Here is a 60,133-nt window from a genome sequence, read left to right as displayed (position 1 = left end):
TCTCATCTCCCCAAGTCTCCATCCTAAGACTGGGGCTGGTGAGGGGTGACCACTATATCTGTCACTCAGGGAAGAAGAGTCCAGGACCCAACCAGGATGCAGATCAGCATAGGTGCAGCCCAAAGAAAGTCTCAGGGGGTGGCCTAAGCATTCAGTGTGCGTGGCCACCTGCAGCAGGGCCTCCTGCTTGCTCACCACCTGGTCTTGCTCACTCCTCAACCACCTTTCTCCACCTGCATGGAAGAAAGAATCCGGCAGCCAACATGGGCTTGGAACCACCTAGAATCCCCTCCTCAATTCCTCTGTACCTAGGAAAAGAGTGGAGACAGGTGCTTCCCTCAAGTGGCCTCACTTTGTCTTCTCAGAGTGGTAAGGACCCCAGGACTGGCCCTCCAATACCAGGTCTGCTCACCCTCTCTTCCCCAAACCCAGCAGCTGGGCCAGGGAGCCATGTGTTGCAGGACCACATAGCAGCATGCCTTTCGGATACCTTTGCCTTCCACCCCTCTGCTCTGACGCTCTCTGGCTTGCCTGTTGCCTTCCTCGGGGTATGTTGGGCTATGGCTCATTCCCAGTAGAGGGCAGCACTGGCTCTCTGAAGTCAGGGTGGGGCCTAAAGCTTCACGTTCAGCCTCAAAGAAATAACTCAGGGATCAACTTTGACCCTACCATAGACCCTGTTCTGTGACCGTCTGCTGCCCAAATCCCCAAGATGCTCTCTCTCTCTCTGTGTGTGTGTGTGTGTGTGTGTGTGTGTGTGTGTGTGTGTGTGTGTGTGTGTGTGAGAGAGAGAGAGAGAGAGAGACAGACAGACAGACAGACAGACAGAGACAGAGAGAGAGAGAGACAGACAGAGACAAAGAGAGAGACAGAGACAGACAGAGACAGATAGAAAGACAGAGAGACAGAGACAGAGAGAGAAAGACGCACTTTTAGAGTTTTGGTTTCTTTAAAAACACAGAAAAATTATAAGAATACAGTATTTTTAAAATACCATGTGTGAAATATGTTTGTCCACAGCAGCTGACTATGTTTTACGTCAGTCTCTAGCAGAGACATGATTTTGCCAGCAGCAGATAGTTCCTGTGACTGTGTGATGTTTGGAATTCCGGGGACGTTTTGAAGGGAGTACAAATGCTAGGGCTCCAAGAGGTTGGGTGCATTGTTGGTTGTTTGCTGTTGGTCATGGTTTGTTGAGTAGCCATGTGGAAAGAAGAAAGAAGGAAGAAGGAGGAGGAAGTGGAGGAGGAAGAGGAAGAGAAGGAGGAGGAGGAGGAAGAGAAGAATTATTAGATATCCTGATGGCAAAGATCAAACCTGCCCCAAGGATCTAGATGCCCCGAGTCAGCAGGAAGCAGTCTAATGATAACATTACCCTCTTTCCTTTCTATCGTTTTTGTTCCTCTTCTAGTGTTAGGGGTTTGAAAAGGTGAAAGAAAAGGGGGGGGGAGAAAGAGAGAAGAGAAAAGAACCCATAGAGTAGCCAAAATCCAGCTACAAGCGGCACCCAGATGTGGGCCTAGGCAGAATGGGAAATTTGATCTCATGGCAGGAGATGAAGGAATGAGTATTTTAATCAAGACACCAGCAAAAATTTTATTGTGGCTGTTACCACTGGGATATATTTGCTCCCAGAGAGGGTTTTCTTGTTTTTCTTTTACTTCTTATATTTTGTTTCAAAAAACATTGGGAGAATGGCTAAGCGGTTGGAAAACTTTTGGGTAGAAGTAGAGGGTCCTGAGAAACAAAAAAAAAATGGTGGAAAAGGGTAAACAAAAGGGGTCACTCTGATCTCTGGTGTCTGCAAGGGATGCAGAGTTGGCTGCAACTGGAAAAATTGCAGGTGGAGGTGGAAGCGCTGGGGAGGCAGGGGCACCAGAAAAGGGACAACAAAAATGACTGTGCAAAAAAGCAGGAGTTTTCTGCAGGAGGAGAAGAAGGAAAGAGACTGTGCTAGAGGGCAGTCAGTTCAGAGAAAAGCTGAGAAGGAGGGAGGAGAGGCCGATGAAACAGCCAGTTCCAAAAGAAAGGGTTTATCTCTAACTGCTCTGCCAGAGTAGGAGGAAAAGTGGCCTGCGGTTACCGGAACACCATCTGCCTTCCCAATTGTCACTGTATATGCCTGCTAACGGTGTGGAGTGGGCTTATGACGGGATAGGATGGCGTCTTATGGAAATGATAGGTCTAAGGTGGCTCGAAGAGGTTGTGGTCTCACAAAAGAGATGCAAACCTTATGTGAAACAAAATCTAAATAACTTGGCCACTCAAAATTATTCCCTGAGACTGAGAGGGATATGTTACAGCTGTGCTAGAGGCCGGTCTGCAATTGCAATAGACAACATGGTGGAAGGAAGAAACTCTGAATACTAAACGGGGAAACACAGTGAGGGGAATTAATAAAGTAAAAGGCCAGTTGCTAGACGAAGGCCTGTGCTCTGATATACAAGAACAGATTCAGTTCGATGAGGCTACAGTAGAACAATGTTGCTTAGTGGCTTTAAGAGCTTGGGACAAGGTTGGAGAGCCTGGGGAAAGATCCCCCTTGTTTACAAAGACATACAAGCATTCACTGATTATTTTTTTTCTTCCAAAGATTAGTCTCAGCTGTGAACAAAACTGTATCAGACCCAACCCAAGACAGGTATTGACAGAGACATTGGTGTTTGAAAATGTGAATACTGAACGTTATTAGACCATTAAAGGCACGAGCAGAGGTGACGGATGAGTGGATAAGGAATACAACCGGTTTTGGTTCTAACATGTACCATGTAATATCATAGGTCAAGCTATAGGTAGAGGTCTCTGACATCAAGATTCCTGGTGCTTCAATTGCAGGAAATACAGTCATTTCCAAAGAGACTGTGACCATGCCACTAAAGAGCTCAGCTCTCAACACACTCAGTGCTTTCATTGTGGGAATTGTGGTCATTTGCAACGACATTGTGAACAAGGATCTCTAAGGGCAATGATTTTCCTAAATATAAACCAGAAAGAAGGCCTAGGCTTCCAGGGGTATGCAGGCAACATGGCAGGGGTTGCCATTGAACTAGTGAGTGTAGGTCCAAGAGAGATAGCCAAGGCAATTTCTTGTCATTGGGAAATGAAATGGGGGATGGCTGTCTCGAAGACCCCACAGCAAAAAGTACAAGTCGTTTCAAACAGCAGCTGAGAGACACTGGGTTATAGAAAACACCACAGAATTAAGTCAGTCTATATCCTGGAAGGATGTGTTAACACCGGAATGGAAGCCTGGGAAAGTTTTGCATTGGACATGCAGATTTGTTTACATCTCCACGGAAATGCAAAGCTGTGGATACCATCCAAACTGATAAAGATTAGAACTGAGCAGATTGGGTTTCCAGAACGCTGTGGCCACTGATCCAGAAAGCACTTATTTAATTGAAAATGCCTGTTTATAATTTCCTGCTACATCCAGCATAATTAATGGGTTAACATGGTGGGGGGGAATGTAGTGACAATTTTGGAGTTTTGATTTCTCTATAAAACACAGAAATATTATGAGAATGTTTCTGTGCTAATCCCAGGTGTGGGCTGCGTCAGACCGTCCACAGCAGCTGACTATGATTTGCCTCGTGCTCTGGTGGGGGGCGTGGTTTTGCCAGTGGCAGGTAGTTTCTGTGATTGTGTGATGTTGAGAATGCTGAGAACTTTTCAGAAGGTTTAAAAATGCTAAGGCTCGAGAGACACAGTGGATTGTTGGCTGTTTGCTCTTGGTTAAGGTTTAAGTAGTGTCCCACAAAGAAGAAAGAAAAAGAAATTAGATATTCTGATGGCAAAGATCAAACCTGCTCCAAGGAACTAGAAGCCCCTAATTAGCAGGAAGTAGTCTAACAATAACGTTGTTCCCTTTCCTCTCTGTAATTCTTTCTCTATTAGCCAGTGTTAGGGTGTGGAAAGGGTGGAAAGGGGCTGGAGAAAGGTGGAAGATGGTGTGTGTGTGTGTGTGTGTGTGTGTGTGTGTGTGTGTATGTTTCTGTGTCTGTGTATACATGTATTTGTGTGTATATGGGGTATGTGTGTACATGTGTGTGTTGTGCATTTTTCGTTTTTCTATGGATACGAGTGATTGTGTATATATATGTATAGATGTTTATTTGTGTGTTTGTGTGTGTACATTTGTGTGTATTTGTATGTGTGTTGTGTGTGTGTATATCTGTGTGTGGTTTTGTATGTTATGTTTGTGTTTCTTTGTATGTGTGTGTGTTTTCTATGTGTTATGTTTGTATGTTGTGTATTTGTGTGTGTTTTCTTGTATTTGTATGTGTCTCTGTGTGTTGTGTGTATGTGTCCATGTGTATATTTGTTTATGTATGTGTTTGTGCAACTCTGTGTGTGTGTGTGTATATTTGTGTGTGTGCATGTGCGTACTGCACCCACAACAGTTGACTGAATTAGTTGACTAAAAATGGTTTTATCCAAAAGAGATCCAATGACCAAAGGTGAATGTTTTATGAATAAATAGTGTTAGATTTCAATTTACCACATTAAAAAAATAATAAATGACCCGAGAGATGACTCAGTGGCAAAGGCCGCTGCCTCCCAGCCTGATGACCTGAGCTCAATTCTTGGAGCTACACAGTAGAAGGAGGGGATTTCTGCAAGTTGTCCCCTAACAGCACCTCCATACATGTGCTGTGGCCCAGCCCAGCCCCCACTGTGGATCCATACCAGTACAGGTAAATGATAGGTTTATCAATGAGTGAGGAAGAAGACAAGTTTCCCATCCAGAGGACCCCAGGGAAACCATGCTAGGGCTCCACCCTCCTAGAATTATGGCAGATTTCAGCACTCACAGGCAAAGCCATCTTGAGAAGAGAGAGAGAGGGGCTCTTTGTGTAGTGGACACTTTGCAGGCAGTTTAGCCATGATTCTCATGGTCTTTATAGTAAAGTAGTGGGCGGATGTAAGCCAGTGCTCTCCTGAGTTCTGTGGGTTACTCCAAGTGACCCAGACCTGAGGAGGGTCCTGTAGGAACCCTAACACATAGGTTACAACCTGAAGCTATGGTTGGCACCTGCCGAGGGCTGGGGTGGGCACTCTTATTGGGGGAGCTTTCTGCTTCAGCCTCTCTGCGTCCCATCTCTGGGCAGGCTGTGCAGCATTGGATGGAATTAGGGAACGCATGTGCTGGAGAAATGTTTGGTGTGTGTGGTCACTGCTGGATCCCATGCTAAAAGTATAGGAAGGACATAGTTCTTTTATTTTATGATCTCAGCTGCAATAGAGGCTCTGAGGGGATCTTTGTGAACTCTAGCACGACTTCAACATTTCCATAAGCTCCAAAGAGACTTCATTTCAAAGCATGTTTCTGTCAGTCCCCAGGTTGTCTTGCTGAGCCACACCCTCTTGGCCTACACCCTGCTCCTACCCCTGCTCCTTCTGCTTCTTAGAGGGGAGAGGACAACACTTGCCACCTGTCCACCCACCCCCACCGGCTTGTCCTCGCCCTCCCCAATGCAGTTGTTCATCTGTCCAATGTTTCATCCGTTCTAGTGTAGCCTTTACTTCACTGATGCCTCAGTTTACCCTACGCAGTTGCCTCCAGGGACTCTGGTGGGATAGAGAGACTTTGGCCTAGGTGCAGCTCTGGAGTTTGGAGGTTTTATTCTTCTGTCCTCTTAAGAGTCACCTGGGTGGAGGACAGGCAGAGTGGGACCAGTCCAAACAGCACCTGACATCTGACGGTCTGGCAAGGCAGGGCAAATGACACACAGCTCTTCCCACCCCCGGGAGGACAGCCTGTCACCTGGGCTCATGGAGATACCTGCATCCTCATTCTCTTCCTGTTCTGTCACTGCCTGGAGAGTGGGGCTCCAAGCCCGAGGGGACTGTTAGGGAACCTGTACTGGGAATGGCCCAACTTTTGCCTTTGTTCTGACCCTGAAAATTGTCCAACCATCGTGCAAGAGAAAGGGACTGTTAGGGGCTGCCTCCTACCCACAGCTGAACCCAGATGTCACTTGTCCTCCTGCTCCTATAGGCGGCAGCTGAACCTATTCTCAGTTCACACTCACAGCTGCTCCAGTAGAGGACATTAAGACTTACCCTCCCCCACCCACCCCTGTCCCTTCTCCCTATCAGTGGGGCCCAGCTTGCCTTGCAGGTTGCAGCCGCCCCCCCCGGGGGGTGTCCAGGGTCCATAACCCCTCTCCCAGGCTCCAGGAACACCTGGAGGCACACCTCTCTACCTCCATGTGGTCCCATTCTTTAGTGTAAGGAGACTAGAAGCTTCCAGGACTAGGCCTAGGTTAACAGATGGAGGCAGTAAGCCTCAGAGACGACAGTTACATCAGGAGAATAAAGGTTACATTTACAGGGCAGTGGTTAGAGTGGCTTAGCCTTGTAGATACCTAGGCCTGGCCAGATCGTCATGACATCTCCAAGACTGAAGGACTGGCACTGAAGTCTCAGTGGATAGTACCAGTGAGGAGCTTCAGGCCCAGCCCACGGGCAGCACTCACAGAAGGCCTGGCTCTCTCAAGGCCCAGTTCACCATCCCGGCCTGAGGAAAGGTTCTGCTATGCTATCCAATCTCATGTTCCTCTTTCTCCCAGCCTCCCAAAGGGACCTGCAGCCACTCACCTGATGCCTTTGCTTTGGGAAAGAGAAACATTTGACTTTGGGGGGGTGGGGTTCTGGACCATTTCTTGCTACTCGCTGCCCCTGAAGACAGAGGCACACTGTGTCTAATGGCTGTGGTAGGGGCTGGCAGTGTTAGGTGACCCACAGATTTCAGTTTGGATCTACTCTTAGTGGCCAGTGGCTTTTTTTTTTTTTCCATTTCCCAGTCTCACTTCCAGCAGTAGAATAGAAGGCATAGCTGCTACTTTGGGAGCCTCAGGTTGTTTCTCTAACCTGGGCTTTTATGGTAGGAGAAACCATGTGGAAGCTACTAGAACCACCTCCACTGAGAGCACATAAACCAAAGCCACAAAGAAAGATTTTAGGGTAGTGAGTCTACCATCAAAGACTTGAATTGGGTAACCTTAGGGAAGTGGATTACCAACCTTAAGGTAGTGGGTAACCAACCTCAGGGTAGTAAGTGGGTAGCCAACCTCAGGGTGGTAGGTAACTTCAGCTATGATGGTAGCTGTTGGCCCAAGTGCTGGGATGCTAGAACAAATCAAAACACACCTCTAGATTAGGTAGACAGCCGCTAGGCTGGTAGAATCTCTCTCTCTCTCTCTCTCTCTCTCTCTCTCTCTCTCTCTCACTCTCTCTGTCTCTCTCTGTCTCTCTCTCTGTGTCTCTCTCTCTCTTTCTCTCTCTCTCTGTCTCTCACTCTCTCTGTCTCTCTCTGTCTCTCTCTGTCTCTCTCTGTCTCTCTCTCTCTCTGTCTCTCTCTCTGTCTCTCTCTGTCTCTCTGTCTCTCTCTCTGTGTCTCTCTGTGTCTCTCTGTCTCTCTGTCTCTCTCTGTCTCTCTCTCTGTCTCTCTGTCTCTCTCTGTCTCTCTGTCTCTCTCTCTCTGTCTGTGTGTGTGTGTGTGTGTGTGTGTGTGTGTGCGCACGTGCGCTTGCGGGTGCGTGCATGTACCAGGCATGGTAACTGTTACTTAGTGAATCTCATGGAGAGGGTGGCTCGTGCTCGAGCTTGTAGGCGTGTGGTGTTCCAGGTCCACACAGTGTCAGGTGTCAGTGTCCCTGACTCTGGACATTCTCATGGGCAGTGATGGCTCCTTATCGTTTAAACTGCAGTTCTCCAAATCTGTGAGATGTTGAGAGTCTGCTCATCTGACACCCACAGGTCTTCCTTGGTGAGGTGTCTATAGCTTTTAGATGAATTGTTTTATTTTTCATACTTAAGAGTTCTTTGTAAGTTTTGGTAATTTAAAAAAGCGGTGGAACTGGTTCCGCACGTACCTTGCCGGTCGCGCTCTCTCGCTAGTTCTGGCCCTGGCCTCCCGCAGCTAGTTCTGACTCCCGCAGGCCATTGAGAAGGGAGGAGATCAAGGTGGAGTCTACGGGAGTAGGATGGTTCAGATTTAGGTGAACCAGATCGATTTTATGTTGTCCAGGTGGGCGGTTTATATCTTTATCAATTGGCAGTGAATCTATTGTGTGGATGAATGGTGGATTGAGAATTTAACATATAAATATAATTGCTAAATTACAAATTTCTGTGACTTTGATTTACCAGGCTAAAGAGGACAGTGTGTGAACGAAATGGCTGAGAGGCAGCTGGAACGTGTGGCTCTGGTTTTGTTGCCTGTGCGGAGAGAGAATGGGAAGGACGGCAGAACGAGATGTGTGCGTGTGTGTGCATGTGCGAGTGTGTGCGTGTGTGTGCATGTGTGCATGTGTGTATGTGTGTGTGTCTGTGCCAGGCATGGTAACTGCCGCTTAGTGGACCTCGTGGAGAGGAGACAGCTGGGAGAGGGCAGCTTTCAGACCGAGTGGCAGAGTAGCATCCAGAGTGAGTGGATCCTACTCGTGGGAACAGATAGCAAACGACAATTTTTGATTTTTAATGAAACAATTGTGTATTTTGGATAGGGCTCCTTTATCATCTAACGTATTTTGAGGGCGCCAGACAGATATGTCAGTGGGTAAGAATACTTACTGCTCCTGCAGAGGACACGGCGATAGTTCCCAGCCCCCATCTGGTGGCTCACAGTCATCAATAACTCCAATTCCAGGGAATCCAGTGCCATCTCCGGCCTCCACAGGCACCGGGCATGCACGTGGTACACAAACACACACACACACACACACATAAAACACTCATACATAAAAATAAATAAATCTTTTAATATATGTTGCAAAGATATTTTTCCCAGTCTGTGGGCTTGTCTTTTTCCCCCCTGTCCTCCTCTTCTTTTAAAAGAATTTATTTATTTATTTATTTATTTATTTATGTATGTATGTATATGTCCATGTGAGTGTATGCATACTTGTGTATAGGTAGACACATCAAAACATAATGCAGAGGCCAAAAGAGGGCATTAGGTGTCGTTATATATCACTCTTCACCCATGCCTTTGAAGCAGGCTTTCTTCCTGAAGCTGGGGTTTGTGTTTTTCCTGTTAGATCGGAAACCAACAAGTCCCAGTGATCCTTCTGTATGATCCCTCTCAGAGCAGAGGTCACGGGTGTAGACAGAATTCCCAGATGACTATGTGGATGCTGGCAATCTGAACAGTTGTACAGCAAGTCCTCTTAATGGCTGGGCCAGCTCTCCAGCTCCCCACAATCCTGACCCTCTCTCTTTGATATAGGTCTCATGTACCCCAGGCTAGCCTTGAGTTCACTGCATCCCTGAGGATGACCTTGAGCTTCTCCTGACACCATCTCCCAAGACAGGTATACATTATCACATCTAATTCCTGCCGTTCTTTTAGCAGCATTTCTGCGAAGCAGATACATGGTTTGGGTGTGAAATGCTTCCTACTGGCTCATGTATTTGAACACCTACTTCAAACAATACCTGGGGTATTGTTTGGGGATGTTCCAGAACCTTTAGGAGGTAGGGCCTCACTAGAAGAAGTAGGGCACTGTGGGGTGGACATAGAATGTCATAATATGGCCTCACTCCCTAACCTATCTCTGCTTCCTGATCCACAGAGATGTGAGCGAACTGTCTCATGTTCCTGCTGCTACAGTTATGAGCTGCTCCTACTGCTACAATGGACTGGGAGCCAGAACAAATCATTCTTTCCTACAGTTCTTTGTATCCGGTATTTTGTCAAAGCAACAGGTAAGTTGACTAATATAATCTTCAATTTTAATAAAGTCCAATATCTTGGTTATTGATCTTGTGAGTATGTTGGGTTTCTTTGTACATCTTAATAAAACTTACCAGGACATTTAAAGCTGTTCTTTCCACTAGCAAGGAACACACCATACCGTCCCATCTCAGGCTTGGGAGGACCTCATCATGCTCCAGCCCTAAGGATCTCGATAGACTTCTCTTCCTGGAGTCACCGTGCTGCACTGCTGCTCCATAGACACAGTTCTGCTTCCTGGGCCCACTGAGCAGGAAGCTGTAGGCATCTGTCCTAGTTTTATTTATGTGGCTGCGATTGAAAAGCCTGACCCCCCCCCAAAAAAAAAAGGCAGGGAGAAAGGAGTTCATTTTAGCTTACAATTCCAGGTTACAGTCCGTCATTGTGGGGGAAGCCAAGACAGGAACTTTAACAGCTAGTCACATCTCACAGCCAAGAGCAGAGGGAAAATGAATGCATGCATACTTGCTTGCTTGTGCCCAGCTGTATGTCTCTGTTACCATATACTTCAGCAGCCCGTATTGTAGGGAATGGTGCTGCCCATGTTGGGCTGGGTCTTTCCACAATTAATTAAGACAGACCTCCACAGACACATGGGCCAATCCAAAGTAGATAAACCCTTCACTGATACTCTCTTCCCAGGTGACAGCTCTAGGTAGTAACAAGTTGACATTTAAAGCTGAATTTCATGATATCTTAAAATGACTTGGTCACATGGTATATGTTTGAAGGTCAGGTGATCAAATCCCACAGGATTTGGGGGAAGCTTCTGCCTTGATGAGCTTGTTAGTGTACATTGGACTGGGTCAAGTACATGGTCCTTCCTACTGTGTAAGATACAGCACAGTGTCTAGTGGCTCTCTTTGGATTTTGCAGTTAGCAGATACATATTTAGTAACCCAAAGGGTCATCACTTTTCAGTGAGGCCCAAACGAGAAGAAGCTCTGCAACAGGCCAAGGCTGCTGTGCAACTTTCTTAGCTGCATGAGCCTCTCTGAGCAGCAGGTCCTGTGCTATTCAAGGTGCTTATGGGAGATAGGAACTTCTCTTGGGGCTGTTCAGATTCCTGAAGGAACTTCACGGTCTACCACCCTTGGTCTGTGAGGTTGAACCCTGCCATCCTCTGTGGATACTTCTTCAAATCTTCGATTACCTCAAGGCTCCACACAGCATGTGGCCATCGGACACCAACTGGCCACATGGCCTGAAATGTCCATTGAGTGACCCATGGTGCAATGGGGTTGGGGAAACACAGGTGTGTGTCACCATTTGGTAGAGGCAGCAGATGCAGGGCAAGTCTGATAACTAACGACCCCACGTGAGTTACTGTGCTCATTCCTGGGACAAGATATTTGGCAAAAGTATCATAAGGGAGCGTTTATTCTGACTCAACATTTGAGGGTATAGTTCATTGTGATGAGGACTGCAGTGTGCTGGGAACATGAGACAGATAGCAACATTGCATTCACAGCTAGGAAGCAGAGCAAGATGGATTCTGGTGCTAGGTTTGCTTGCTTTTTTATTTCAATACCCTAGCCCACGGGATGGTGCTACCCACATTTAAGGTAAGTCAGTTAACCAACTCTAAAAAAAAAATCCCTTTCAGACATGCCCTAGGTTTATTTCCATGGTGATTCCCAGGAGATTGAAAATCAAGACTGACTACTGCATACTACAAAGTTCCATCGAGCTTTCGGAAGAGCTCCCGTGATGCTGGTAGCTGTTCCTGCTTCTCTCCCAGTGCCTCCAGGCAGCACCTGCACTCGTAAGTAATTTCCTATTGGTCAGTGAGAGAGAACAAGTCTTGGATCCGCTTCCAATTGCTTTGAATTGGCTTCTAATTGCTTTGCTTGTCATGTGGGTAATCTTCAGCCTCCTGTGAGGAGTGGAAGAAGGAAAACAGCCAAGCAGACAGGACCCGGAACAATTATCCTAATTATTCTTACTTGACCTGGAAGAAGAGATAAGGTTTACGGTTTCCACTCTTTGGTGCCCATTAGGTCATGATGGTCAGGGAATTGGAAGGAGAGCATTTGGGGAAAAATGGTGGAAACAGGAGGTTAGAGGAAAGGACTATCTCTCTCGCGCGCAGTGCACAGCACAGGGTGTGAAAAGCCTTATGTCCCATAAGGATGTTGGGCACAGAAATAAACCTCTGGGCTAGAGGAAGCTCCACGGTGGATGGGATGACCTAATCAGTGGCCACCAGCTGGCCTTTCCCCTAGATATCCCTGTCACTGGCAAAAGGGCTTGAGAAGGATTCACCTGGAGATCACGTGTGGACTGAACGGTACATGAGTATCCATTCATTGAGGTTCATCTGTGCTAAGGTTCCTGCTTGGCACTCACTGATAGGTGAGATTGGAGTGTTGCCACCATGGAAGAGACCCCTCTGTTATCGCTGACACCAAGGCATACCTGAATGTGAGCTGGCTTTTCGGTCCATGGTGCTTTCTTGGTATAGTTGATACCCTGCCGTGTATCTCATGGTTTTCTTATGAACAGGTAGGTCCTCGGCACAGGCAGAGAGTACAAGCTCGGAGAATCACAGCCCTTAACAGTCTCCATCACCCTGGCCTGAGGACAGAAGACGGCATTTTCTGCACCCCAAGGAGCTGGAACAATGTCCTCTGAACCCATCTATGTAGCCATGTTTCTGTAGCCACTGCCCATGGTCCTGGAAAAACAGAGGTTAAGCCATCAATAATTCTTTTGTTCTTCAGTGAAAATCCACCAGTAACTGACAGATTAAACTCAGGGCTTTTGCGCACACTAGGCAAGCACCTTGCCTCCAAGTTATATCCCATCTCTATGCCAATAACATTTATTTTCCTGTCCCCACTCCTCGACATTCTCTTGGTCAAGACTTCTAGCACAGGCACTACACTGAGTCCCAGTACCCTTGAGGTTGAGGAGACCATGGGTCCACTTTGAGGTACTCTTGTGAGAGAATCACCGGGATGCAAGGGGATGACTACAGGCTGGTACAGCTACCCTGGCCAGTGGAAACAGGCTGTGGTTTCACAACGGAATGTCTAGAGAGTAGATGATGTCCTGCAGCTCCAGTCTCGTGATTAACATCGGTAGAAAGACTCCACTGCCCAATCGAGGCAGGACTGCCGAGGGCGCAGACCCTTCAGGAATGATGGCTTAGGTCAACCACCAGGTAAAGGACCACAATCAGTTGAAGCACTCGCAGAAGCAAAGAGACATTCAGGAAGATGGTTATAAATACCAGCCAGGCCATGTGACTGGCTGCAGCCCTGAGCCTATGAAGGTTACAGAATTTTTTCCTATGCTGCGAGCGAATATGACTGAATGATTCTTTCTTCCCCGCTCCAGACCCCTGCACCTAGTATTTGGGTTCCGAGAGCTGCTAATTTTCTGTCTTTGGATTTGCTGCAGCTAGCCAGAAGGGGGATGGATAAGGACACAGGACCTCCCCTCTCTGTGGGGGTGAGGACGTGCATCTGTCTATGCAGTCCCAGCTGTCTGTTAGGTAAAAGTGGAACCTTGGTTTTATTCAGAAATCTCACCAAAGAGTTTCATTTTTGTAAGAGGTTCAAAACAGGCAGGTCCTTAGAGACAGAAAATGGCTTCCTGGTGTTGGGGGGGGGAATACTGGGAAGAGTGGGTGCTAATGGCAGTAGGGAGATAGGATCTGGTATGCTAGGAACATTCAAACACCAGATGATGGTGGTGGTCTGGTGGAGTTACTGAAAATCACAGATCTGTGTGTTTACTCAGAGCAAATCAGATCCCATGCCAATTAGATGCAATGGGGTTTCTTGTTTTATAAGTGACGTTATCTGTAGATGCCAGGGGGAAGGGGGAATCTGCATGGTGTCACCTTCCCTGAACTGAGGGTAGCAGCCATGAGTGTGGAGGTGAAGCAGGGACTCTCTTTAGACCTCACATTTGTTTCTGCCTGGCTCCCTAGAGCTTCTCCCTGAAGTCTTGGGTGCTGGCCTCCTCCTGTGCTATTCACAGGTCGGTGTTGTACAAATGTCTGCCACAGATTTTCTGAGAGCTCAGCAATCTAGAGGACCTCCTGTTTCCCACTTCCCACCCACAGGGATTCCAGCTGGCTACTGGCTACTGTGCCAGCCAGGACCTGTTCCACGGGCCACCAGCCCCCCTAGTCAAGCAGGGGTCGTCTGTATTGGCCCTAGTCCTCCCTATGAAAGGCCTGGGGAGCGTCTGTCTCCAGTTCTGGTTTCTAGTACATGGCCATTCTCGGTCTTATGCCTGCTCTCATTTTCCCTTTCCTCATCCTCCTTTTATTTTTAACCTCAAATACAGACTACAGCAGAAGCCTGAGATCAGCAGAGACCTCATCCAGTCCCCAGCAACCTGTACAGACACTCTGTGCCCTGTGGTAAAGCACACACAACCAAATTGTTCATCTTTGCTGTGACTAAATGATAGGTTGGCGGCACTCACTCTCTGCTGCCCATCCTCCAAACAGAAACTGTATGAAACACAGACTCTCCCCCTTCTCAGCCCCCATCATCCGACCCTGCCTTCTATCTCTGTAAATCTGAAGTCTCCAGGGACCTCTCAGGAGAGGAATCCATGTCTATATGGTAGGCTTCTTTCCCTGGACAGTGTCTAGAACGTTCTGTCCTCCACACCTTTCCCCATGCCTGTGCAGGCCACCACTTCTCACCTTCCCACAGCAGTCTTCCATACTTCCTGGTTCATCCCGCTCTCCTCTAATCTATCTACATAACCTGTAGTACGACCATCTTTATACTGGCATTGGTGGCCAGCATGGTGACCTTGCTTAGACTGTGTTTCCATCCCCCAACTAGTGCTATAGATCGTACCTCTAAAGAGAGGGAGGAAAAGCCAGAACCAACCAAATACTAAAGACACACACACTCTCTCTCTCTCTCTCTCTCTCTCTCTCTCTCTCTCTCTCTCTCTCTCTGTGCGTGCGTGTGTGTGTGTATGTGTGTGTGTGTGTGTGCCTGTATGTTATGCACCTGGATAATAGTCACTTGTGTTCATCTCGGTCTAGGACAAGTGTTCAATTCTGTCTTGGCTCATTTTTCCTTACTATGTCAAAACTTCTGAATCTGGGGAAAGTGGAAGAAAAGAGATTTGTATAGGTTTAAGGGCATGACAAATTACATCAGATTGCCTTGGTGACAACCTTGTGATGATGGTGTCACGATGGCTATAGGTGAGATGGGAAGTGAAAGAGTGGGAAGGGGTCAGAGTTTGTGTGTGTGTGTGTGTGTGTGTGTGTGTGTGTGTGTGTAAGCAAATATGGACAGGATTATGTCTTTTAGGTGTATGTTTGTGCACGTGCATTTGCAAAGGCCAGAGGTCAAGCTCTGTCATTCCGCAGGAGCCAGTCACCTTCTGGTTTGATATAGGGTGTCTTCTGAAACCCACACATTGGAGATAAGGCTAAATTGATTGGCCAATAAACCCCAGGGGCTCCATCTGTGTCCCCAGCACTTTGATATCAAGCACGGGACACTGGTTCTCTGTGTGGACATCAGGTGTAGAGCTTAGGACCATTTGCTTGTGGGCTAGCATTTTACCTGCTTGTGGGCAAGCATTCTACCCGGTCTAGCTCCTCGTGTTGTTTTGCTTTGTTGTTGTTTTGTTTTTTGTTTTTGTTTTGTTTTTTTGGCGGACGTTTGCAACAATCTTCTTTGAGAAACCAGCTGGTGTCCTTGAGATCTACTTATCCCTCCCAAGAACTTTGTCCCCAGAGATACTAGCCCCAGGACTTCTGACAGAGCCACAATGAAGACCAAGCCTCCAACACAGAAACTTTTGAGGGGAATTCAAGCTACACCCAATCCACAGAGCCACAATCCTTCCTCCTATTAGAGGCTCTTACTGGGGAGCAAGGAGTCAGCAGAGTTGTTGAAGGCAGCATTTGACATACGAGACCCCTGAGGACTTTTGCTGCATTCTGGTAAATGTTAGTTTTGTGGTGACACAGTTTCCAGGCCATATGCATGTGGGGACCAACATTCTGCCAGTGTCTCAAAGACCTCTGCTGGAATCTATAGCACACTGCCTGTCTCTGCTTTCCTTCCTCTCCTCTCTCCTTCCCTTCCCTTCTCCCTCTCTTCTCTTCCCATGTTTCTGTCCTTCCTCTTTTCCGTTTTTTTCTTTCCCTTCCCCACTTGTCTCTCTCCTTCCTCCTCCTCCTCTTCATCTCTCTCTCCCTCTCCTCTCTCCTTCTCTCTCTCCTTTTCTCTTCCCTTCTTGCCTCTGCTTTCCTCTCCTTTTCTTTCCCCCCTCTTCTTCCCTCTTCCCCTTCCTCTTCTCCCCCCCTTCCCCTTTCCTCCCCTCTTCCACTTTCAGCCTCCTCCCTTCCCCCAGGTATCTCCCACCTCAGAAGCCCTCTTGAGGGAACCTCTCAGGTCCCTGGCTGCTTCCGGCCCTGCTGGCTTCCTGCTGTTGCTGTCAGCCGGGAGGCTATTGTTCCACCTGGGTGAGATCACGTCCTGTTTTCAGGTCTTGGAAATGGACAGCACGTGTGGTCTGCTCATTTCATCTCTCTCCAAAAAGGAAGCATAGGCAGGACTGAGTGTTGGATAAAAGTTGTAGCCGGGAACTTTCTTCGCTGTGGTGCTGCCTTTTCCCTGGACATCCACCCACTGAGAAACTGGAGCCACCTGAAGGCCCCAGTACAACCACATTTTCATCTACTTGGGTGACTTCATTATTATGATATCGCAAAGTGATGACTTTCTAATCCTATCTCTCACTGAACATTTATTAGCTGACACTGCTGCAAAACAAACACAAACAAAACAAAAATACCATCCAGACTTTTCTTCTCCGTGACAAAGTAAGTAGTAAACTACTTTTAGGATGAACCCACTGCCAGCTGCTGTGATCTGTCATTTACCCTGAAGTTAAGGACAATGCCTATCCCCAGTGTGGCCAGCAGGAGCTGTCTTGGCTCCTTTGTCTTGTTGACAGTGCCCTGCACCTGACTTACTCACTTTTGGTCCTGAGAGCCATCTCTGCTATTTTTTGCCTGCTTGTGGAATTACCATCACTCCAAGAAACTCTTCCTTTTATCAGAAAATGGTAATTTTAGGGGACCCGTGAAATGGCTCAGCATGTAAAGGGGCCTACGACCAGTCCTGGTGACATGAGTTCAACACCTGGAACTCCTAAGTGAAAAAAAAGAGAAGTAAATCCCGAAAGTTGTTCTCTGACCTCTGAATACATCTCTCTCTCTCTCTCTCTCTCTCTCTCTCTCTGTGTGTGTGTGTGTGTGTGTGTGAGAGAGAGAGAGAGAGAGAGAGAGAGAGAGAGAGAGAGACAGACAGACAGACAGACAGAGAGACAGACAGAGAGAGATGTTAAGATGTGACATTTGGACAGCAACAGTCCACTGAGGACTAGTAACCTGGGCCCATCCTCATCTACACAATTGCATCTGTATCCAGCTAAATGTTGACTGATCCCAAGATAAAGACAAAATGGAAGTTAATTCTGAGCTCTGTGATTCTGGCCCAGTAGCTGGTGAGTCTTCCAAGCTCTACCCTGACATTGCCTGTCATTTGATCTCTGTGACAAGACATAGGGCTCCCCCATCCTCAACATGCCCAACCATGTCTCCATTTTCCAAACCATGCTGTGGGTCCTTGTCCCTGACTATATCCTTGGCCCCAGCAGACTCTAGCTTCTTCTCATCCCTGACCCCAGCCCTGTTCCCTGTGTCCCCAGTTCTCAAGCATTCAGACAACTTTAAAGAAAAGAAAGAGAAATGGAGAAAAGCAATGTGTGTTGTAGCTACGGGGAACAGAGGAGTGGGGGAAGATGAACCCCAATTCCACTCCCCTGTCAGGAGGACCTGCATCCTGGCTTGTCCCATGCACATGACCAGGCAGAGTGTTTCAAGTTCACCAGGGACCGGAGCTCCCAGCTCTGTGACTGAGAAAGGGAGCAACCTTCTGACCTTATTGTACCAGGTAGCATCGCTGACAGGGACTGAGCCATCCAGTAGTCCCAATGGAGATTCATCATGGAAGGCCATCAGCAGCAGTAGGAAGAAGCATTAAGATGGGCAGGAAAGAAACCAAGGGGATCTGGTTGTAAGAACATGGCCCACTGACAACCTGATGAGCTACCGGTCAGACAGTGTGGGGGCTGTGAAGAGACGTATGAGGAGGGGGTGTCAGACGGTGGTGTTCCAAAGCAATGGTTCTCAACTTCCCTTAACCTGTGACCCTTCAATACAGTTCCTCATGCTGTGGTGATCCCAACCATAAATTTGTCATTGTTACTTCATAACTGTAAGTCTGCTACTGTTAGGAATTGTAATGTGACTATCTGATATGCGACCCCTGTCAAGGTCGTGATGCAGGTTGAGAAGCTGGTTCTAGAAGCTCAGGAAGACTGTAGGATGGGAGCCAGAGCTGGGATGTGGAAGAGAAAGGTGCAAGGGCTCACAAAAGGAAGAGGGAAACTGGCAGGAAGGAGATACCTGGAGAAATCAGACACTCCGGGATTCAGGCAGCTCAGGAAAGCACCTTTGGGAAGAGGGACAAGGGAGGACACACATGCTAGAGTGCTACAGTGTCAGAGTTCTAAACTGGTCCCAATGAACACACTCTACACCTTGAGAATAATGCTGGGGTCAATGAGAAGGCTCAGTGGGTTAGGTGCTTTTGCTGAACCCGATAGCCCGAGTTGGGACTATCATCCTAGGGAGCCATACGCTGGGAGGAAAGACCCAACTCCTGGGAGTCTGAAAGCTGTCCTCTAATCTCCACTGTAATCTCTGACACTGTAGCTTGAACATGAGTTTGTGCATGCATCTCTCACCAAACAAATACACACACACACACACACACACACACACACACACACACACACAATGCTAGATGTGAGAAAAGTAAGTTCTATAGCTCTGAAAAAATTAACTTTGGACCTGGTATATGCGTGCGTGCATGTGTGTGCAAGCATGCTTGCCTGCTTGCTTGCTAGTGCACATGTATGTATGTGTGTATCTGTGCATGAGGAGGTCGGTGGTCCATGAGTCTCTCTTTGATGGCTTTCCTCTTCATTGTTTTGAAATGAGGTCTCTCACTGAGCTTGGAGTTCACTCATCAGGCTGGTTGGCCAGCAGGCCCCAGGGGTCCTCCTGTTTCAGCCTCCCCAGCACTTGGGGCTGCAGGTGAACACCACCACACCGAGCTGGACATGGTGCTGGACATCAAACTCAGATCCTCATGCCTGTTCAAGCACTTTGCTGACTAGGCACTCTCCCCAGCCCATACACGAGTCTGTACAGACAGTAACTATGATTTAAATGCAGATGGGATAAATCCAGGGCATGCTCCAGAAAGAGCCACTATACTAATCCTTTGAAAGACATACTCAAGCAACCAGAGAAGCAAGTTCTGGAAGGTGATAGAAGGAAGGAACCTGCGGAAGATGTCCTTCACAGTAAAAAGAACCTGGACGTTTCTAGAAGTCAGGGGTTGTTTTTCTTTAAGTTATTTTATATCGATGAGTGTTTTACCTGCATGTATGTATGTACACCATTTATGTGCAGTGCCCTTGGAGGCCAGAGAGGGGTTGGATCCCCTGGGACTGGAATTACAGCTGGTGGTGAGCCACCATGTAGGTCCTCTGTAAGAGGAGCCAGTGCTCTTAGCTGCTGGGCTGTCTCTCCAGCACTAATCAAGTCCATTTTTAAATGTTAAGTGGAAGTTGCATTCCAAGGACAAAGCTCGCTTTATAGGTTGCTTTGGATTGGTTAATTTTCTTTTAGAATTCTTACATCCACATCCACGAGGAAGAAATACAGTGGTTCATCTGGTTTGGAATCTGAGCCACGCTGGCATTATAAAGACAATTAGGATGGTTGCACCTGTAGGTGTATTTTGGGGGGCTTCTTTATCGGGTTCTTATACCTCTTCCACCCTCCCAACCCTTATTCTACCCTAAGCCCTTCCAACCCCCCCAGTACTAGGTAGGAGAAGGAAGGTTAGAAGGGAAAGGGAGCGTAGACCTCTTTAGACAACTTCCCGCTGATTAGAGCACTGAGTCCCTTGGAGGAAGCTCAGTCTTCATTGTCAGGATACCCTTTCTTCTTCTCATCCCTGCTCACGACCACTTGACGACTACACTAGCAGCATGGGGAGCAGCAGTTGCTCCTGGCCCTCTCGGGACTCTCGCACTTATACTCTCTCAAGAGTCCCCAGAATGCCAATCGTAAATTATCTGCAGCTGGCAAAAATCATGCCCCTTCTAGAGTATGAGACCCATCATAGCAGCTGTGGACAATCTGAAGCAGTTCCGTATCCCACACCTGGGATTTAAAAAAACCACATTCACATAACATAACTGGGCTTTTAAGAAAATCAGAATTCTCACTATAGCATCCTTTTCAAGGTTTTCTGGATACGTTTGTATAGGTTGGTTTTCTTTCTTCCTTAAGTCTTTAGTAGAATTCACTAATGTGGCCACGTAGACCTGGGGTTTTCTTTTTTGCAAGGTTTTACCCAGTGTCCTAGCTTGCCTTCCGTTGCTATGATAAACACCATGACCACAAGCAACTTGGGGAGGACAGGGTTTATTTCATTTTATAGTTTACAATCCATCACGAAGAAGACAGGTCGGAGCTCAAGGTAGCAACCTGGAAGCAGGGACTGGAGCAGAGGCCATGGAAGAATGCTGCTTGCTGGCTTGCTTCTTGTACTTCACTCAAACTGCTTCCTCTTCTTTTCTTTTCTTTTCTTTTCTTTTCTTTTCTTTTTTTTCTTTGCTTTTTTTCTTTTCTTTTTTCCTTTGCTTTTTTTTTCTTTTCTTTTCTCCTTTTCTTTTCTTGGTTGGGTGGAGGATATATTATTCTGTTTTGTGGATACATGGGAATTTTCACAATAAAAAAGTAAAAGGGAAACACAGAGAGAGGAGTTGAATGTTTACTTTAAGCCAAGTAGGAAGGGCAGATATTGCCTAGAATATCTGTGTCTTCTTGGTCCCTTTCTATGTATTGTCCTTTGCTTAGAGCTCCTTTATGAAGATTACACCTTTGCTTCACTCGACCTTCAAACTCTTGTCATAGTTGATTGTCCCAGGTAAAGGGTTGGGTTTTAAACAATGACATTATGTAAGCAAAGTCTCTCGGTTTGAATGTGAACTGTCCCTCAGAGTCTCATATGTTTTTAACATTTGGCTCCCAGCTGGGAAGGGTGTAAGACTTTCAGGAGCGGGAGCCTTGCTGGAGTTAGTCCACTGGAGAGGGACTTTGAGGCTTTATAGCCCAACCTCACTTCCTGTTCTCTTTAGCTTTCTGACTGTGGATGCAATGCTATCCAGCCTCCTCCTCCTGCCACCGTGCCTCCCTGCCTGCTTCCACCTCTTCCCCATCACGATGAACCCAAATAAACACTGTCTCCTTTAGTTGCATTTGTCCAGGTATTTTTATCATATGGTAACTGAAAAGTAACTAAGACATAGGATGTCTAAAATTTGGTGCTGTCAGTATCTGCAATTATTGATGCCATTTTTGTTGTTGTTGTTGTTGGGTTTTTTTTGTTTGTTTGGTTTTTCTTTTTTTTTTTTTTGGTAGGTCTGTCCTTCAACTTGCTTCTTTTCTTTTTCTCTCCATCTTTATTCAATTGGGTATTTCTTATTTACATTTCAATTGTTATTACCTTTCCCAGTTTCCAGGCAAACATCCCCCTAACTCCTCCCCCTCCACTTCTAACCCCTCCCCATCCTCCCCCCATTACTGCCCTCACCCCAGGAATCCCGTTCACTGGGGGGTTCAGTCTTGGCAGGACCAAGGGCTTCCCCTTCCACTGGTGCCCTTACTAGGCTATTCATTGCTACCTATGCAGTTGGAGCCCAGGGTCAGTCCATGTATAGTCTTTGGGTAATGGCTTAGTCTCTAGAAGCTCTGGTTGGTTGGCATTGTTGTTCATATGGGGTCTCAACCCCCTTCAAGCTCTTTCAGTCCTTTCTCTGATTGCTTCAACAGAGGTCCCATTCTCATTTCAGTGGTTTGCTGCTGGCATTTGCCTATGCATTTGCCATATTCAGGCTGTGTCTCTCAGGAGAAATCTTCATCCGGTTCCTGTCAGCCTGCACTTCTTTGCTTCATCTATCTTATCTAGTTTGGTGGCTGTATATGTATGGGCCACACATGGGGCAGGCTCTGAATGGGCATTGCTTCAGCCTCTGTTCTAAACTTTGCCTCCCTATTCCTTCCCAAGGGTATTCTTGTTCCCCTTTTAAAGGAGTGAAGCATTCACATTTTGGTCATCCTTCTTGAGTTTCATGTGTTCTGTGCATCTAGGGTAATTCAAGCATTTGGGCTAATATTCACTTATCAATAAGTGCATACCATGTGTGTTTTTCTGTGATTGGGTTACCTCACTCAGGATGATATTTTCCAGTTCCATTCATTTGCCTATGAATTTCATAAAGTCATTGTTTTTGATAGCTGAGTAGTATTCCATGTGTAGATGTACCACATTTTCTGTATCCATTCTTCTGTTGAAGGGCATCTATAGTAGCTTCTGGCTACTATAACTAAGGCTGCTATGAACATAGTGGAGCATGTGTCTTCGTTATATGTTGGGGCATCTTTTGAGTATATGCCCAGGAGAGGTATAGCTGGGTCCTCAGGTAGTGCAATGTCCAATTTTCTGAGGAACCTCCAGACTGATTTCCAAAATGGTTGTACCAGTCTTCAATCCCATCAGCAATGGTGGAGTGTTCCTCTTTCTCCACATCCTCACCAGCATCTGCTGTCGTCAGAGTTTTTGATCTTAGCCATTCTGACTGGTGTGAGGTGGAATCTCAGGGTTGTTTTGATTTGCATTTCCCTTATGACTAAAGATGTTGAACATTTCTTTAGGTGCTTCTCAGCCATTCTGCATTCCTCAGCTGTGAATTCTTTGTTTAGCTCTGAACCCCATTTTTAATAGGGTTATTTGTCTCTCTGCAGTCTAACTTCGTGAGTTCTTTGTATATTTTGGATATAAGCCAAATTGTAGGATTGGTAAAGATCTTTTCCCAATCTGTTGGTTGCTGTTTTGTCCTAACAACAGTGTCCTTATAGAAGCCTTATAGAAGCGTCGTAGTTTTATGAGATCCCATTTGTCGATTCTTGATCTAGAGCATAAGCCTTTGGTGTTTTAGTGCATGGTACTTATATGTCAATTTGCTTCTTTATACAACACAAGTACCCATTCAGGGAAGGCACCTCATACAGAGGGATGTGCCCTCCCACATCAATCACTAATTAAACAAATGCCCTACAGCCAGGTGTGGTGGAGCACACTTTTATACCCAGCACTGGGGAGGCAGAGGCAAGCTGATTTCTGTGAGTTCAAGGCCAGCCTGGTATACATAGTGAGTTCTAGGATAGCCAGAACTACATAGTGAGACCCTGTTTTAAAAAAACAAAACAAGCAAAAAAGGAAAGGAGGGAGGGAGAAAGGGAGGGAAGGAGGGAGGGAGGGGAGGGGAGGGGAGGAGGAGGAAGAGGAGGAGGAGGAGGAAGAAGAGAGAGAGAGAGGGGGGGAGGGAGAGAGAGAGAACCCACAAACATGACATCAGACAGCCTGGTGGGGATGTTTTCTCAGTTAAGGTTCCCTTTTCCCAGGTGACTCTAGCTTGTGTCACGTTGATAATAAAAAAACTTAACTGCATGCCCACAAATTTAATTTACTGAGTAGATATGGGACTATTATGTTTATCTGCTTCTTATGCAAATTCTGCTAGTTTGTGTCTTTCAGGGAGTATCTCTATCCCAGCTAACTTGATACATTAATGGCACAAAGTTAGGTGTGTGTTTCTGATCTGTGGGACCTGTGGTCCTGTTCTCACTCACTCCTGCTGTTGAGACCGAGTGAGCTTTTCTTTTTTTTTTCCCCCTTGTTCCATCTGGCTTTTGTAAAATTTATTTACCTTCTCAAAGTCAGTGCTTGGTTTTCCTAGCTATGAGTTCAGAGGATGCAGCCTGTCATGGTGGAAGGAGAAATGGCAGGGACAGCTTTCAGGTGTCCCGGGGGTGTCACAGGGAGGGTTCCATCTCTTTTATAATGAGCAAGCAGAAAGAAAGGAGGACTAAGTTATCAATCTCAAGACCTGCCTCCCAGAAACCTACTCCCTCCAGCTAGTCCCTATATCTCAAAGGTTCCACAATCTCCTTCAACCGTGCGGACAGCTGGGGACTGTGTTTCCATACGTGAGTCTGTGAAGGGACATCTCACCTGTAAGCCGTGCATTCCACCTCTGGCTTCCAAGACTCATTCATGACCATCTCACAATGAATTATGTTTCTGAAGTCTCTACAGTTTTATTGTCCAAAGTATAACATCTCCTCTGACACACAAGGCAATCTCGTAAGTGTGAAGCCCTGAAAAATAAGATTAAAAAAAAAAGGCAACACAAAGTCGTATGGCATGGGTGGGCAGAGGCCACCCAGAGGCCACTACTGTGTACAAGCATGCGGTGGACGGATGGGAGAGAAAGAGAAGCAGAACCATTTGTGCATTATGAAGAGAGGCAGAACTGGAGGCAAGAGGGCGAAGAGAACCAGCCTGTTGTGAGTAGCCTGCCATGCCACCTGAGGCCATGGTGAAGCCCCTGCCTGTGCTGCCGCTGAGGGGCCATGTCTGGGCCCATGCCCAGTATGGCTCTATGTCTATGTCCGTGGCTCATATTACCATTAACGACCATGCAGACATCCCTGGTCTGGGCTGCTTCCTGGGACCATGTTGATGGCCAAGACATGGCAAAATAAACAGTCTTGACTTGTCTCCAAGTGTCCAGTGTTCTTATTACAAAATGAGAGTGCTCTTATTATAAAGTAAGGATCACTATTTCTCATACATACTTCCAATACACAATGGCACAGAATAAACCTTTGAATTCCAAAGGGAGGAATAGGGACCCAGCCAGGAGAGACTGAAGTCCAGAGTGAAAAATACCAACCCACTTAGTTCCGTGTCCAGCGTCTAGGACTAATGATGAAACCATTTGGGATCCAACAGCCATGGATGGCCCTGCTTTCCAGTCACTTTGCCTGACTCCATTCAGTACTGGCAGCTTTCCTTGATAGATGCCCCATGGCTGTGGTATACCTAATCTCCTGAAGTCGCTAATACAATCTAGGCTTCCTCTGTACAGCTTCACCTAATAGTCCCTAAGGTACTTCTTGAAGAGAATCCAGCCCTGCCACACATAGTTGGTGGTTTTCTTGAACCTTGGGGCAGATGCCCATGACCCGATAAGTTTTCTATTTTGCACATTTGCAAAATTAGCCCTTTGAGATCACAACTGCCAAGTTCTGCTGCCAGCTCTACGTGCACCTTGATAGCCTTGGACCACACCTGCTGTGACCTCTGTGTGTCTGTGCAGCATGATCCTGGGAAAATACTTCCTAGGTAGTTAAAACAAAGGGGGAACACTTGTTGCCACCTTTCTGTCCAAGCATTCTCTTCCCAATACATTTACATTTTATACCTTGTAGTGGTAGGTTGATGGGTGTGGTCTTGCCTTCAATATAGCTTTCCCATTGTCCAAATGCAGACTTCTGGCTTCTCTTTAGTTGCATTAATTTCTTTAGTAATTAGTGCCGCTTTGTCCATAGGTGCCTTATCTGTAGCCATAAATTCATTCTTGCTTCTTTCGTTGGATGCTACACATTTTCATACCTTTCTGTCCTACGTTCTATTTTTCTCCCACTGTAAATCTTAGTAAATGCATCCAACAATAGCCACTATGTTATTTTTAAATATTCTTTGCCAGACAACTTAGTTTATTATTGTTATTACTATTATTGCTGCTGTTGTTATTGTTGTTGCTGCTGCTGCTGCTGCTGTTGTTTTCAAGACGAGGTTTCTCTATGTAGCCCTGCCTGTTCTGGAACTCATTCTGTAGACCAAACTGGCCTCAAACTCACAGATTCACCTGGCTCTGCCTCCCGAGTGCTGGGTTTAAAGGCATGTAGCACACTGCCCAGCTAATCTAGTATTATTTTTTAATTCAGCCATATTCAAGTAGTCAGAATAACTACAGAACACAGCCACAGTCTTTGTCAAAATGTAACACAAATGGTCATTAGTTCAATTCCTGATGGAGTCCTTATTCTCAGAAGCCACATGCACACAGTTCTCAGTGCCTAAATTATTATGGACAGTCAGGTCTTCAGGGCTCCCACTCAAGTTGCCCAGTAAAGTCTTCTTACAGTATTTTAGGGCTTTGGTAGCTCACAACTACAAACTCATTCATATCCACTCCAAAACCAATCCCAAAGTACATGGTCAGGTTTATCACAGAAGTTGCCCCACTTCTGGTACCAGTATTCTGTATCGCTTCCTTTTTGCTGCTGTGACAGCATACATAATGAAAACAACGTAAAGAAGGATTGCTTATTTGGAGTTATAATTTGGATGGATTCATCATAAGAGGAGAGGCATGCAGTGGGAGGGCTATGTGGTGGCCCATTACTTCTGGGAAGTAGAGGAAGCAGAGACAGGACAGGAATTGAACAGAGCTAGAACATACAACTCAAGACTTGCCCTCCAGTGACCCACTTCTGCCCACCAGACTGACTTCATCTCTCAAAGGGCACAAAATATCCCCCCAAAACACCCTCTGGGGAATCAAGTGTTCAATACATGTCACATTCAAGCCACAGCGCCTTAACCATTTTAAGGTGCAGAGTTCAAGGGAAAACCAAATCAACAAATTCACTTTGCTATGCAGTCATCACTGCCATCCGACTCCAGAGTGTCCTCGCCTTCTAAAATTATGATCCATTAAGCCTGAGTGCAATTCCTTCTCCCAACCCCTGCCCCACCACACCTATTGTGATGGTTAATCTTGACTGTCAACTTGACTGTCACCTAGAAAACACTTATGTGTCTGTGGGTCTGTGATGCTGTTTCTAGAGACGCTTAAGTGAAGAAGATTCACCCTGAATGTGGTGGCACCATCCTGTGTCTGGAGTTCTCCATAGACTAAAGAGAAGAAAGGGAGCTGAGTGTCAGCATTCATCTTCTGCTTCTTAGATACAGTGTAACCAGCTGCCTTGATCCTGCTTTGCCACTGTGACCCACTGTGCCCTTGCACTGTGTGCCAGATGAACACTTCCTTCCTTAAGTTGCTTCTTGTCAGACACTTAGGCACAGCAGGTAAGGCAAGTATCTGATACTCATTATCCCACCTATGTGTCCTGAAACATGATGGCTTCAGGGACTTCATAGAGACTGAGTCACATGGTACCTTCCCCTCTTATTTTTTGTGGGGCAAACACAAAATAAGCATAAGCAAATAAAATTTATTTTTATGCATGTTTCTTATCTATCTGTCTATCTATCCATCCATCCAATCACCCACCCATCTAATCTTATCTATCTCTATCTATCTATCTATCTATCTATCTATCTATCTATCTATCTATCTATCTATCTATCTATCTATCTATCTTTACTTGGGCCTGCAGAGATCAGAAAAGGATGTCAGTCCCATGGAGCTAGACTTGCACACGGTTGTGGGCTATTTGAGTGGGTGCTGGCTGGGAGTCAAACTTTGCTCCTCTGGAAAAGCAAGTGCTCTTAACCACTGAGTCATCTCTCTAGTACTTGTCCTTTTTGTGATTAGTTTAGTGCATTTAATATTGTATCCTAAAAGCCTATCAATTTCCCAAATTTTTCCTTTCTCTTCTGTCTTCTGCCTCACTAAGTAGACTAAGCTGATCTCAAATTTGTGATCCTCTGGCCTGGCCTCCTATGTGCTGGATTTTAGGTATGCATCACCACATTCGAATAGAATGCCCACCCTCCCTCCTTTCCTTTCTTCCTTCCTTCTTTCCTTCTTTCCTTCCTTCTTTCCTTTTGCTCTCTCTCTCTCTCTCTCTCTCTCTCTCTCTCTCTTTCCTTCTTTCTTTTTCTTTTTGCAACAAGAACTAACATATCTCAGGCTGGCCTTGAACTCACTAAGTAACCAAGGATGACCTTCTGTCTCCATCTTCTGAGTGCTGGGATGACAGGCATGAATACAATGTCTGGTTTCTGAAGTGTCAAGGACTGAATCCAAGGCTTAGATCATGCTAGGTGAACATATTATCAAACTGAGCTACATCTCCAGACCCCCTTGACCTTTAAAAATTGTACTGATTGAGTGCTTTGTTGATTAGGTATGTGTGTGTATGTGTACCACAACACACATGTCAAGGTCAGAGGTCAAGGTCGGTTCTCTTCTTCCACTCCATGGTTCCCTGCCATCTAAGGCAGAATTTCAGACTTGGTGGCAAGCACCATTTACCTACTGAGCCATCTCACTGTCCCCCCACCATTTAAAAAGGCGGTTATTTCTTCCTATATGTATGGGTGTCTTGCCTCTGTGTATGTCTGTGCACCGTGCCCATGAAGTGCCCACAGAGGCCAGAGGAGAGCATAGGATCTCCTGTAACTGGAATTACAGACAGTTGGGACCCGTCTTGTGGAGGTTAGGAACCCAACTCAGGGCCTCTGCGAAAGGAGCAGTCACTGAGCCATCTCTCCAGTCCTACCCTCTCCTTCATTTTGAAGAACGGACTGAACTACATTCCGCTTATCCATTTATCCAGCAGCGGACGTAGGCTTCCTTCGCCTTTGACTAATTTGAGCCATGCTGCTGTGAACAGATGTACCTGGATTGTGTCATCTCCTTGGGTGTCTCTGCACACGAATGATTTTTTCTGCATGTGTGCGTATGCATCATTTTCCTCTGACTAAGAATGTTTTTTTCCTTTCCTGGTTTCACACAATACGATTGTGATGTGTCTTCTTTGTTCTCAGATTTTGCTGAGCTCTCTGGATCTGTGGGCTTATGATTTTTATCTAACTTGGAAATTTTTCAGCTCTTTTCCTCTCCGGTTGTATTTTCTGTCTTATTTCTCGTTCTCATTCAGGAGCTACCGTGAGCGTTCGACACTGCGCCTCTCCTCACCGTGTCTGTCTGCTCTGACCTTTGGGTGCCACCCACTTCTGTGCCTTCAAATTCATTAACCTTTCCTTCCACAGCATCCAATTTGCCACTGGTGCATTTTTCCATTCCAGATGCTGGCGTTCTTGTTCATCTCCAGAACTTCAGGGCTTGCCTTCCCTCATGTAATCACCCCCTGTGCCTCCGCTTAACATTCAGCCTGTGAAACCCAGTCAGAGTAATATTTTGCTGACCTTGTCTGTGACTGTTTGGTGATATTGTTCACCCCACACAGTTCCTTTTTGTCATAGAAATGAGGAAAGTTACTGAGAGAGTTGGGTATTAGACACTGCAACTTAAATCTTTAAAAAATTTTTTTAAAAAAGATTTATACAGTGTGTGTGTGTGTGTGTGTGTGTGTGTGTCCACACATATGGATGCCCACAGAGGGTTGAAGGCATTTAATCCCCTAGAGCTAGGAAGTTGTAAGCCATGGGTGTGGGGAACTGACCTCTGGTCTTCTTGAAAGACCAGTAGCTGTTCTTAACCACTAAGCTCCTACTCTAACTCCCATCTTTTTCTTTTTAGCTTTGATTTTATTTCCCCTATTTCCCCTCCCGTGTCTGTGTGTGTGTGTGTGTGCATATGTCTCTATGTCTGTATATGTTTGTGTGTATGTAGATCTGTATATATGTGTGTGTGTGTGTGTGTGCGTGTGTGTGTGTGCATGTTTGTATGCATATGTGTATACACATATGTGTGTTTGTAGGATGTATAGGTGTGTATATATGTATGTTTGTGTATGTGCATGTGCACATAGAAGCAGTGCATGTTTGTATGTATATATTTGTAGGTGCACACATTTGTGTGTGGTGTGTGGGGGGGGTAAGTGTTTACATGTGTGCATGTGTGCATGTGTGCATGTGTGCACATGTGCACAGAGACCAGAAATCAAACTCAGGTGTATTTCTCTGGAGGTGGGGGTTTTTTGAGCATGGTTTCTCTGGGACCTAGGCCCAGCAAGCTTTAGGGATCCACCTGTCTCTGTTTCCCCAGGACTGATATTACATGCACACCACCACACTCTGCTTTTTGCAAGGGTTCTGGGCTTCTGCCTGCATAGCAAGCACTTTATTGACTGAGCCCTCCTTTCAGCCCTTGACTTTAGAGAGAGCTACATGTCACCTGGGTCTTCATTTCTGCCTTTGTTGCATCTACCCTATGCACTAAGGTAAGGGACACTACCTTTCTAGGTTGTCCTGCCATAGGTAGGGTCATCCAAGAATATTTGCTGTTGTATATATGGAAGCTACCATTCCATGGTACAATGTCTGATGATTTGGTAGAGGTGTCCTCTACCAGCAGAACGAGTGGATTCTTCTTAGTGGCACTGTCCACTTACAGAGCATGGCTTGGAACCAAGCTGCTCTACAAGGCATCAGTGAGGGTCTCAGGGTGTCATAATGGTAGGCTGGCCATCTATGCCAAGCCAGCTGATCCTCTGCCTGTCATTCACCAGCAAACTTGGGGAGTTTCCCCTTTTGTTCTGTGAGACCTATGGATGGTGTAGAATGTAGGCTCCATTGCTATCTGAGTGTCTCAGAACCAACTGATGAAAAGAGTGTAGTTGTATTTGCACCATTCCCAAGGGGATGGCATGGAGCAGAAAGGGAGCCACACAGGCAGATGGCTCTCAGTACAGCATGTGGAAAGCTGAGACTGAATCCCAAGGGCTGGATCTGATCTGACTGGGTTTGTCCAGGCTGTCCCTGCTTGGAGGTGGAGCTCAGAGAGTGGGAGGCAAACTCCATACTCAGGAAATTAAAGTATACGTGGGGCAGCCTCCAAGGGCAAAGTGGAGATCTAGTTGAAGAGGTCAGGTCACAGATGGAAGGCTAGGGGAAAGGGATGGTACCAATGTGGCTGACCTGTCATGAGTGCAGCAACTTCCCTGTGAAGGAAACCTGGGAGGGACATGGACTAAGGGAGAAGAAGGACAAGATCAGCCTGCCATGAATTAATTTTGGGGAATGGTGGGGCTTGAGTTTCACTCCCATGTCACATGAATAGAAATTGTGGCTTGTATCAGGAGCTTTGCCTGCTCTTGTCCTGTCCCAAAGCTAGAGGGGCAGGGAGGATGGCCCAGTGGTTAAGAACACTAGTTCTTAGCCACTCTTCCAGAGGTCCCAGTCACACTTGTTGCTCTTCCAGTAAAACCAGGTTCAATTCCCAGCACCCATATAGTTGCTCACAACTTCTTCAGTTCCAGAGAATCTGAGGCTCTCTTCTTGCCTCTGTGGGTGCTGCACATACATACATGCAAGCAAAACACCCACACCATAAAATAAAATAAATATTGGGTTTAAAAATCATCAACTATTAAAGCAGTTAAAAAGGTGGAGATCCAGGCTGAGATGGCTAAGTTGGTAAAGTGCTGACGGCGCGTGGACCTGGGTTTGAACTCCAGAATCTACTTTAAAAAGCCAGGCATGCTAACCTGTGATCCCAGCACTGAGAAGACAAAGTCAAAAGGATCCCTGGCACTTGCTGGCTAGTCAGCACCTGATATAAGTCAGTGACAAACCCCACCTTAAAACAAAACAAACAAACAAGCAAGCCAAACAACAACCAAAAAAGGAGATGGCACAACAGCCAAGGTTGTCCTCTGGCACATATTCTCCTATACACAGTGCACAGTGCACCCAGACAGCCTCATACACACTCCTATGCACACAGTGCACATGTGTACCCACATCCACATAGACATGTACACACACACAGACACACACGCACACACACACACACACACACACATCAAAATTAAAATAACATTTTGTAGTGTGTAAACAGGACCGGAAGTTCCAGACAGTGTCTGTACTTCTTTTCCTGGGAAACATTTATTCTTGGTGTTTTTGTAATGTCTGTGGCAGCATTTGCTCCCTAGAAGTCCAGGGCATGTGACAATGACTGTGTAGCCTGCAAAAGATGATTTGTTATCAGGTTCTCAGAAAAAGCTGTTTTTGTCCCCATGCTTGAGAGCTCAAGGATAGATTCACACAGCCAGGGACAAATGACCCCTGCAAAGGAGAGATACCAAGGAGCCGGCAGGGCACATGCCATGGCAAAGTCTTCCTTCTGGCTGTTTTCTGAGACATAATCATACACCACACACTTCATTGAACCATTCAACCACAGCCATGTAAGCGTCAGCATAGTCAGCCTGTGTGTGTGCACGTGTGTGTGTGTGTGTGTGTGTGTGTGTGTGTGTGTGTGTATGCACGTGTGTGTGTGTGCCATAGCAGATTCTCCAGATTGTGTGGAGATCAGATTCTCCAGAGCATCAGTCTTTGACTTTTACCTTCGTGAGGCAAGGTCTCTTTGTTGTTGTGTATTCTAGGCTAGCTGGCCCTTGAGCTTACAGTGAGTCTTCTCTCCATCTCCCATCTCGTCAGAGCAATGCTGAGGCCACAGGAATGTGCTTTCATGCCAGGCTTTACACGGGTTCTAGGGATGCAACTTCAGGCCACTGTGCTTGCACGGCAAGTACTTAATCTGCTGAGCCATTTCCCCAAGCTCCTTAGAACATGGTGATTAAAAGGAAATTCATACCCTGTAGCCACTACCTCCCCCTCATTCTTGTCCCCGTGTCTATTTCTGTCTCTGTGGATTGGCCTATTCTGGACAGTTCTTGTAAATGATGTCATGTAATATGTGATCTTTCGGTTTTTCCTTCTTTCACTCGTTCCTGTCTACCAACACCATGATGCCAACCAGTGTTGTATCTCGTCTCTTGGCTGAATAATATTTCCTTCTGAGTCAGCTCTTGCTTTATCCATTCATTTGTCTGTTGATGGACATTTGGCTGTTCCAAAGCATCTACATGAAGACCACGCGGATAAGGATAGAGCCAGACTCCAGGTCCCACTAAAGAGACAAACGAGACACTCGTGAGCAGGAGAGAACTGCTTCTGAACAAGGGCACTGCCACCATGTTGAATGATGGCAACAGTCAGAGTTCAGAGGGTGTGGGTAAATGAAGTTAAGAAATGAGGGCACACCTAGGGAGACACCAATCCCTAGGGAACTGTCACCTTTAAGCTGAGGAGAGCAGACTGGGCTTGCAGGAAGTAAGAGGGCCAGGATGAGAGAGGGAGGCCAAGGTGGGAAAGGTGCTGAGTGGGGTGAGACACTGGCTTTATAGAAGTAGGTTATGTAGCAGCCTGGGAGGAAGGAAATATGGCGAGACCTCTGAAAGGGTTGTGAGTCTCAACAGAGAGATTTGGAGTCTTGGGTCTTAAGGGGTCTTGCAAGCTCTGCTCCGGAGATGTGGAGATCTAGGTGAAAAAGCTATAAAACCTGTGAAAAACGATGACCAGTCAGCAAGGTCCCTGTTTCCATAGGTTAAATGTAGCTCTCAGTCATCATCAAATAAGCTTCCTTTTACAGCACATGAGGACCGTTACAGAAATCCATAAATGGTCAAAATGTAGAGAACAACTGGCTGTGGGTTACCTACCCCATCTGATGTATTTATTCGGCCATCTCCATACAAACAACTCAGGAAACATGGAGGAAGAAGGGGCAGAAAGATGAAAAGAGTCAGAGGGTCAGGAAGTCTGTGATAGTCTAGTGTCCTCTACACATGGCCAGGGAGTGACCCCTATGAGATCTCAGCAATGCGGTTGCCTACACAAGACCTGAAAAATGACATCATCAACTGATCAATGCCAATGTGGATGGGGAACAAGGCTCCACCCCTAGCTGAAGAACTGTGGGCAAATAAAGCTGCTCTCGGTGGGAGAATCTGTTTTCTCCAGGGACGAGCTCCCTGGTAGGTTATCCGATTCCAAGTGGTCAGTTCTAATCACATAGGAACAACACTGTGGATTCAGGGGGGTGTGTACCTGCGCAAACCACTAATAATTAAAGAAGAGGTCACAAGTTTGGGAGGGGGCGGGGCAGACGATGTGGGAATTGGAGTGGGGAGGAGTGGTGGAATGATATAAATACAGTTCTCATGTATGAAATTCTTTTTAAAAAATGAATTAAAAAATCTAGTTGAAGGCTAGGTAGATGACCAGGACTGGTGGCTGTTTTCCAGTCCCCAGCTGAACAGGACTTGAACATCCCCAACAGAGTGATGGCCACCGTCCCACAGGGTCTCAAGAGTAATAACCTGCGTGGACCTTCACCAAGGCGGGGCTCTGGGACTGTCACTGCCCTTACTATGCAGCCTTCACTTGGTGTGCAGAGTGAAGGACGTCTCTCTCCATTGTGAGCTTGACAAGAAAGAGTCAGGGAAGGAAGCGTGTGGAGAAATGGCTCAGTAGTTAAGAGCACCTGGGAGGCGTCCCCAGCTGTCACATGGAGGCTCACCGCCATCCGAAACTCCAGTTCTAGGAGACCTGACACTTCCGTCTGACCTCTGCAGGCACAAAGCATAGACATACTTGCACTCACATACAGATGTGTGTGTGTGAGTGTGTGTGAGTGTGTGTGAGTGTGTGTGTATGTGTGTGTGTGAGTGTGTGTATGTGAGTGTGTATGTGTGTGTGTGAGCGTGTGTGTGAGTGTGTGTGAGAGTGTGTGTGAGTGTGTATGTGAGTGTGTGTGTGTGTGTGTGTGTGTGTGAGAGAGAGAGAGAGAGAGAGAGAGAGAGAGAGAGAGAGAGATCTGGGAAGGAATCTGGTGATGTGGCTCAGTTGCTAGATTGTCTAGAATGTGACCTAGCATGTATCATATATGGGACCCTGGGTTCAATCTCAAGCATCACATACAATGGGTATGGTGGTACATGCCTATAATCTATCTGGGGATAGAAGAAGATGGATAAGAAGTTCTAAAGTTCACAGTCATCCTCAGCTACATAGTGAATTACGCGCTAGCCTAAGCTACAGGAGACCCTCCCACCACCACCACCACCACCCCTAAATGGAGAGAAAGTACAAAAAAAAAAAAAAAAAACCTTAGGGAAAGGCAGGGAGGCAGGGCAAGGAAGCAGTGGGCTCTGAACAGGGAGGGTCTGCGGATCAAACCTCCTCAAGGCGCCAGGATACAAACTTTTTGCATTTCTTTTGTATGTGTGTATGCATGCTCATGTGTGTAAGGATAGGCACAGCAGTGTGTATGGGGGTCAGAGGATGTCTTGGATGATGGTCCTTCCCTTCCAGCCTGTTTGAGATAGAATCTGTTGTTCATTTTTGCAGTCCTGGGGCTAGCTAGCCTGGGAGTTTGAAGGGATTCTCTTGTTCCCTTCTTCCCCTCTTGGGTTTATATGGGTTCTGAGGATTTGAACTCAGGTCCTCAGAGCAAGTACTTTACTAAAAACCTCCCCAGACCAACTGCTTCCTTCCATTTCTATTTGGATTGCTCCAAACGGCAGAGAAGTGACTTGACTCATCCAAGGGCTCTTAGCAGACACCCAGGAAGTTTCGACTCACAGCCCACTTCCCACAGCAAGGTGGTCACAACGCTAGTTTAGGAAGATACAGTCTCGAAGAATCCTGGAGAGTCACCTAGCCAGCAGGCAGCCCCACACTGGCAGTAAAGGCTCCATAGCAGTGTGAAAGCAGAAAGAAGTGCTGGTTTTGGTAGCCCTCCCCCAGTCATATACTTACAAGGAAAGTAACTCCAGGTTACTGCCCGCTGGATCGACCACTTGAACCCTAGTGGTCGTGCTTGGCTCATGAGTGTCTAGTCATTTGAAGGGAAAAATGGGCTTGCTATGGCCTTGAGAGCACAGTTCTGGGACAGTGGGACAAAACTGAGACTTTTCCAAGGTTAGTGCATGTCTTTTCCCCTTTAACCCTCCCTCTACCGGCCTCAGGGGAAGGATGGGACTGAGAGGCCTGCTGGAATCCTAAGAAGTGTTATTGAACAAAAAGCCTGGGAACTGAATAGAACTAGTCTGGATGGATTCAGGAGGCACCATCAGGAAAAGAGACCCAGACTTGGAGAGCTGGCTGTAAAGTGCAGATAGATGACAGCGTGAGAAAGGAGGGGGCAGAGTGGGCTTGATTGTATTCTCTCAGGTCAGGGCACCTGGTCCTGGAGATCCTTAACCAGAGGCGGGGGGTGTGCATGAGGGACTATATGGGTAAAGGTGCCAGGAACATGAAATTTCCCATTATAGGTGAGGACCACTCCTCAAGCTCTCCTCACATGAAAGGGGGCACAGGTGTGCTCCTACAATGTGTGGACACACGGGTCCTGGAGGAGGAGCAGGGTGGGGCGGAGTGGGCGTGGAGCCTTGTGCGAGACACTCCCCCATCTTTGGAGCCACGCGCCAGGCGTACGCTTCCTTCTGCCCCAGCATAGGACCGCGCCAATTGTCATTGGCCAAACGGGTGATCCCAGATTGGCTGAGACCCCGGCTCCCGCCTCCTCCGCCAGGGGGGAGGGACATGGGTGCAGGTTTGTGGCTCGTGCAACCCTAGGGGGTCGCGCTCTTCTACCTCTTTGGCCACCGCAAAGCCTAGTCCGTTCTTCACCCGGCTGCAAGCGCTAGGTGTACGGAGACCTGGCAGCTCTTGGGGCTTAAGGACTGAGCACCAGAGCCGGTGGAGGTTCCTGTGGAGTACATTCGGACCCTCTCACAGCCCCCGAGAGTGCGGGACGTGCGGAGCGCAGTTCGGGATCTGCACTCGAGGACTTGTCGAGGACGCATTAAGCTAAGCATCTGCTCGGAGCATGGAATCGCGTCAGTAGGCCATGAACTGCACCCGGGAAGGGTGGGGGTGGAAGCGCGCGGGGTGTCAGCTTTGCAGAATGTGTACGCTAAGGGGAGGGTGAAGCGTGGCGGGAGGGCGAGGCGAAGGAAGGAGGGCGTGAGAAAGGAGGCGGTGGCGGGCGGCGGAGAGTTATCTATACTTTTAAAAAGGAGCCGCTTGAGCCGCGTAAAGGGAGACCTGGGGAGCGCCTGACCGCACGCGCGGGACACGAGCGTACCACGCTTCCCTACTCTTTCAGACTTTAACTGGTACGGGGTCCCAAGGCTCCAGAAGGCTAGCGACGCGTGCCCTAGGGAATCCTGCAGCAGTGCCCTGCCTGAGGCCCGTGAAGGTGCGAACGTCCACTTCCCACCGCACCCGGTTCCTCGCGAGCACTTTTCCTGTGGCGCACCGAAACCCGTAGCGGGGGCCCCGGCGCTGAATGCAAGCTTGATGGACGGCGGCGCGCTGCCCAGACTCGTGCCCACCTCGTCTGGAGTCGCTGGAGCCTGCACTGCTCGGCGGAGACCCCCGTCCCCGGAACTGCTTCGCTGCAGCCGACGGCGGCGATCGGGAGCAACCGAGGCCAGCAGCAGCTCGGCGGCCGTGGCACGCCGCAATGAGCGTGAGCGCAACCGCGTAAAGCTGGTAAACTTGGGCTTCCAGGCGCTGCGGCAGCACGTGCCGCACGGCGGCGCCAACAAGAAGCTGAGTAAGGTGGAGACGCTGCGCTCCGCGGTAGAGTACATCCGTGCGCTGCAGCGGCTGCTAGCAGAGCACGACGCGGTGCGTGCTGCGCTCTCTGGGGGTCTATTAACACCCGCTACTCGGCCGTCCGATGTGTGCACGCAGCCCTCCGCCTCCCCTGCCAGCGCGTCTCTGTCCTGCACCTCTACATCCCCAGACCGCCTAGGCTGCTCTGAGCCTGCCTCTCCGCGCTCCGCCTACTCGTCGGAGGACAGCAGCTGCGAGGGAGAGACTTACCCGATGGGGCAGGTGTTTGACTTTTCCAATTGGTTAGGGGGCTACTGAGCACCCCACACCCCTAAGGTAAGTTCCAGGGTGGTGGGGAGGAGAGGCGGTAAGGGAGACACGTGGTGGGCGGGCCTGGCACTTAGCGCCACGGGGACCCAGTGCAGCCGGGGCTCAGCCAGGGCGATCACTTGCATTTAGCGCACGCTTCATTTTTCCTCAACCTTTTTCAAGCCTGAGCAAGACCGGCGTTTGTTTGTCCGGGATTGCAAAACTTCCTCTCCGAGCTCTGCTGTGGGTGGGGGAGGGGGCGGCCGGGGGAGGGGAGCGGCCTCAGGGCCGGGCCGGCGAGGTCCCAGTGCTGTCAGAGCCCGGCCGAGTCGGGTGCTGGAGGCGGGGTGAGTTTGCATTGCAAATCGCGTCCTGGGCCGGGGTGCGGAGTGAGTCTGCTGGAGCCGGCCCCTGAGTCACTGCGGGCGGGCCCTGAGCGTGCGCCCCGCCCCCGTCGGCGCCTCCGAGCGGAGCGGATCGCGGCACCCGGGGGCTGAGACTCCAAAACTAACCAAACAAATGAAACTGCCTACTGGGCCTTGGGAGGTGGGGCGGAGTCCGCACACATTTAACACCTTTTTATCTTCCTCACAGCTGCGTCCCTGGGTGTCCCCTGGTGGACCTACCTGCGTTTCTTGCCCAGGAAACCTGGGCCCATGCCTTACCCATGCTGTCTAGTGCAGCCTGACCAAATGCCAAGTACTGACCTCTGCTCGGCCTCCACGCCGCGGAATGACATCTTCCATCTCCCAGTCCTTGCCGAACCAGGACTTGGAAATTTCTCAGGAGAAAGAATTTTACAGTGACAATCTGCTTTTTATCAATTAACTTGAACTGCTGGAGGACTCTGCTGAAAATATGAAGAATTATTTTTATACAAAGGATCCTTAAGCTTGGAGCACAATAAAGATGACCTCTGTCTCTCACCCCCACTGTCTAGAACTTTCCAACCTGGCCAAAGTGTGGACGGGTCGGGCCCTGAGGGCAAGATGCCTGGCTGCACCCTTCTTCCTCTTCCGAAGCCTATCCTGACGCTGATGTTTGGCCAGTGTGGGAACCCTGCTATTGCAAAGTGTACTATTCTATAAAAGTTGTTTTTCATTGGTGTTTGTAGTGCCTTCTACCCGTCTCACCCTCTTGTGTCGCCCGTGTTCCCCAGGTGCAGTCTAGGCAGGGGCAGATATCACTGGCTGAGACTTCTCTTGAGACCTACATTGCATGGGTGCCTTCTCTAGCCATCTCCCCACAGATGCAGGAGCAATTCAGACACCTTGGAGGGCAAGCGCTTTCCTGCAGATGTCTGCGAGCCAGTATCCGCCCTCCAGGGTGGCTCTCCTCCGGGAAGGATCTGTGTGAGAGGGGCAAGGGCAGGGTGCTAGGCTGAAGGTAGATCTCTGGATTGTAGGCATCTCCAGGCCCAGGTCTCTCTTCCTTACCACCTAGTTGGCCCTTGGCAAATTGCCTTATTTGCAAGTGGTATTGAGCCTAAACCTACCTTCTAGATTTTGGACAACCTACCCATGCACTTGCAGCCAGCATGTGCTGGGCTCCTGTGCTGACTGCTAGCGTCAGTGACCATAGTGAGGCCCTGCAGATAGATCTCTACTTTAAGATTCTCTATTGAACAGGGAAGACCTGGAAGCTTCCTCAGCACTCCCCACCCATGTTCCTTAGCTCAGGGAGCCAAGCTGTGATTGCTAAGATATTACCTTGCTCCACCTTTGACCCCCGGAGTCTCCAAAGCTTTGAAGTCTCCTGTGTCCAAAGCTCCCTTTTATTGCAGGGGTTTGGGAGGGGCTAAGGGGATCCCCAGTGTTTTTAGGGTGCTTCAGGCATCCCTTCAGAAGGGAGTGGTTGGGGCACAGCCGTTGGAGCCATGGGAATCAGGAAGTGCCATGCAATGGAGCAGATGTCTCCCATGTACCTGTGGCAGCAGTATACAGGAAGATCATCTGTCTCATGATAGATGGGTTCCTTCCCTACAGGGCCCAGAACCCTAAAGCCAGGGTCAAAGATGAGTCTGCCACTTCAGTCAAAGGTTGTCAGCTTCTCTGATGAAGATCAGACTCAGCTGGGGTCAGCCCAACCACAGCTTAGTGCCACAAAACTGAGTGGACCTGTCTTAGAAGACAACATGGGGCATGGCAAGGCCATTGAGGGAAGGCCACCCTCTCTCTTCCCAGGAGCCTGTTGGCCAGCCCAGTGTGTTCACTGAACCAGGCGACCTGAATTGTCTCCTGATTTCTTTCCTGCATCTCCAAGTGACTTACGGGGAGGTGGGTTGCTGGAAGCGTGAGCTTCCTTGTGTCCATAAATTCCCGGTGGTATCGATGGTGTGCCCCTGTTGTATTATGGGATATCTCTGAAGTCTTCATGAAGCAACTTTTGAACACTTAGGAGACTGAGACAGGAGGATTGTTTAGAGTTTCAGGCTAGTCCAAGCTCAAAGGGGGCAGGGGTGAGGATGGGGGTGGGGAGGAGGAAGGGCAGATGGCTCAGTAGGTGAAAGTTCTTGCTGTGCAAGTATAAGGACCTGCGTTTAAAGCTTCAGAACCCACATAAAGGTTGGATATACAGCACGTCTGTAATCCCAGTGCTCCTATGGAAAGAAGGGAGGCAAAGGCAGGGGAATCTCAGGAAGTGTGCGAGCCAGCCAGGCTGGCATGCACAGCAGAAAAACAGCAAGAGCCCCCTATGTCAAACAAGGTGGGAAGGGAGGAGCAGCACTTGATGCTGTCTTCTGACCTTCACGCACGAGTAGGTGCATACACAACACAGGCACAAAGAAACTCTTCTGTTTCGTGAACTGAGGGTGTATTGGTGTGTCAGACAGAATCTCCAACCTTGGGGAACTTGCCTTCTGCTGGAGATGAGCCTATTGGTGAGAGGTACCAGTTCACGGGCAATCAAGTGAAAGAAACTGCTTAAGCCCAGAGCCGGGTTATGGCTTAAGGAGGCTTCCGCAACTCCACCCTGCTCCCTCCCTCCACGTGGTTTTGAAGCATCTCCAGACGATGGTTTCCTTGCCTAAGGAAACGCAGTACTTTTTATCACTCACAGTGATGAAAGTGCAGCTTGCCAGCCAGTGGCACCATTCTTTCTCTGACATATAGAACCAAGGTCCACCCTGTGTCTAAACACCAAACTTGCTAGATAGATCTCTTAAGCCTCTTGGAAGCAGTTTGTCCCAGGTATCCCATTTGGAGCACCTCACCCTGTGTTTCCTGCAGCCTGAGGGATGAGAGTGAAGCTCTTTGGCAGTGTACTATCCTGTGTTTATATCCTGCTTCAAGACTCTCGGTGTAATCACCATATAGTTTCTTATTCAAACTTATCCTAATGGGGCCGTGTAGAGAGCAGAAGAGCTGTTTACAAGCAGCCAGACAACAGGTGAGTCACTGGAGCGAGTCCCTTTAGCTGTTAATACTTATCCCCACGGATTAAAGTGCTCGAAGCCACAGAACTTGATTGTGTCAAATAAGTGAGATTCTAACGCCGGATTCTCATCTCTTCACTGAATAGTGAGAAAGGTGGCCCTGGAGCTGTCCAGGAGAGGACAGCTCCCAACATTTGGCCTTCTGGATGAACAAGGCTAGGCAGAGTCCCTCCTGGACAAGACCCCTCATGGCCCAGGGCCCCTGACTTGCCCCAGGCTCTGCTGGCGTTGGGGTGGGGAGCAGCAGAGTTCTGCTGGAAGGAGAGACACCTATTCCAGGCAGAAGGTGATCTGAGTCAGTCTAGGAAATGGAGGCAGGAATAGCCTCGTGAGCTCTCAGCCATGGGACAGGGTGGAGACCATTCACAGAATCATACTCAGTGTGCCTGGCATGGTAAGTGAGGAGGTGGAAGGCAATCAAATGACCTGGGCTCCAGGGAGCTTTGGGGACACTCTTTTGCTTGTGATCGGTAAATGTTCTTTCTTGTCTCTTAATCATAGAGACACCAGGGGAGCACGAGAGTACTCTCCTGGGAAGATTTCTATAGACTCTGACTCAAAAATCACATTCTCTCAAGTGTGTCTCTTCTTCACGTGTGTGTGTGTGTGTGTGTGTGTATGTGTGTGTGTGTGTGTGTGTGTGTCAGGGAAGGGGAAAAATAGTCATTGACAAACAAGGACCCCAAAATAGGTCAGAGAAGTTGCCAAGTTTGAATATCCTATGAATTCAGGTCTCCAGCCACACATCTCGGGACCTTCATTGGCACCACCCTCTGCATTAGGAATGAGGTATTCCACATGCTACGTGCAGCACAGACATCCCACTGGGAAGACCAATCTCAGGTGGAAACCATCTTCCGGACAGATAATGTGTCCTGTGTATAGGGGGGTCTAGGGAACATGCACTGGGTCCCGGGCTGCAGCAGAAGTCTGGAATTGCATCCATTTCTCTCAATTTCTCAGAGCCAACTATCTATACAGTCAGCGCTGGCCTCATGGGATAGCCTCCTGTCCTCTGATGCCCTGGGGTTCAGCTGAGTTTCTAGACAGGTCTGCCAATCAAGGCCATGTCTTTCATTCCTGGGCAACACCATTGAAGACACAATACTCCCAGATACTGTCTTCCCAAAGGGGTCCAGGCAGCCCTGGGACCCCAGCTATCAATCAGCCTTTGGAGTCCCAGAACCCTGAGCTCTACAGAGACACAGAAACAACCCTTGTGCTGAAATATGCAGGATGTCCAGGGCAGGCTGAGGAATATCTGAGGCACAGAGCAAAGCAAGGGGAGTTTCAAGAGGTACCTGTCCATCATCTTTTTTTGGTTTTGAGCAACCTTCTCCTGCCATGTGTCCCTACCATGATGTGTGGCCCAAAATGTGAGAGACAAGAGACAACATTAAGACCTTTGAAACAGAGAGCCAAAATAAATCTTATTTGCTCACAGACTGATAATCTCGAGTGCTTTATATTGTAGTGACAGGAAGCTGGCTGAGGCGCACTTTTTACTCTAAAAGGGCAAAGGAGTAGCATTAAAGGATTTAAAATGCAAAGTTTCTTCTTCTTCAGTGTCTTCTGTCCTGCACTAATTTAATGCCATTGTGAGGAAAGAAACAATTTAATGGCGGTTGGTTCTCTGTATCCAAGGGCTCTCCAACTGTAGTCTGAAAATGTTTGCATGTGCATGCATGCATAAGCACAGTACATATGCGTGTGTGTGTGTGTGTGTGTGTGTGTGTGTGTGTGTGTGTGTGTGTGTGTGTAGGTCAGAGGCTGATGTTGGGTGCCTTCAATTATTCCGCACCTTAGTTTTGGAGACAGGGTCTCACTAGGCTCGAAGCTCATTTGTAGGCTATACTGGCTGCCTGGAAGGCCTCAGGGCTTCTCCAGCGCTGGAATTACAGCCAAATGCCACCATTCCTGGGTTTTTATATGGGTGCAGGGGTCAAACTCATGTCTTCATGCTTTTGCAGTGCTTGAATGTTTGAGCTATCTTTCCAGCCCATTGAAAATATTTTGAGATGTTGTTGGGTGTGGCAGTGCAAACCTTCAATTTTCAGCACTCCAAGGCAGAGGCAAGCAAGTCTCTGACCTCTGGAGGTCAGCTTAGTATACAGAGCTAGTTCCGGGACAACCAGGGCTACGCAGAAGAAGAAAAAAAGAAAATTAACCCATCTCTAAAAAACAAAATACAACAGAACAAAATGTTTCGAGAAACAATTTTACCCGTGGTAAACATGTGGGGACTTTCCCCTTGTCACATACAGTGTTCTGTTGTAGTGGTGCTGTCAGTCTCTGGGGGAGGATTAAAGCACAGGAGCTTTGTAGGTTCTGTAACACAACAGGGTTCTTTCTATAGAGGAGTTTTAAGCACCCCTTTTTGGTATCTCCGAGGTGGTAGTTTCCCAAACCAGTCACCCTCAAATATAAAAGGCCAACCAGAATAAATGACATGGATGTTGTTGTGGTCTGTTTTTCTGTTGTACAATGCCAGTTAGACATGCAAATGGCAGTACATTTTAGCTGGCACACAGAAATTCTGACAGGACATAGTTCCCGGTACCTCAGAGATACTTCATGGCCAAAGTCCCGTGGTTTTCATAGTGTGCCAGCACTGTCCACCCTTGCTTACTGGTGAGAAAGAGGACAGGACAGGCTTGGTGGCATATCCCTTAAAACCCAGCATTGGGGGGTGGCAGAAGCAGGCAGGTCTCTATGAATTTAAGGTCAGCCTGATCTACACAGTAAGTTCCAGGACAAACAAGGCTTCACAGTAAGACTGTGTCTCAAACAATAGCCACAACAAAGAGCAGCTGGGGATGATCCTCCTCCCCTGTCAACATCTTCAGCATAAGTGGTTGTCTGTTTGATGGAGGGAAGTCTCCCTGCTAGAGACAGACATTGTCTCCTATTGCTCAGCCCTTCATGCCTACTTTGTCTCTTTCCTGCCTTTGAAGCCAAGTTCTGGTTTGAATGGAAAATGTGGTCCCTGGACACCTATCTTGCTCATCTGTGGATTTAACTGGGAGACTTGATCTGGTGGGGGATGGTGACAAGGCTGGACATGAACAGAGTACAATGTCTCCTTACTGAACAAGTACACTCCAGACCCTCCTGGTCTTCACCCATCCACTCAGGTTCAAAGGTAAGAGTAGCAAGAATTTCAAGATAGGGATACTGTGTGGCCCATGGGGCTATAGAGGTCTCACATCTAGGAAGCTGGTCCTCAAGCCACCCACAGAACTTCCATTTGAAGAGGTCCCACATATCACTTGCTTTCTGCCCCCTTTTGACATCATAGCCCCTCGCAGATGGTGACACCCAGGCATGGCCAGCAGCAGAAGGGCTGTGACAGGAATCACTTTTGTCAACAGGGTCCTGTTACTCTTCCACTTTCCCTTTTCATAAGATTAGTGACCTTCAGAGACTTGGGGACCACAGCAGCAGCTGTGTCCAGAAGCACAGGCCTCATTTCAGGGCGAGCAAACTCTAGTGTAGAATGAGGCTGAAGGGACCTGAGTTAGGGCTGTCTAGGAGCATAGGTAAGGGCTTTAGGGCAGGAAGGGCCCTGGAGGCTTCACAGCACAGGTAGGCCTTTGGGCGGGTGCGTGTCGTCAGCCTCTGTTCTCTTAAAAGAAGGGCCTGTTCTGATGAGTTGGTTGGTTTGGGTTGGCTCTGAGCTCTGGGGGGTCTGGAGAATGGCTTGTCTGTTCTGGAGCCTAGAGGAGACCAGACAGGAAGAAAGGAAGCAGAAGCTGATTGTAGGGGGTCTAGGCTGTGAGGACAGGTGACTAATGGGGGATGAAGGCTGCTGCCAGGGAGAAGACACTGCACAAAGATGTGGAAAGCTCTAATCTCCCCAGGGGGTGCGGGCACATCCTCCAGGCCTCTTTGAGGGGTCTTACCCTACCCAGAAGCCACAGGTACCCTGAGTAGGCCTCCAAGTGAGCAGGCCACATCTCCCTTTTGCCTGCCCGAGGCAGGGACTTCTACTGTTTTCTGCCAGTTAGAGAAGAGCTTGGACCCAGCTCAGGCCTCTAGACACTCCAAGCCTTCCAATCATCTGAGAAAAGACCCACATCCTGAGCCTGGAGACAAGAGGCAGGTGTCTGGGGGCTCAGGAATGACTCCCTAAAAGACTGACTGGAGGGGGTGACTCTATCTTGACCACCAGGCCCTGCTTCATCTCAGATCTTGCCCTTGTTGGCTCCTGGCCCTATTGCTCTGGCCTTTTACTTCCCTGGCTCTAAGTTGGTTAGTGGAGTGAGGTGATTGGCCAGAGGCCTAAAGGCAGAGAACCCCATCTCCTGCCTCCTGTACCAGGTGCTCAGCAGGACCCCTGCTGAGATTATGAGCTCCGGCTCCCCTCCACCCTTTCCATTTTACATGTTGGAATAGTCAAGGGAGCTCTGAGCTGCCAGGTGCCTAGGTAGCTTCCAGATGTGCGGTCCTAGCCACCGGAGGGCAGGGACCACCTGTCACTCTGACGGAGTGACTTTGCTCAAGGCCACTCAGCAATCGGAAGCAGGATAGGATATGCTTGCCAGCCCCAGTCTCTACCAGCGCTGTCCCAGCCCTCCCAGGCACTTACAATGCATTGCAGTAGGTCAGGGAGGGTTATGGGCTTCCAGCTGGGTGCTGCTTGCCTGTAAAGCTGGCCCATTTACTAATGCCGGAGGGGCACATTTGCAGAGCAGCAGAAGGACCCAGGAACATGACAGCTGCAGAGGCAGAGGTGAGTCAGCTAGGTCTGGGTCTGGAGACAGTACCTTAGCATCTCCTAAGGGATATTTCTCTGAGGCTAGAAGTCCAAGGTAGAGGAGTTACAAGGTGTTAAATGGCAGATGGTGTCTTCTCTTGCGTCTTTATGTGATCATTGTCTGCGTGCCTGTGTCCTGATCCTTTTTACAGGGAACCCAAGTCCTATGGAGCAAGGTCACCCTAGTGACCTCCTTTTAACTTACCCCTCTAAAAGACTAGTACTCTGGATGACTGGGTGGTTGTGGCTTCAGCTGACAAGAGAGTGTATAGGGAACAGTGTAACCCCCAAGAGAGAGGAAGGGTGGGTCCTCCTATATAGATGCATCCAAGGCTACACCTCTCCTTCACTGCTAGCCTACCCTGGAGAAGCAGGTCCTTCTTTGGGCAAGTCTGGTAGATGGTAACTAGTCTAGAACTGAAGACAGAGACATCTGCATTTCCATTTTTTTTTTTTTGAGCTGGGGACCGGAACCCAGGGCCTTATGCTTGCTAGGCAAGCACTCTACCACTGAGCCAAATCCCCAACCTGACATCTGCATTTCCATGTGGCCATGGGAGAGACATCTCTCCTGAGACTAGGTTGTCTATGACTGGACCGGAGAGGAAAAAGCTACGGGCTAAGACCCCAGCCTGGCAAAATGGAGCCTAGGAGGGTGGGATGGACTCCCTCTTCCTCCAGGGGTTGCATGGCCGAGAGGGCACCTTTCTACCTGTGACGTTATGTGACAGTGGCTCCAAACAGACTGAGGAGCACACAGTACCCCAGGTCCTGCTATGGGAGCTTGAGAGCTAATAAGACAGGGATGCTGGCTTCCTACACCTGTTGGTTGATTACAGTTTTCCCCCTAGCTTGTCCCTTGGGCCTGTTCCTCTAAGTGATGTGGCCCAAGGTGCTGATTGTGCTGTGATATTATCTGGGAGGTGGGGGCAGCCCTAGGCTCCTAATTACCCTGTCTTCCTTGCACCTGGTGCTTACCTGGGAGTCCCGGGCTTAGTCCCGTTCTCCTACAGCCTGGCTGCATTGATAAACATGCAAATCTCCAAATGAACGCAATTAATACCCAAATGAGAGCCAGGGAGCAGCCTCGGAGTGGTAGAGGCTGGCCTGGGCTGTATCTTGGAGTATCAAATATTTGTCTCTTATTTGAATGCATTTTGTAGGCTGGCAGGTGGGGCCTTCAACTCAGACAACAGCTGTCTATAAGCTAGGTTTGGGGAGATCTGTGCTGGATTTTATATATCCAACTACACCCTCTGGGACCCACAGTCTAGCTCCTCCCTGACTACATCCCATCATTTCCATATGCAGGCTACTCTGTAAGCCACACCCTCCTGCAAGGTGGGCACAGAAAGTAGAGACCCACTTGTCAGACAGTAGGACTGAGGCTTGAGAGTAGACGGCTTTGTATAAAAATGTAGCTGTGGAGGGACGGGTGAGCATACATAATTTCTGGGGTTATTTCTCCTCCTCCTCCTCCTCCTCCTCCTCCTCCTCCTCCTCCTCCTCCTCCTCCTCTTCTTCTTCTTCTTCTTCTTCTTCTTCTTCTTCTTCTTCTTCTTCTTCTTCTTCTCCTTCTCCTTCTCCTTCTCCTTCTCCTTCTCCTTCTCCTCCTTCTCCTTCTCCTTCTCCTCCTCCTCCTCCTCCTCCTCCTTCTTCTTCTTCTTTTCTTCTTCTTCTTTTCTTCTTCTTCTTCTTCTTCTTCTTCTTCTTCTTCTTCTTCTTCTTCTTCTTCTTCTTCTTCTTCTTCTTCTTCTTCTTCTTCTTCTTCGATGTTGCTGTTGTTGAAGCACTTTATTGAGAGGCTTGGGGGAAAGGATGTAGAAACCCATGCTGTCTGCTGTCCTGCACAGGGCACACCTTAGAGATATCCCTGGGGCTAAGACCCTGGGGTTATTTCTTATCCCAGTCTGGAGCCAGAACTCTATGGGAGAGACTACGGCAGTCAGGCAGGCAGACAGCTTTCTCAGGACTGGGTGTATGTGACCCAGACCCCTGGGAGCACAACACATGTGTCTGATGGCTCTCCAGTTCTTCCTCCTATTTTGAGCCCAATCTGTGTATAGCTAGTCTGACTTCCCCCTGGAGGTGACGGCCTTGACCATCTCTGGGACTTGATTGGGATCCTGGTTACTTCTCTAGTCAATTTTTCTCTGGACACACTTAAAACTAGTAGGGTGCTTAGAGGACAGTCTTCAGAGCAGAGAGCTTCTTTCTCAGTTTACTCTGCTGGGGTGCCAGACTTGACATGTTTCCTGCTTTACTCTCAGCCTGTGCCCATTGTACAGATGTGGAGGCTGAGTCTTGGTTGTCTTCCCCAGGATCACTCTGGTTGTCACCTTCTTCCTCTTGAATACCAATGTGATTTCTGTAGCCGGCCTGTGGCTGGTAGAAGTAAGTTCCTAGGATTGAGCAAGAGCAGTGGTTCCCGACCTTCCTAGTGCTGCAACACTTTAACACAGTTCCTCATGTTGTGGTGATCTCCAACCACAAAATTATTTTTATTGCTACTTCATAACTATAATTTCGCTACTGTTATGAATCATAATGTAAATACCTATTTTCTGATGGTCTTAGGCAACCCCTGTGAAAGGGTCATATGACTCCCAAAGGGGTCGCAAGCTACAGGTTGAGAAGCACGGCTGTAGAGGCTAGGAAATGCCGTGGGTTCCCTACAGCCTAGGGTTAAGGGGTGGATGGGTGCTGGGGTCATCTTGGCATTTTCCTGACAGTCACCTCTCCTTTGTTCTATGTCTCCAGCATGTCCCCAGTTTCACCCTGGCAGGGCCATCTTGTAATGATGCAACTTTGCAGTCCACCTTGTTGAGGGCTCCTCCTCCCAGCCTTCCTAGAGACACCCTTCCACTCCACCCCAGCCCCTAGGATGTACTCTGTAGAGAGAGGTAGAGAAGAGAGGCTAGGTGGGTGTGGGTGTGGGCGCACCTCTCCACACATTCAAAAGACAAGGTCTGGTCAGGCCCTGCTTACTCCTCACCTCCTGTCTTTTCATTCCTCCTTCTTTAATGTGCTTACCCTGCCTTCCTTCTGGGGATACCGGGTGCTGGGGGAGAGGCAGATAGAGCTTTGGTCACCTGTGCAGCTAGGCGGGAGGAATCCTGCCTAGGCTATGGCCTAGAGGCTATGGTCAGCTTGGGCCTGGGGCTGAAGAAGATCTAGTAGAAGGAGAGCCAGTGGAATGGAGAGGAGCAAGTTTCAGTCTTGTGCCAAATGTCCTGTCCCTAGCCATCTGCATCCACCCTGCAGTTGAGGTCAGGGTTAATGGAACCCTGCCGGCCTACCTAAAGCCATTACATTTCATTCTGGCTGCCCTTCTGGTGTAAAAAAGGAGGCGGACACTAGAGGGTTCCGTAGGGGTTATGAAGACTGGAGATTGGGTTGGACTGAGGCATGATCCTTGGGCTTAGTCTAGGGGACACCCAAGACACATGACAACCTGTTTGGGGCTCCCAAACTTCGAAGCAAGGGCCTCTTTGGGGACAGTGTTACATCCCCCATGAGTGCCCTCAGTAAGCTGTCCCAGGGACACAAGCCTGCCACTCCCATTACTCCTCTTCCAGGGTACTCTGGATCTGTAAGTCTTGGGGAGGCCATGGAATGGCTGATATTATTCATTTTTTAGTGTCCTTCTGAGCAGGAGACTTGTGTGCACACTAATGAATTCTTCATTCATCTACGTTTGAACAATCCCTCAGTCACCACACCCAATCCTTCCAGAGCCACAGGCTTCCCTGAGACTTGGCCCCATTCCTGCCGTGTCCTGATATCTGTTATCTGAGATCTCTTCTTGAACTTCACATGAACAAAGCACACACATGAACCTTCAAGCCATTGCTTTGGTCTCTGAGGATGGCCACTGGTGACCTCATGAAGTCCTACCCTCTTCCCTGCTACTAACAGTGGTCCTTGGTTCAAGTGTTATAGACAATGATGTCAAGCCTTTCTTGGGCTAGTGTAAATTAACCCAGTCTTTCCTGATATGTTCTATGTTGGCACCCAGAAGGGATAAAGTTAGACTGATATCTTGAGTTTCTCCCAAGGATGGCCACTGAGGGCCCCTGAGCAGAGCTGTTACTGGGCCTGACTTCTATCTGAGATATTGGGGCATTGAGGTGTTGGCCAGAAAGTATGATTTGAGAGACACTGGCCAATGGATGGGCTCCATTTTGGTTCTTATCACCCAGCCTTGGCTGCTGGTAAAACCTGTGGTGGGAACTGGCCTATGTTGTTGGCTTTTCACTACAGCCTGGAATCAGGCATCTGGTTGAGGTGCCTCATTCCTAACAGTCAAAGAGGTCTTTCCTGCTTGATTAACCTCTGAGGCAGATTCACTTGCATAGTGGTACTAGGCTGTGGTGCAAAGGTGGGGAGTTTAAGGCTAGTTTGGGCAACCAACTAGCCTTTTTTCAACTAACCTACCAACCAACCAAAGAACCAACCAACCAACCAGCAAACCAACATCAGACAGACAAGCCAACCACCTTAACAGATCTTCTGTTTTAAAAGAAGAGGCCTGGTCATTTATTCTCTAGAGCTTTGATGACTGGAGTAGGTTGGGGTACACAGACTAGCATGGCACCCCCCACACACACACACCCACCATGCTGGCTCTGAACTGGGATATTGGGGACCACTGGCCTTTCTAAAGTTCCTATGAGCCCTCATGAGTTGTTAATAACCTATTATCTAGGTTCCAGAGCTCAGCCAAGGACAGCCTGGAGACAGGGCACATCCGGAGTAGACATAGAGTGCCTGCAGATGGCATATAGAATTTGAGCAGCTGGTGATGGCAAGGGAGGCTAGTTGGCCTGCCTTAGGCATGTCCAGTTGCCCCAGAGGAAACTTGGAATGATGCAGAGCTGACAGGCAGAGTCAGGGAGGTCCGGGGGTTCAGCTGGTTTAGGGACTTAAGAGCAGGTGGGTCTGGTGGACTTAGGATCAGCAAGTCAGACCAGGGAGATGACAGGCAGTAGGCAGCAGGTCTGGACACAGGGTGGCAGCCAGGCCCAGCACCATCTATAAGACCTGGCTTCCCCTTCCCCTGTGGTGGCAGCCACCCCACCCCCAAGCAGCACCAGGCTGGTTCAGGTTGAACCTGTTCTGGGCAGGGCCGCCACTGGGGGTGGATTCCAGCTTCTGTTTCTGCTCTGCTTCATCTGAAGCTGGAAACGCCTGGCCCAGCCCTGGCCACTCAAGCCCAGCCCTCAGCCCTAGGGCTCTGCTCACAAGACACCAGGCAGCCAAGTGCTGCCCCTCCCTTCTACACGTGCAGGGGAATGGCACAGCCACAAAGACCCCGTGGTGGTGCACCACACACCTATGCACAGGCAGAGACACACCAACACACACATATCCACATACCCAGATACATGCAGAGATATCCTGAAGCAAACATATGTACATGTACACACCCAGATACACCGACACTTAAACAACACACACCCAGAGACTTGTCAGACATCACAAAACACATATGCTCAGATATATGCAGAGACACTTCAAAACACATACATACACACGCTCAAATACATGCAGACACCCCAAACAGACACCTACATTCACACATCCAGGTACATGCTAGGCACTCCAAAATACACCAGATACATGAGAGGCTAGTCTGGGAAACTAACTAGCCTTCTTTCAACCAACCATCCAATCAACCAGCCAACATCAGACAGACAAACTATCCATCTTAACAGATCTTCCACTTTTAAAAGAGGTAGGTCAACTGGCCTCCCCTGTCATCACCAGCTGACATCACACACACACACACATACACACACACACACACACACACACACACACACACACACACACATACACAGAGAGAGAGAGAGAGAAACAGAGACAGAGAGAGAGAGAGAGAGAGAGAGAGAGAGAGAGAGGGATATTCATGCTGAGATGCTCCAAACATACATATACACACCCATCCAGTGTGGTGGTTTGAATAAGAATGGTCCCCACAGGCTCAGATGTTTGAATGCTGTGACCCCAGTTGGTGGAACCATTTGGGAAGGACTAGGAGGTGTGACCTTGGAGGGGGTGTGTCACTGGAGGTCTCAAAACCCCACACCATTCCAACTTAGCTCTTTCTGCCATGTTCTTTTTTAAAAATTAATTTATTTTTATTTTATGTACATTGGAGTTTTGCCTGCATGCGTAAGGGAGTCAGATCCCCCGGAACAGGAGTTACAGAGAGTTGCGAGCTGCCATGTTGGTACTGGGAATTGAACTTAGGTTCTCTAGAAGATCATCCAGTGCTCTTAACAGCAGAACCATCTCTCCAGCCCTGTCTGCCTTGTTCTTATAGACTAAGATGTGAGCTCTCATTTCAGTGCCATGCCTGTCTGCTACCATACTTCTCACATGATGGTCATGGATTCTAACTCTATGATATCCTAAGTCATAAATTAAACACTTCCTTTTATAAGTTGACTTGGTCATGGTGTTTTATCACAGCAATTTAGACACCCAGAAACACACACACACACACACACACACACACACACACACACACACACACACACAGAGAGAGAGAGAGAGAGAGAGAGAGAGAGAGAGAGAATTATGTAAAGACATCCTGAAACGCAGACATACTCTAATGCATACACGCACGCATGTGCGCACACACACAGAGTGTGAGAGACAAATGGGTATATACATATATATATATATAGACACATTGAGGCAGATACAAACTTGTGTGTGTGTGTGTGTGTGTGTGTGTGTGTGTGTGTGTGTGTGTAAGTAGACACACATACCTGCAACAGTCATGAAACAAGTTGGAATGTATCCCTCGGCAGCATAGGTACAGGCATGGGTGGCTCCAGCTGATTACAAAGTTCACCATGTTTGTTCCCTATTCCTCCTGATTGTCTTTACCCCTTTCACTCACAAGTGTCCATTCTGATATCCGTTACTCCTAACACCCCATGAAGCAGAGACAGCTCCATCACACAAATTGACCTATGTCTTGTATTTCATCCTGCATGGTGGCACTGATACTCCCCAAAACCTGCCCCTTCCCATCTCCTCTCCGTCTGTCCAGATGGTGTTGGATGAAAGGACAAGATTTTAGATCAATGGAACAGAGCAGATCCCAGGGGTAGACCTTATATACATGCCCAGTTGAGCTTGGGCAAGATGCAAAAGCAACTGGATGGGGAAGGATGGCATACGTCTAGAGCTCCTGGTGCTAGCTGCCATCATTTGCTTTAATGTCAGCCTCAATAGAAGCCTACAGGCAGCTGAGGAACAAGCTTACCTCTTCAACATCTGATGAAGTAGAACATTGTTGCAGCCATTACTCTGCCATAAATTTCTTCTTTGGTGGGATGTTTGTTTGAGCCCTTTCTAATTTGTTGTTGCCATTGTTGTTGTTGTTATTGTGGGTGTGCATGAGTGTATGGGTGTGCGTGCTTGTGTGTGGTGGTCAGAGTGTAACTCTGTAGAGTTGGTTCTCTCTTACCACCTTTACATGGATTCCAGGAACCAAACTCAGGTGGCTAGGCTTGTGCAAAACTATCTTTACTGGCTGAGCCATCTCAATGGTTGCTTTGCAGGTGTGTGTGTGTGTGTGTGTGTGTGTGTGTGTGTGTGTGTGTGCCCTTACTTCCTGTTTCTGAATGTATAAGCCAGAGGATCAGCTCAGGTATCTTTCCACAGATATTATCCACCATTAAAACTTATTTTCTGGGCTAGGGAGATGGCTCACCAGGGAAAGCCCTTGCCCTGGAGTTCAGATCCCCATAACCCATGTTGGCAGATAGGCGGAGACAGGGCCAGCTGGCCAGGTAGCTAACGAGCAAGCTTTGGGTTTAAGTGAAAACCCAGACATCACAGAAGTTACCAACATCAACCTCTGGTGCAGCCCTCCCCACAGGTGCCACAGACATATACAACACTACGTAATACGCCAACCAAGTTATTTTATTTTTGAGGTTTAATTTTATTTTATGTATATGGGTGTTTTGCCTGCAGTGTATATATCTGCACTGCGTGCCTTGTTTGTAGTGATCACAGTAACTAGAAGGCCTCAGATGCCTTGGAACTGTACTTACAGACGGTTGTGGGCTGCCATGTGAGTGCTGGGAACTGACATGAGTTCTCTGCAAGAGCAGCCAATGCTCTTTGTGGGTTTTGTTTGTTTGTTTAATTTTGGTTCTGTGTTTTTGAGACAGGATCTCTTTGTATAGCCCTGGCTGTCCTGGAACTCACTATGTAGACTAGGCTGGCCTTGAACTTACGGACATCTGCCTGCCCCCATCTTTTGAGTTCTGGGATTAAAGGCATGGACCTCCATGCTCAGCAGCAGCTAAAGCTCTTAACTCTGAGACATCTCTGGAATACAACTAATTTAAACTTATTCCGAAGTAGCTTACAAATAAATGAGACTCGGACTATGGTTATTTAATTTGGCTTTGACAATTACTGGAGGGTAACCCCAATCTACTTTTCTGACTGCTGGCCTGGATACTTCCACAGCGGCATACTCCTAAACACTCGCTGTTTCTCTTGGCCATGCGCTCATGGTCCATCTCCCCTCATGGCAGCTTCTGCCTCTCCTCTTGTTCTTCCTCCTTCTCCTCCTGGTCTCTCTTTTCTCCTTTAGCTTCTCCACATCCATCCAGGTAACTCCAAACCCACCTACCTCTAATCCCTACAGTAATTGGCTGTAGCCAATTTTATTTAACTAATAGTTTTAAATCAAGGAACAAGGTTTGTTCAACAGAAGCTTATAAACATCAGAATTCTCTTGTAGGCTTAGACCTTCAGGGACAGAATTCAGCGTCACAGTACGTGGGGGCACATCCCTGCAGCTCCGTGATGCTGGCTTTCTGTTGCTGTTCTCAGAGTTCTCCTGTATGCCAGCTGGAGCCCTTCGACAGCTGTGTGCGTTGCAAACACTTTCTTCCCGACTGCGTTCTTCTTAGCATTGCCACCTACATTTTAAATGTAGCAAAATCCAGCACATAAAGTTTTTCTTTTATGGGTTGTGTATAGGTGTTCTGGGTGGGAAGCCTTTGCTAGCCTAGTGGTTTTCAGCTCTGGGCTGCTGCTTCTCCAGTAGATGCTTGGCAGTGTCTGGAGAACTTCATGGTTGTTGCATTTATATATCCACACGCACAGAGCAAAACAACCCCATAGCAGAGAGACGTGAATGAGTCTCTAAAAGGCAAGGTGGAGGATGGGAACTTATAACTACCCTAAAGCTAGTGGGATGCTAGTGTCTTTGAGTCACCTATATGTTCATAGATAATCCTTCATCCACCTTCACGGCATCCCTGGTTCCCGTTCCTGTAAGTCATCCGAGCTGGTCAGTTTTATTTTACTTTCAACTTGATACAAGCTAGGGTCATCTGGGGAGAGAGAATCTCCACCAAGAAAACTCTCCCAGCAGACTGGCCTGTAGGCAAGTCTGTGGTGCATTTTCTTGGTTAATGATTGATATGGGAGAATCCCATTCATGTGGATGGTGGCACCTCTGTGCAGTCAGCCCCAGGTTCTATAAGGAAGCAGGCTGAGCAAGCCATGAGGAGCAAGCCAGTGAGCAGCACCCCTTTATGGCCTGGGCTCCAGTTCCTGCCTCCAGGTTCCTGCCTTGAGTTCCCGTCCTGATTTCTCTCCAAGATTGACCACAAGCTTTAAGATGAAATAAACCCTTTTCTTCCCAAGCTGCTTTCGGGCGTGATATTTATCAAGCAACAGAAAGCAGACTAGGAAAATAAATTTGCTGACTTGCTAGACTAGACTTGGGGGTCTGTTGTTGGCGCCCTATCTAGGGTAAATGGACATCTGTTTGTGCCTCACAGGAAAAGTTTCACAGAAGCATTCTTTTCTATCGTCTCACTTTGGCATCTTGCCCAGACTCAACCGACCATATTGGGATTTTCAGAATCAATTTGGGAGTATTTTGATCATCTTGAGAAGAACTGGTATCTTAAAACTGAACCACCCACGGAGGTAGTCTGTCTTACACTGATCGTTAATTGATTTCTATCATCAATGGTTTCTAATATTTTTTCCTTTTTCCACTTGTGTGAGTGTGAGAGAGTGTTTGCATGTATGTATACATGTGTTTGTGCATGTTTGCACATGTGTGCATTTGTGTGTACAAGTGCATGTGCGTGCGCGCATGGGTATGCTTGTATGTGCATGTGTGTTTGAATATTGTGTATGTGTGCATTTGGTGGCCGGATGCTGCTATGGCGACTCATCCTCCACTGCTTCTCCACTTTATTCATCAAGATAGGTTCTGTCAATCAAACCCAGAGCCCACCCAGCCTTACTCTGGAGATGTCCTGCTTCTGCCTTCCAAATCTGGTAGACTACCATGTGGGTCCTGAGGACCAGGACTGTGGCCCTCAACCTTGAGTGGCAAGTACTTTAATCATGGAGCCATTTCCTTAGCCCCAGGAATTTTATAATTTTAATCTTTATAGATGCTACATGTTTTGCTATAACTATTTTGCTACTGTAAGTTGAGTTTTTGGGAAAATGAGTTCTAATAGCTCATTACAGATGTTTGAGAACACAGTTCAGTTCTCGACATTAATACACACTTAGTTTCCTGATGTGTGTTTGTTTGTTTGTTTGTTTGTGGTGGTGGTCGCGGGACTACTTAACATCCATAATATCCATGCCACTGTGAATAGAGATAACTTTATGTCTCCCCTTAAAATATGTATGCTTTAAATTTATTATACTTGCTGAGCCTTCCTATGAAAAATGTCGAGTCGGTGTGACAAAAGAGAAACCCTATGCCTTCCCTAATCATGAGGAGAGCACTACTGTGGTCCTTCACCATTTAACATGCTATCTTCCTTTTGAGATCCTAGTTATTATTTTCAGTGCTAGGGGATGAACTCAAGGGTCTTGTACATGCTAAGCAAGTATGCCACCTGCCACTGACCATAATCACAGTTCTTTTCCCACTTGAGAAAATATTCTCTCTCTCTCTCTCTCTCTCTCTCTCTCTCTCTCTCTCTCTCTCTTTCTCTCTCTCTCTGTGTGTGTGTGTCTGTGTCTGTGTCTGTGTCTGTGTCTGTGTGTGTCTGTGTGTGTCTGTGCGTGTCTGTGTGCTTGCAAGCTTGTGCAAAGGTCTGAGGAGGACACTGGGTCCTCATCGCTCTATCTTGTTCTCTTGAGGGATTTTTACTGAACCTGGCTAGGCCTGGCTGATCTTCCCCTCTATCCCACTCTAAACACTGGGGCTACAGGCATACAGAGCCACACTTGGCTTTTTAGGTGGGTACCAGAAATCTGAACTCAGGCTCTCACATTTGTGTAGCAAGTTCTCTCACCCACTGAGCAGCTCCCAGATCTCCTTCTATGCATCCCCTCCCTCTCCCCACCTTTTTTGAAGCAGAGTCTCGCTATGTAGACCAGGCTGGCAAAGAATTTACAGAGATGAACCTGCCTCTGCCTCCTGAGTGCTCAGAGCTCCCAGTCCCAGCCTTTTCCTGTCTTTGCTGTTCAGCCCAGCATTGCCATTGACCCATCTTCTTGGTGGCTGACATTTTCACTGTACCAGGTCATTGAGGAGCCCACAGCGGCCTCTCAACTCCCTGTCCAGTTTTCCTTTGAATTTCCTGGTTGCTCCCATCTCCTTGGGGAAGCTGTCTGCCTTTGTACCCTGGGCTCCTTTCCCACCTTGTTCTCTTGAGGGTTTTTTCACTATGATCACTATGGCTATTTAAGTGTCAGTGTGTGTCACACCTGATCTCGATGCTCCGATTACTTTCTCTTGCCAGTTATCTGCATACATGTGGCGTGTATATGCATGCCATGCCGGCATGTTTGGCTGCAGCGTATAATCTATCTGTACACACATAGACCTGGGCGTATGTAAGTGTGTGTAGGCTGTGTTTTTGTTGAAATGGGGAATTTGGGGAGGGTGGAACTAAGCAGCTGGGAACAGCCAGGGCTTCTTTAGTGTTTTCCCTCTGGTACCAAACTAGGATGCCTGTCTTAGGCGTCATCGTAGCAGGGTGGTCAGTCAGTCTCCGACTGCTTGGGTTTGCTGTGGAGCTGTTTGCTGCCAAGGTCTTCCTTCAGTTGTGAGTGACACCTCAGAGAAGTTTCTCTACACAACTTCCCAACGTCATAGGCATGCATGTGATGCTTGTGGGGTTGAGGCTTGTCAGTGCAGGAGGGGGGTGATGCTGTTCTCTTTTTATGGCTGTCCCTATACTTCCATGTCCTGTGGACCCAGCTTTCTCAGAATTCCTCCTCCCCTCCAGCTGTGGTTCTGGCTTGCACAGCTTACTCCTCACCATGGGTTTGTGGGTTTCTATGATCCCCCAGATTTGTTGTTCTTCGCTGGATGGTCTTCTTCCTCTCCCAGAGGGAGAGCCTTCTCTCTGCAGTAGCAAGCAGCTTTTCTCCCAGGAGCAAATAAACTAAGTCTGCACCCTGGGCAGTGTGTTAGTCACCTTTCTGTGATTTTGCTCCAACAAAATACTTGAGAAAAACAACTGAAAAGAGAAAAGGTTTGACTAGTGATTTCAGTCTCCCAAGGTAGGGGCTGGCTGCATTCTTTCTGGGTCTGTGGGGAGATAACCCGGTGGCAGAAGGGTGTGGCAGAGCCGACCTGCTCTTGTCAAGGTGGTGGGGAAGCAGGAGGCAGAGTGTGAGGACCTGGCTGAGGCTAAGTAGATCCTTTAAAGTCACACTTCCCAGTGACCTACTTCCCCGTCCAGGCCCCTCCCACTAAGAGCCCAGCCAGCTGAGAGTTCATCAGTGGGTTCACTGTTGACTTTAGTGAACTAATGAGCCAAGCATCTCTCATCAGTAGTGTCATTAGCTTGGGATCAAGTCTGTAACCCCTAGGTCTTTGTGGGGGGAAAAGCCCCATATTTAATTGAAGAGTTATGAACACTTGATGTCTCCTGGGAGAAGGAGAGTCAGCCATATATATATATATATATATATATATATATATATATATATATATATATATATATACATTCACACACACACATATATATACATATACATACACATTCATATATATCAGACTGGAGTCAAAGTGTTATTTTTAAAGAAAAACAAAAACAAAAACAGACAGGTATGATGGCACATGCCTTTAATCCCAATACTTGGAAACTAGAGGCAAGCAGATTTCTGTGAGTCAGAGGCAGGTCTGGCCTACATAGAAAGTTCCAAAACAGCCATGGCTACATAGAAAGACAGGAAGCTGATGGGTGTGGGTTGGGAAGGTGGGGTGAATCTGAGGAATTAGGGGGAGACTTGGGAAGGTGAATGTAATCAAAATGCGTTGGATGAGCTTCTCAAAGAATTAGTATGAATGTTTTAAAGGAGCTATAATTCAAGGTTGCCTGGCTCTGGATACCAGTGGGTCCTGGACGTCAAGCAGCAGGGCAAGGGGGGATACAAGACCACAACAGTCAGGCAGCTGATCAACTATGTCCAGAGAGCTGGAGGGTGTGGCCTGATTTCTGGCAGAGAGAGGGGGTGGGGAGGGGAGAAGGGAAGAAGGGAGGGAGGGAAGGAAGGAGGAAGGGAGGGAGGGAAGGAAGGAGGAAGGGAGGGAGGGAAGGAAGGAGGAAGGGAGGGAGGGAAGGAGAGACAGAGAGGTCTTTAGAGGGTCTATAACCTGACACACAGTGTGGGGGATCCCAGGATACCCACTAATCCCCTTTGTAAGCCTCCAAAGATATGCATGGATGCTCTTAGTGGGTGGTTGCAGGTATAACTTCACTCCAAATTGAAGCAAACCTAAGCTGCTTAGGTTTCTGTCAGCTTGACACAAGCTAGAGTCATCTGGGAAGAAGGAACCTCAACTGAGAAAATGACCCCCCCCCTTTTTTTTTCTGTAGGTGAGTCGATGGTGCATTTTCTTGACTAGTGAATTATGTGGAAGAGCCCAGCTCACTGTGGGTGGTGCCTCCTCTGGACAAGTGGTCCTGGGGTGTGGAAAAAAGCTGGCTGGGGAAGAGGTAAGGAGCAAGCCCTGGGGAACAAGCCAGGAAGCAGTGTTCTTCTGTGGCCTCTGCTTCAGTGCCTGCCTTGAGTTACTGCCCTGACTTCCTTTCCAGATAGACTGTAGAGTGAAATAAACCCTTTCCTCTCCAAGTTGCTTTGAGCCAGCATTTTATCACAGCAACTGATCCAGAAAGGGAGTTGTGTAAAATCCAGGAAGATGGGGGGAAGTTAGAGGGCTCAGAAGCAGCAAATAGCTGACTAGAGGAGGCTCCTCCATGGAGCTACCTACAAACTGGGCAGGGAGCCCCAGGAGCACAGATTTTGTTAGTCATCACCCATGCTGAGCCGGGCTTTTCAGCGATGACGTACCTGCCTTTGAGTTCCCCATGTTCCTGTGTGTAACTGCAATAAACTTAAAGGCTGAACTAGACTCCTGAGGAATCCTTTTGCTGGCCTGTGATCAGTGGCCTTTCTGGGTGAGTAGCTGTTTGTTCACACCTCTTCCCCCTGGAAAGCTTGCAGGAGTTCACACCCCAGGGATTCTCTGTCATCTTGGTAGCCATTTGACCTTCACAGAT

At 48.0% G+C, this 60,133-nt stretch overlaps 1 protein-coding gene and 2 long non-coding RNA genes across 3 annotated transcripts; 2 read left to right on the top strand and 1 right to left on the bottom strand.

The window, feature by feature from the left end:
• Positions 1-8,853: 8,853 nt before the first annotated feature.
• LOC147997014 (uncharacterized) lies at positions 8,854-14,134 on the top strand. Its single transcript, XR_015652741.1, has 4 exons — positions 8,854-9,320; positions 9,582-9,714; positions 11,349-11,507; positions 12,248-14,134. It is a non-coding gene; the product is annotated as an uncharacterized LOC147997014 (long non-coding RNA).
• On the bottom strand, positions 9,722-26,523 carry LOC147997013 (uncharacterized). Its single transcript, XR_015652745.1, has 3 exons — positions 23,965-26,523; positions 12,161-12,419; positions 9,722-11,693 (listed from the first exon to the last, which is right to left on the bottom strand). It is a non-coding gene; the product is annotated as an uncharacterized LOC147997013 (long non-coding RNA).
• Positions 26,524-36,090: 9,567 nt separating this feature from the next.
• Positions 36,091-38,505, top strand: Ascl2 (achaete-scute family bHLH transcription factor 2). The gene is given in 3 exon segments (NM_031503.3): positions 36,091-36,365; positions 36,635-37,425; positions 37,993-38,505. Coding segments are annotated over 2 exon segments (783 nt in total). The 5' UTR covers positions 36,091-36,355; the 3' UTR covers positions 37,408-37,425; positions 37,993-38,505.
• Positions 38,506-60,133: the final 21,628 nt, after the last annotated feature.

The sequence above is a fragment of the Rattus norvegicus genome, chromosome 1, assembly GCF_021556685.1.
Source record: "Rattus norvegicus strain SHRSP/BbbUtx chromosome 1, alternate assembly SHRSP_T2T, whole genome shotgun sequence".
NCBI lineage: Eukaryota > Metazoa > Chordata > Mammalia > Rodentia > Muridae > Rattus > Rattus norvegicus.
This window is presented reverse-complemented; position numbering and strand designations above follow the sequence as displayed.